Source organism: Nyctereutes procyonoides, unplaced genomic scaffold (assembly GCF_905146905.1).
Source record: "Nyctereutes procyonoides isolate TBG_1078 unplaced genomic scaffold, NYPRO_anot_genome, whole genome shotgun sequence".
Taxonomy (NCBI): domain Eukaryota; kingdom Metazoa; phylum Chordata; class Mammalia; order Carnivora; family Canidae; genus Nyctereutes; species Nyctereutes procyonoides.
In genome coordinates this window covers 10,565,713-10,637,801 of record NW_026575049.1, presented here as the reverse complement: position 1 = coordinate 10,637,801, position 72,089 = coordinate 10,565,713, and the positions used below count along the sequence as shown (strand labels likewise).

Below are 72,089 nucleotides of genomic sequence, written 5' to 3'. Positions count from 1 at the left end.
GCTTGTCTTTTTTTCTGGTCTCTGATTTCTTGGCTCTTCTCCATAATTCCTACCTTTTACCTGCTTTCCTTCCTCCCTCCATTTTTCAACATTTTTCTATTAAGCACCTACTAGGCATAGTACAAGTGCTGGGATGAATGGAAAATAAGGCAGCAAATCCTCCCTCTCACCTTCATGGAGTTTACATTCTAGTGGGTGTTCACATTCTAGATTAAAAACAAAAACAAACCCATATTAAAAAGTTACACATTGTGATGGGCATTATAAAGGGAACAAAGCCCAAGAGAGAGAATAAAGGATTTTAAAATAGAATCATACTTCCCCCCCCAACCCCATCTTCTCCCTTAACTCCTAACCATGCTTTGTTTTCTCCATAGCACTTACCACATCTGACAGTATGTATAATATTTCTTGGTTTGTTTGTTTATTGTCTGTGGCCACCAACTTGAATGTAAGCCCCAGGAGAGCAGGGGCTTTGCAGTTCACTGCTGCACCTGGCCCGCTGCCAGTTCTTAGTATCTGCTGGATGACTTCATTAGTGGAAGGCTTTCTTGGGAGGTGTGCGTGAAACTGGGGTTTGAGGATGAGAAAGAGCTGTTTGGGAAGAGAGGTGGTGTCAGAGTACAGGCACAGAAAACAGCTTGTGTCAAGGCTCTGGGGCAAGAAAAAGGATTGGAGAGCAGCCCAGAGTGGCTAAGTCAGCATGAGCAAGGCAGGCTGCAACACCAAATGATAAGGTTTGCCAGGGAGGTAGGACCCCTATCATGCCAGGCCTTATAGGCCCTGTTGTTTGGATTTCATTCTAAGGACAATGGGAAGCCACTGAAAGCCTTGTCTTGGCATGATACCAGAATATGCTGCCCTGCTTTGGCAAAATATAACTACAATATTTGTGTGTGGGGTGGGTGGGGTAGGATGGGGTAATTCACATGGTGAACTCTTGTGCATGAATTTGTCCTCTGTGACCCATATTCTTCCTATTGGGTGTGGAGTATCAAATTCCTTTCAAGCCTATTGTTTTAGGATCCTATAATTATAAGGCAACAAATGTAACTATACTCCCCTCTGTTCCCTTATGTTTCTGTGTTTCACCAGGATAAGAAACTACACTCTTGAAGCAGTGTCCAGACCTGCCATTTTTAGTATGATGGTAGATCTGACACAGATTTGGTGACCTGGGGGACCATCTTTTGTTTTTTATGATTTTATTTCATTTTATTTATTAGAGAGAGAGAGAGAGAGAGAGAGAACAAGTAGAGGAGGGGCAGAGGGAGAAGCCGTCTCCCCGCTGACCAGGGAGCCCGATGGGGCTCAATCCCAGGACCCTGGGATCATGACCTGAGCTGAAGGCCGATGCTTAAGCCACTGAGCCACCCAGGTGCCCCTGTTTGTTTGTTTGTTTTTAATGTGAGGAGTGGTCATAGCTTTTCCTTGAACTCTACCATTTTGTCCAGCCTGGTTCATTTTCTCAGACCTGTTTGGGATCTAGATAAGAGTCTTGTGAGGATTCAGGCCCTGTAAGAGCAAGAGAGGCCCCTTTAACAAGGGAGAGCCCCAGAAAGCTGGGCCAATGGAAAGGCCCACTGCTTCCCAGCCAGTCATATCTGGTGGCTGTCTTTTGGGGATACCTCCCTCCGGGCTTCTAACTCCTGCAGCTTTGGTGCTTATCCTGTAGCAACTCATCACAGCTTTTGGCTCATTCCAACTGGCACCTCTTCCTGTCACTCTCTTCCTGCAAACAACCTCCTTCTTGCCCACGTACTTGTCAGTTGGGTCTCCTTCGCCTCATCCTTTCCACTAAGAAATGCCAGCCATTCTGATCCAGCCTGCAGGCCTCCTTCAGAGAAGCCACTTTGTTAGCTGTCCCTGAGCGACCTATTTCTCTTTGCCCAATCCTAGGAGCCATGGGATAGATGGAGCCGGAGCTGGAAGGTGTGTAAGTAGCACAGAATAAAACAGTGTGACTGGACATTGGACAGCTGGCAGACTTAGGTCACTAACATGGGGCACGTTGGGGATGCCATTTCCACTTTTCCTGGAGGGGAGAGAGAGATGGAGGGGTCCTTTTTGTTTTGTTTTTGATTGTGAGCAAATGGCCCTGCATAAATCCAATTATTGTAATTGAGTTAAATTTACAACAGATCCAGTCTGGCACATAGTTAACAGAACACCTAACTGTTACTGGGAGTTGCATGGCACTTAGGCACACCCTGAAAGCAATTTACTGATTATTTTTTTTATTTAGTTAAACCACACTTTGTATTTCTCATCTCACTTGACTTCTCTAGTGTCTATAATTGGCATAGATGGTATTACCATGGTGGTACTATATTAATATCACATCAGCACATCATACTTTATGGCAATTATTATCCCATAGAGGAAATTAGACAGAGTCCACACATGTGATTAACAAGTGGAAGGGGTCAAATACTGTGTTTAATCCCAGTGTTCGTTCTGACTTTAGCCCACCGTCCTTTGAACAATATCATTTTGCATAATCACTTTTACCCAGCACACCTGAAAGTCAGGCTCTCATTTGCCAGCAGTAGGGGCAGTGGCCATTCTTGCAGCAAAGTGAAATAGAGCTTTGGATTCTGGAAGCCCATAGTCTTAGGGTGGAAGGGTGGATGTGTGTGGGATAATCTTTGAAGGAGGTGGGGCTGATAGCACAACCTAAGTGCTCTATAGTTCCCTACCTCCACTTGACCCTGGCACCTAAAAAAGGCAGAACCAGTCTATACCAGAAGCATTCTTATTGTGCTATCAGGAAGAGGAAATTCCTTGGCTAAAGGATGGCCCCTGCCATTTATATATTGCTCAGATATGCAGCAGTTCATTTTAAAACTAAAGAGGCACAAAGGTGCGTAAAGAATAGAGAGGGTCTAGCCTCTGGGTACCTGATTGTGGGGAATTGGGGAGAATGCTGAAGGAGGGTGGGGAAAGGTGGAGCAGTTAATGGGAGATATGTGTGGGAGAAGGGAGCAGAAGGGTAGATTGAAGAGAAGATGAATCCCATTTGCCAATGATACCACTGGCAGGACCATGTTACAAAAGATTAATCTTCTCGCTGATCTTTTCTATTTTAGAGTGCCATGCCTGTTCCTTTGAGAATAGGAGTTTTCTCCACTTATTTCCTACCGTGGAACTTCCATTAATTGGCTTGCCAAGGGCAGGGGTCACACTACCTCTGATGGCAATCAGAAGTGCTTAGTGGCTGATGGAGTAAGCTGCTTACTTCAGACAGATGGAACAGCAGTGGGAATTTGTACTCTTATTTCATGGCAGTCATGTGAATGCTTTATTTTTCTTGGTCATTGAACTCGCGTATGACTGTAGAGAAGGTGACAAGAAAGTGTGAAAAGATGCTAAAGCCATTTGAGCAATCTGTTCTTTGCAGGCTTTGGAGCCCTGAATAAAAAACTACTTCAGAATAGGTCAAATGGAAGACTGGCCAGTCACGGTTGCTATGGTAACCAACAAACATGTTTGTCTTTCAGAGGCCCTGCCCCTGAAGAGGATGATGGCTATTGTTATGAAATTTGTGAACTTCATCTGTTTCACCACTATTTATTTTCAAAGTTGCTAATAGTAATGAATTACTCATTACCTACAAACAGGCCATCTTTGCTCAGGTTTGGTGCTAACCCTAGCCCCTATGTTCCTTTCTCCTGTGGTCAGGGTCTGGTATGCAGTTCTGACCTCTCTCATAGCCTGCAGAGGCTCATGGGAACCATGGAAAAGCACACAGGAGTGTGGCAACGACGTGACCAGAGCCTGCTGTGGGACTCTCGCTACTGTGGCTCTCATTTCCATTAAAAGGGGGATAAAAATATCTTCCCTACCCACCAAATGGGGTTTTGCAAAGTTATATGACACTTTAGAAATAAAACTGATTTGAAAATGTTTAGTGCATTATACTCACTTAAGAAAGAGTAGAATTAAAAAAAAGAAAAGAAAGAGTAGAATTTAACTTCTCAATCTCCAGATAGGATGCTTATTACAGATGACTAATATGTTTCCCCTTAAGTATCAATCCTAAGTGAGTGATAGTCGCTGCCTCTGTGTTGAGAAGGATTCTGAGGTTATATCTAAACTCAGTTGGCAATGATAGCAATCATTTAGTGATGTCTGCCACACATTGGGGCAGGAGGAGAAGTGGCTTCACAAGTGCTGTGTATTTGCCACCTTAGTTCAGGATGTTCCTTCATTGCTCCTAGAGTTGCATTTGGAGGTGGAGTATTCACTACTGCTCTGTAGCTTGTTTGGTCCTGGTCTGCCAGAACTGATTCATGGGAGATGAATTCCTAACATTTCAGGCTGAAACCTATAATGATTTTTGTTTTTTCAAAAAAAAATTTGATTTCTTGCTAGGAAAGTGAAACATGTTTGTTGTTGGAAGTTTGACAAATAACAGAGAAACAGACAAAAAATAAGAACAGCTCATAATCTCATCGTTCCTGGATAACTTTAACATTTTGGAATGGATTTCTTGCCTTTTGATTTGATTTACTTATTTTTAAAAAATGATCACTGACTGCTGTGTGGAGAATGGATTATAGGCACATAATATGAGTGCAGAGAGACCCACTGAAAGGCTATTACAGAAGTCTAGGGAAAAGATGTTGGTGTCCTGGGCTGAGGGGTAAGTGGCAGAGATGGTGAAAGGTTGTTAAGATTCGGCATATATTTTGAACATAGAAACAATGGGACTTGCTGATGGGTTGGATGTAAGGAAGGCAGGCATGAAAAGGATGCTGTCCAATCTCATTTCCAGTGAAATGATGATCCATTTACAGGGGTGGAAAATAACAAGGGAGAAGCAGATGTGTTTGTGTGTGTGTGTAGGGGAGATGCAGTGGTGGAAATCAAGAGTTTAGTTTTGGATATGAGAAGTTTGAGTGAAAATTTTATATCCTAGTGAAGATTTCGATATCCAATTGGGCCCAGGTAGTTGGATATATGGTGGGAGCCCTGGGGAGAGGATGGGACTAGGGATTCTAATCTGAGGATCATCTGATTGAGAGGATGGAAAAGAGACCTGTCTAGGAAGTTAAATAAGATGGACAGGAAATCTGAGACTGAGACCTGAGGCCCTCCAATATGTGTCCATTGGAAAGAGGAGGAGGAGGAGGACACATGTAAGAGACTGAAGGAGTGGCAAGTGACTAGGAAGAAAATTAGAAGAGAGTACAGTGCTCAGTAGCCAAGGGCAGAGGGTAGCTCAAGAGAAAGGAGTGCTCCCTCTCTCAGGCATATTTTTACATGGAATATGTACATTTTTACATAGAATATGTACATTTTAACATAAATATAGTGGCTTTTTCATTTATCATGAACACTTCCTCATGCCCTTAAAAAAAAACCTTCTGGGATCCCTGGGTGGCACAGCACTTTAGCGCCTGTCTTTGGCCCAGGGCACGATCCTGGAGACCCAGGATCGAATCCCACATCGGGCTCCCGGTGCATGGAGGCTGCTTCTCCCTCTGCCTATGTCTCTGCCTCTCTGTCTCTCTCTCTGTGTGACTATCATAAATAAATAAATAAATAAATTAATTAATTAAAAAAACACCTTCTACCTTCTAAAATATTAAAAGTACCTTCTACCTTCTAAAATATTAAAGTAGTCCATGCCTATGGATGTAACCTGCCAAAGAACATTCTTGTATGTACATCTTGTGTTTCCTTAGATTACATTTCTGAAATGGAATTACTGGTAGATAGGAACATTTTTAAGGCTTTTGGTACATGTTGTCAAATTACCTTTTGGAAAGGTTATATCAAAGCTGTGCACTCTAGCAGCAGTCAAATGAAACCAAGTATTTGGCAACCACTGCTACCATGAAAAAATCTCTTGCTCTCTCTCCCTCACCTCCCCCCACCCGACATATATATAAAACACTATTTTGGCCCCCCCCCACCACCATTTGCATGACTTGATTAATGGAGGTCAAGTATGTTTCAGCATCAGGCTTTTTGAGTGCAATCTGAGTGGTGACAGTGTTGATCCCTGTACCCAAACCTCCATAATGTGAAACTATGAGTATAAACATCACCCAAGTCAGTCATTCAGGGCAAGAGGGCTGGGGGATGGGGGAGAGGAACAAAGCTGGTTCTGAGCCAGGTGAAGTAGATCTTGTCAGGAGGAGTGTGGAGTTCCTGTGGTTCCCCCAACTTGCAACGCCTCCTCCCCTCCTGGCCTGACTTCCGCTGGGCCCAGCCTGGGAAAGGGCGTGGCCACTGAGGGGCAGAAGTAACTCTCCTAAGAGCAGCAGTGAAAAGCCAGATGGGAGAGGTTGTGGAAATCTCTGTTGCCAGTGAACAGCCCCAGTTGCTCAACTCAACAACAAGCGCAAGCCAGAGGGACACAGGCAAACTGCTGCACAGAGGACGTCCCTTGCCGACTGTGTGGAGCTGAACACTGCTGTTGTGACAGGCCTTGGTCTCTGTGTGGAGACCTTAAGAATCCTCTGCCGAGCCTTTCTGGGCATCACTCCAGCTGAGGCGGGAAGACCCTGTGTGTTGTGAAACTGCGGCGAGGCCTGGCATCTTTTGTTGGTCTGCAGCATTGCAAAGGACTGTTGCACCACGCTGTTATACTACAGATGTGGAAATGGTAGATACCGAGCTGATAGAAATCTCAAGAACATGTGGGACATAAAGATAGGCAGAAAATGTGGATTGCAGCATTCTTGTATGTAATATTTCTCATTTCATAACCATGCCAATTAGAACAAGATATCTTAAAACAAAATGCAACCCAAAGGGGAAGAAAAGGCATCATCCTCATCCTTTGCTTTCTGGATGGCACCAAAACTTGTAGTATTTTCTATGGCAGTCAAGAAAGAATTCCTGGGAGAATTACAATCATGTAAATTACAACAGGCCCCAAATAGCCAAAGTAAATCGTTCTGTGAGAAGTTAAAAATGAAAATGGGAAATTTTCAACAGACATAAGACTGATATCCAGTCTTTTCAGATATTTTTCTTTTTAAATTATAAAATAATACATTTTTGTTATGAATCATCTGAATAATGGAGAAAAGTATAAAATAAAGCTAGTCTTCTCTTGCTCCCTCAAACCTTGTTCTCATTCTCCAATGGTTTGGTATGTATTTCTCCAGAGCTTTGTTCATGCAATTACAAACATTTGCATAAGAGCATATAACGTGGCCTATGGATTGTATGTTTATCAAACTGCTAGCATATAGTCAGTACTGACTAGTACTGAAAAATATGTACCCAAACATATCATTTCAACAACAAAAGATTATACTATACAAATTCTACAACTTGTTTTAAATTTTATTTAAATGCAGTTTCTCTTTGCCTTTTGGCAGGTAGTTTAGTTTGATCCGTGCTTTATTAAGAAAATTTTTTGAGCAAAAGACTACCAAATTCATCCAACTATTATTTGTTGCCTACCAACTAAGTATCAGGCACTATTCAAGGTGCTGGGAGTAAATGAAATGATAAAAATCCTTGCTCTCGTGGAATGAACATTTTAGTGGAGGGTGGTAGACAATGAACAGGTATAAGACATGGTATCAAAAAAAAAAAAAAAAAAGACGTGGTATCCCAGATGTTGCTAGCAGGGAAGTAAGAGCTTTGCAAAAATAGGAAAACCCTCAATGAAAAAGTGACATTTGCATGGAGATCTGGAGGGGGATGGGAGACTACCATGTGGATGTCTCAGGGAAGGGTATCCCAGGGAGAAGGAAGAGAAAGTACAAGAGCCCTGAGGAAGAAGATGCTTGGCTCGCTCAGAAACAGAACAAGTGTGGCTGGCGAGTGGTGAGAGGAGGGAAAAGAGAGAAAGTAGCTGGAAAGGACTGCGTGGGTCTTGAAGGACATGTGGAGGCCTTAGGCTTTGACTGAGGGGGGATGGGGATTTTGAGCAGAGGGCTTTCATGATGTGATGTAGTCTATAATATGATCCCTCCAGATGGTGTTGAGTGTAGAATCTGGGGGTGAGGGCCAAAACAGGGAGCCAGCTAGGAGGCTATTGTGACAATGCAGGACAGTGAGGATGAGCTTTAGGCCAGGGTGTTGGCAGTAGAGGTGGTGACACTGTGGACTCTAGATACATCTGTAACATAGAACAGGATTTGCTGATGGATCAGACGTGGGGTTAAGATAAACAGCGAAGTCAAGGATGACTTTATTATTAGGACAAAGCAATGCACAGAATGTACTAATGGGTCATTTTCTAATTATTTAGTACAAGAAATAAAAACAACATGAGAGTATAGATGACAAGGGAGACTGGAATATGGAGACTTGGAGTAGCATATGGACTTCCTTTCCTTTCCTTTTGTGCTATGCCCTAAGTTTGTCTTATCCACACTAGCACTTTTTAATGTCTACGCTGAGAAATCCCCAATGGCAGAGGATAGTAAACTATTATGACCAGCTGTCTGGGCCAGCGCCCAAAGCTCGTGGTGTCTCCCACTACAAGCTAGGCATTGCATTAATGTCTTGTATTAAAAAAAATAATTGGGATCCCTGGGTGGCTCAGCAGTTTGGCGCCTGCCTTTGGCCCAGGGCACGATCCTGGAGTCCCGGAATCGGGTCCCACGTCGGGCTCCCGGCATGGAGCCCGCTTCTCCCTCCTCCTGTGTGTCTCTGCCTCTCTCTCAATCTCTGTGTCTATCATGAATAAATAAATAAATAAATAAATAAATAAATAAATAAATCTTTAAAAAAATAATTATGTCAACATTGGAATCTACTCCAAAATATCTGTATGTTTGTTTTAATATAGTCATTATTTATAACAAAGTAAAATTGCTGGTCTTGTATGGTCCATCTCCCTGACATATACCAAGAATCTCTAAGAAAACACACAAGGTTGGTTTTTTTTTTAAATATTTATTTATTTATTTGTTCATTCATTCATTCATTCATTCATGATAGACATAGAGAGAGAGAGAGAGGCAGAGACACAGGCAGAGGGAGAAGCAGGCTCCATGCGGGGAGCCCGACATGGGACTCGATCCCCGGACTCCAGGATCACGCCCTGGGCCAAAGGCAGGCACTAAACCGCTGAGCCACCCAGGGATCCTCCCCCCACTTTTTAAAAAGAGATTTATTTGTTTTAGAGAGAGAGCAGGAGCAGGAGAGGCAGAGAGAAAGAGAGAAAGAGAGAGAGAATCCCAAACAGACACTGTGCTGAGTGCAGAGCCCAATGCAGGGCTTGATCTCATGATCCTGAGATTAAGACCTGAGCCGAAACCAAGAGTCGGTTGCTCAACCTACTACATCACCCAGGTACCCCAACATATAAGGTTTTAAGACACTCCAGGCCCATGCCACTCCCAGTGTATTCCCAGCCTCCCAAGAAGAGCCCACTTATTTATAAACTGGCTGATTCCTGAAGCAGCTACATGCTCTCACAACCATGCTGTTTACCTGTGTTGAAGAGCAGGTGACAGGGTTGAGCTCTTAATGCTCTTCTCACCAGCTTGGGCTTTTCCATCTCTACCCCACAGTACAGGCCTTTCTTACAAATGTAAATACCCTTCCTTCCTCTTGCCTTACGACATTCCACCTATCTTTGGCTTTTTAACCCATTGAAAACTTTCCTCAGATTTCAACCCCTATTCATGGTATCTAATGTTATCACTTCAAGTGATAGGTCATTCCAATTAATTCCTGGGGCATTTATATTCTATGGGGAAGTATAGTATACGTGGGGAAGAACAAAGCTTTAGAGTCAGCACAGCAGAGCCTTAGAATCATATTTACTGAAGTTTTAATGCAAGTGCTGCCACTTCTTATCTGTGTGATGTTAGGCAACTTTCTTCATCTCTAGGTCTATAAAATGGAGTTAAAAGCAGGGCTGGCAGGATGATTAAGTAAAAAGCATATATGAAGCACATAGCACAGTATATAGACATTTGATAAATGTTAGTTCTCTTTCCTCCTCTTCACCTCTTGATTTGTCACTTTTAATATTCTATCCTTTATGATTCTACTTTTGGAATTGTTAGATAGTCTATCTCTTGAACTAGACAAGAAAATCTTATAGGTTAGAAACCACATTTTGTATTTCTTGACATGCCCCAAAGCATCTATCATGGTGCCTGGAACATAGGAGATGATTAATAAATGTTTGTGGATAGACTGATTGATGGATTTCTTGACAAGGTTAAAGCTGAAGGACATACTGCTCTCTGGAATCAAGCACAGAGCAGTGAGCTTCCAAAAGGAAAATGAGCCTCAGCATTAATGGAGGAAGGTCATTGCTCAGTGCCTGTGGGAGTCATGCTGCTGATCGATGAGGAGGATGCTGGGCCACTCCGCTATGTGGGTTGCAGACCCTGCTGGCCAGCTGCAGAATGGTTACCCAGCCAGACAGTGAGATCCTGATAACCCTGCCACAACTAAATTCATTTAGCAAAGCATTTCAACAGGCTAGTCACTGGAGCACATAGATTGATAGATTGCACAGCTGTTATTGTGTGCTTACAAGGGAAATTAGGAGTAATTAATGGGCTGGGGATCAATAGCAATATTATATCACTATCCTATATCACAGTGGATGATTTAATTTTCTTTCTGAGTTAAGGGGGATGCACAAAGATAATTAAAATAGATGGATCAGAGTTATAAACTACTAAATTTCTTGGTTTATATAAAAGTTTCAAATTTTAGGGGCACCTGGGTGGCTCAGTTGGTTGGTTAAGCATCAGACTCTTGGTTTCAGCTCAGATCATGATCTGATGGGTCATGGGATTAATCCTTATGCCAGGCTCTACACTCAGTGAGGAGTTTGCTTAAAGATTTTCTCCTTCTGCCCTTACCCCTGTTCATGCTTGCTCTCCCTCTAAAATCAATCAGTCAATCAATCAATCAATCCTTTAAAAAAGGTTTAATTTTTAGTTTCTCTTTACGTTTTGAAAAGATAGTGCACGTGCATGGTAACTCAGTACAAAATGATATAAAATGGTTGCTTTCCATAATCACTATTGTCTTGGGTGTTGTTTTAGAAGTGATGTTGTGTGCGTGGGGTAGGGTGGGGATGTAGCTAGAAGTAGTTTTTTTTTTTTTTTAACTAAAAGTACTTTTAAGAATCCAAAAACTGGGGAAAGAATCCTAGAAGAGGGGTTCCCTGGGTGGCTCAGTGGTTTGGCACCTGCCTTGGGCCCGCTGCTTGATCCTAGAGTCCCGGGATCGAGTCCCACATTGGGCTCCCTGCATGGAGCCTGCTTCTCCCTCTGCCTGTGTCTCTGCCTCTGTCTCTCATGAACAAATAAATAAAATCTTTAAAAAAAAATCCAAAAACTTCTTGGTGGTCTAATTTCCTAAATCTCTGTTGGCTAGCACAGTGGCTGGTCCGTTCAGTCCAAAATTCCTGGTCAACAATTGTTTGTTGATTGATTAGGATCTATGTAAGTAGTTTTTAAAATGATCTGCATTAGCCTTGTATATCTTGTTGAATTAACAAAGGCATACAATATTTGACATGTCTAGAAAATAGAGCATCTTAATTAATTCAAATGTATTGGTATAGTAATTTAAAACCACTGATGCAGAAACTGCTGTTTAAACATTCTCCACTGATGGAGGAGTTCTTTGGAAATATGTACCACCTGAATTTAAATAAGGATTGGCTAATAAGTAAAAAAGATTTAAAAAATATTTCAGAAAACATATGCAAATCAGTGTGATTATTAAAAGCTGCTACTTCAGGAGGCAGTATACTTTTATTGTGGTTTCCACCACTTCTATTATGGCTATTGCCTCTACTGCCAATATGACCATTTATTTAGTAAACAGTATGTACCAGTACCATGGAAGTATTTTACACATATTATCTCATTTAATCACATATAAGCATTATCAGGTAAGCATTATTATCATTTGCATTTTATAGATGAGGAAACTGAGGTACAGAATGATTTCATAACTTGCTTATATTCACAAAGCTAATGAAATAGTGGAATGGGTATGGGGACCCACGCTGAAACCAGAACACATACTTTCAGTCAATACTTCAAAGTCATCTCATTTCAAAATAGAACATTCCTATTGATCATCTTTCCTTTTTGCCAGATTTAGCTCCACATGACTTTTGGTTCTATCATCAAGTGAAATCCATCTTCAAAAAGAATGATGTTTTGTTAGTACTGTGGCTTTTCAAAAGGTATGTGTCAGTTTCTAAAATCAATTCAAAAAGAGCAACTCCCCAAATGCTTTGTATCATCAAAATGAGTGATCAGCTTCCTAAGGTTCCCACATTAAAGGGGTAGTACCCATTTGTGTGAATATCCATGGGAGTTTGCTTTAAAAAATCTGTCCTTATATTTATTGTCATATCTCACATAGTTAATTTACTTAAATAACAGGGAATCGGGGCAGTTTCCTATTAGTTATATGATCAGAAAATACTAAACTGCCTATATTTCTTCATATTTCATCACTAGGGCTTTATGATCCAGATAGTCCTAGGCAGATCTGCAAATTATGCAAAGTGTGTCTTGCCACATCCCTTTCTTTCAGCACTTCCCTTTAATTATTTCTCCACTCTCCTCTCCTCACTCAAAAATGCCAAGAGTTCAGAGAGCCTCAGCAGCCAGATGTAGAGTCCTCAAGTTCAAGGTCCCACCCTGTTCCCTCCTCTCTGAGTGCTCTTTTCATGTGCTTCAAAACGGTCCCTCTCTTTAGCCTCCTGAACAAAATCTTCTTCTTACAGGATATTCAACAGCATGTAACTTTTAGGAAAAAAGACAGCAAGGTGTAAATGACTGATAGCTCTAGCTAAATATGGAGGTCCTGGCAGTAGCACTGCTATTTAGTAAAAGAAGCTTATTAGGTCAAAAGGAGTATATTCATTTTGGGCTGAATACCATTCTTGTCCTTCTTCAACTATAATAGATCCCACATTAGGACCTTTCTTGTCCTCCTTCATCTAATGCTAATCTGACATCTGCAGCTGGACATTTTTCAGTGATGATTCCAGAGATCTATTTTTACTTTTGGAGTATTGTGAGGGCACTTATTTATTTTGGTTGGCTAAAGATGGGGTTATTGGTTACAGACCCTGATGGGGACCAGAGCATGGGTGGGAGGGGAGTCTTCCAAGGAGACTTTCAGATGTCTCCATGAGAAATACATTGAATTTATTATTCTGGAGAGTAGTGTTATGGATGTGATGATTGTGATGATTTCTTTTTTTTTTTTTTTTTTTTTACCAGGAAGAAACTGAAAACCTTAAATGGTCTTCACCTTGTTGCTTCTAACAATGCTTTGGACTTAGAGGGTCTCTGGTTCAACTTTTCTGCCAGTTTCAAAGTGAAATAGTATTTGGGGCATGCCACCTAGTGGCAATAGCTTTTGGTTTATTGCTCATTTACCCTAGTAAACCTAAGGGTACCTAAGTACCCAACACTCCTAGGCTTGAAAGCCACATCAGAGGCCATCTGAGTCATCTTTTAGGTGTTATGAAGGCAGGCAAGGATATCACCCTTTCATGGACCTGAGAGAGAAAAGATAGGCAGTTTGAAACCACAGAGCTCAGAAGGCCACAGACTCCCAGTTCTCTGGTGGAACTGGTATGTGGTGGCTTCCCTGGCTGGGACACAACCCTGTATCCCTACAGGCTTTTTGGTGGTCGCAGAAACAAATGCTTGGAAGAGGACAAGGCTCTTTCTGAGTCTTAGCCCTGACTTGACCCATGTCCTCTCTCTGACCTCTTTTCCTCCCTCGCCCTTCCCCCCCAAGCTCTTGGCTGCTTCCTTCTCTCTCAACGTTCCCTGCTGCTTTTACTGCTTTTCTTCCATGGTCATGCTTTATGTACCTAAGAATATAATACTTTTTAAAAGTTGCCATAGTTTCCTTTTTAAATTTTAGTTTTACTTTCTCTTCCTAAAGGGAAAAGGGTTCATGCTTAATTCAGGACACTTGGAAAACAGGGAAACCACCTACATACCATCTCAGAGATAATCATTGTTAACATTTTGGTAAAAATTCTTACAGTCTCTTTGTGTGTGTTTCTAAAAACAAAACCCAAAAATGACAGAAATACTTCTTTTCACCTAGTAATATATAACAAACATTGTCTCATGTAAATAAATGTTCTTTTACTACATGATTTTAGCAACTATATTATAGGATATATCAAAATTGTTAAATTTGAGGAAAGTAAGAAGGTAGGGAATATTTTAAATTCATAGTAATATAGTTCATACTTTATTGAGCATCTATTGTGTGTTATGCTCTTGTCCAAGGCAATTTTCATATTCATAATCACATTTAACCTTCACAAGATCCCTATACCCCCCTATGAAGTATTGATGACATTTTGTAGAAGAGGAAAATGAAGGTCTGAGAAGTTAAGTAGCTTGCCCAAGATCACACAATTTGTAAGAGGGCACACAGCAAGAAAACTTTGGTCTCTGGATGCACAGTCCCTCAGCTACTTCCTGAGGTCCTAACAGATACTGAGTGTGAACATAGTTTTTCTGAGCATTTCTCTTTCCCCTCATGATATTAATAGAGGTAACTGTCAAATGACTTTAGAGCCAAGGTAGAAAATGTAAAATAGGATATGAGAAAGTGACAGGAGAGCCACCTAGGGAGAGACCCCTAGGTTTTCAAAGCTCCAGGAATAATAATTGTTAAGTACTCTATATACATTATTTAATTTTATTCTCATAACTCTGTGAAGTACATTCTATTATCTTATTTTAATGTTAGGGAAGTGATCCAAGGTCACCCTGCTGATAGGTCGCAGAGGCACAATTAGAATGCAGTTTGCAGTTTGTCCAACTCCAAAGCCTTCTCCGCTGCCATACGAACTACTTCTTCATGTTAATTAGTTCTACTAAGAATTTTGGAATTATATGGTCACAGGTCTCACCCCTGGTTTTAAAAGTGTGTTGAAGGGGATTATGTTTCAGATGAATGAAGGAGGAGAGAGAAGGGACAGAAGACAAAAGTGAAACAAAGCCCAGAAAAAAATATTAAAAGCCTGAAAGACTGCCAATTGCAATAAGGGGAAGATAGACTAGCAATCTTCGATGCAAAAAGTTTGGAAAGCAATGCTGAGCTGTTGAAATAGTTGAAATTTCTGCTTTTTCTTGTTTTGTAAGCAAAGAAGAAACATATGAATAGTTGTTAGAAATGGCTTTTCCTCCATACAACAGTAGTACATTTTCCAAAAATAATTAGATCAAAATTCATTACTTATAATGAAACCAGTGAAACAGTCTTTCACATAGATTATTTCTCAAGTGATGTATGGTGAAAGATTAACAGCAATACTACTTTTCAGGATTGTGTCCATTTGAACTGCTCCTGTTTTGGTTTCTTAATCTCCAAAATAACATGGATAATATTCTGTATGTCATAGGTGTAAAAATTAGTGAATAAATACAAGAGCTTGGGGAGTGATTTAAAAGGAATATGTTAGTATATGCTATCATTAGTTATTATATCCTCATTGCTATTCTCTCATTGCTAAGTCATGATGCTCTGATGGTGATACCGTTAGGCATTGCCATGGATACCAATGACATATGCCATCTTTTTCTCTGTGGCCTCTCTCCATCCTCCAGGCAGTTGTAGAGGCTGCTACAAAAATAAGATTAACTCCCTCTGCTTACCATCTTCAAATTCTGTCACTGGTTTGCAAATGTCTTCTCTACCAAACTTTCCCTTGAATGCATCCCCAACCCTCTACCTCCACTCTTCTTCTCTTGTATTACGCCTTACTCTTTCTCATGGGTGTGATTCTGGGCCGCATATCTACCTTGTTCTTCCTTTCCTCCTTGTAAGTGAGGACAATCTTTGTTGATTCAACAAGTTGTTCCTTATCACTATTAATGTCTGCTTGGAGAAGCCAAACCCAACTTAAAATTATCAGTTTTGTTACTACTGCCAATTACTGATGTTCCAATTTCTGTGTGGGTTTTGGTTCAACTTTTAAGAAGTCACCATAAATAGATAGCTCTAACTGTCTTAAAGAGTGAAATCAAGTAACACCAGTTACCCATCCATGGGGCATCAGACATATATTATACCAGGCTGTCTCTATTAGTTAACATTTTATAAATGAGTTCAGTCAGACTTTTAAAAATCATATATTCTTTGTTCTTTTGAGAGCGATTTGGTGCATGAAGACAAGCTATTATTACAACACTTAATCTGGAGCAATGAAGCATATGCATTCCCTAGTGGGTACTGTAGCTTTTAGTTATCAGACTAATAGGATGAGACCTGACCCTACAGTAGCAGAAAACAGTATCTTACTTTGAAGAGAACATTCAGAACCAATGCTCTTGCAACTTTCTGCCAGCAGTCATTTTTTTCAGTGATGAACTGTACACCCTTTTCCCTCCCCTCCTTTTGAGTCACTTAAGATGAAAAACAGGAAAAGAAAGTAAGCAGATTTAATAGTTTTCCCATCCTCCAAATAACCCCCTTTAAACCATTCTCTTTTACTTCAGTTTCTCTTTCCCAGCAGGAGGCTAAGCTTCTAAGCTCTGACATCTTGCTCAGAGTAGCTGTGAGTACACAGAAGCACTACAACACTGTAGGAGCAGCTGGCTGTGCTGCTCTGACAGGGAGGAAGAACTGGGAGCTTGGCTGTGAAGTGGGTGCTCTTGAGGACACGTATCCCAGTCTTCAAAATCTCCGTACCTAGTCTGGCTCTAACTCCCGTGAAAGTGGGTCTGTATATCTCACAAAGTTCTCACCAGCCCTGACTTTGAAGGGTCAGTAGGGGCCCTCCGGCAGTACCTGAGGCACCATCCTTCACTTGGGTTGCCATTCTGGCGCTCGAAGTGAGAGCCCTGAGTTGATGTTTGTCTCCAGCCTACTGCCCAATGCTCCTATGCACCTTTTCTCCCCTGTGCTAACAGATCTCACTTCTGGTTCTCATCCCAAATGCCAAGCTGAAGGCGGAACAAGTTGTTGCTTTGCTCTGTCATGCCCCAGCATTTGCAAGGGGCAGAGGACCAGATGCCAAGTAGGCTGAAGGCTCATTTAGTTCCTCTCTTTTTGCAGGAACTAAGGAACTAGAATGGATTGAATTTAAAGTTAAACTAAGCCAGAGGACAGTGAGCCATTTGGTTGGTGGCCTCTATGGGAATCTGCCCTTTTAGAGCAGAGGATAGGGGAGGGAGAGTGGCCCTTGTTCTTGCAGCATTTCTTACATTTCCTTTCCATCTTTCTCATTGGAATGAACCCTGCAACAATCTGTGCCAGGCACTGTAATTAGGGTGGTATAAAGTATTATATTACAAGGTTTCTTGACTCCTTTCTTCCATTGCATATAGACAATAACACTGTTATTATGTTACTATTACCCTTTTACAGTGATGAAAGGGAACTTGCATAATTATTTCATAGCTCTGCTCCTGAACTCAGGGCTTATTAGATATTGTGACCTCAATAATGTTTGTTATTAAACAAGAATTTGACCAGTTCTAAGGAGTTAGTCTCCTCATCAGGAGAACTTTGGACAGAGATCAAGGCAAGTATTTTCCTTAAAAGTATGGAGAGACTGACACATCACTAGTCTCTAGCAGTTCTTTGGGGGCTACTTTTCTGTCTTTGATACCAAACAGGATTGTAGAGGACGAAAAAGTTTTTCTCGGCTCTCTCAGAGTCCCTGGCTGAGTCTGGAAATTAAACTGACAAAGACAGATTCACAGGAAAGAAGCACACAAATGTAATGAATGTAAGTTTTATGTGATACGGAAGCCTTCATAAGGAAAGGAAGACCTGAAGAAACAGATCTATGTATCTTTCTCTTGGGTTTGATGAAAAGTGGGCAGTTGTAGAGATATATGATAAGTTAGAGTATGAGGTAAGTGTATTAAACTAGGGGAAACTAGCAAGGCCTGCTCATTAGGACTCTTCTGGGCACCCTACGTTTTTGGAGATAAGAATGCTCCTTTCCTCTGGGTAGAGGGAGGGCACTCTCACATTAAGGATTTTATGACCCATTTCAGGGGAAAAGAGTTGGGAGCAGGGGAGCTCAGAGTGATTGACCTTCCTGCTGTTGCCCTTTTCTCAAACTCCTCCAGGTTAAAATATTTAATATGCCAGGGTGCCATATTTTGGGGTAGCATGTTCTGAACTCCATTAGGGTCTGTCTTCCTTCTCTTTGTTGCTACTTGAATATAAAGGAGCTACACAAATCTCTTCCAATTACTCTGCAATATCAGGTTTAATTTAAGCACACCCTAACAGGTTGATAGGTATTAACTTGTAAAGAAGGCTGTGTGGTCTGATATGTTGGTTTCAATCAGGGAAGATGGTTTCTTTACTGCAGCGCTTCCTTCTACTTTTAATATGCTAATATGCGTATTGGAGATGCCCTAAAGGAGTTCATAAGTATTTCATCAATTCTAAGCAGTACTTTCCTCCCATATTTTATCACCTCTGAAGCTAGTATACTTCTTGGACTGTGGCATCTTACAGGGGCTGTTGGGAGGCAGCAGTTGAGACCTGCTCAGCTGAGGTCACTGCTGGGCACTTGTGAACTTGGTCACAGCAGTTCCTATTGTCATCACATTAATTGAGTTAGATATCTTCTTAGAATGTATATGATGTTTAACTGCTCTTCAAAATGTCTTCAGAAAGATCACACCGTAATCTGGCACTGAAATGAGAAGTTACTGTATATGCCAAGAGGTATGGAAACACAGCAATGGGGTGTATGTATGATGTTAGAGTGGCAAAACTTCAGTACTGCAGGGTTTACAATCCCATATTTTCTTGCAAAGCAATAACCAAGTGCCTGATAGAACTTAAGATAGGAAGATACGCTGTAGTTGGTGTATTTTGTTACGGACATAGATGCAAAAGGATTACCTGCCACATGCCAAGAAAGCAATAAAATTGAAATCCGAACTGCCAAGTCCCAGGAGAGCCTTGTTTCCTGCTTTTCCTTTCTTACTGGTACCTAATTGATATAATTGCATATAGACATATTACTGTGAAGTATTTCCAATCTTATTTGACCACAGATTCTTGTTTCCCCAGGAACATCTCTTGGAACTAGTGTTCGGTGGAATATAATCAAAATAATATGTAGCACTTAGGATCAGCTAGTTACTATTTAAATATTTCATCTCTATTAACCAAATGAATCCTCACTACCATCTCATGATGGAGGTACTATTATTGTCTCTAGGCCACCATTAGCTGTATAGTAGAGTCAAGATTCAAATCCAGGTGGCTACAGAGCATGCATTCTTGACCACAAGGGCACCAAGTGTGGGAAACTACATTCTAGCCCCAGACTAGGGGGTTGAAGGGGTGCTGCAAATCCGACCCATGGTTAAAAAATGAATAAATATCATAATTCCTATTGATTCTTAAAATATTTAGCAGTAATCCTTGCAAGGAAAAAAAATTTCCTGCTTTTTATTTATATTATGAATGCATCATTACCTTTTGTATATGTCTAAATGATTTGTACTCCCTCCAGGTTATGAAGATTAGGAGAAAAAGTCACTTTCAGTGGAAGACCGAATCGCTGCAGGTTTAACCTGAATAAAATACCAGACACAAGTGGAATAAGTATCAGCCCCAATGTAGGCCATATCTGAATGCTCTGAAAGGACCCATCACTTCACAGGTTGCTGCTCCAGTGAAAGAGAAGCCGGTGCTTTTCCCCACAGAGTTGTGTGTATGTGTAGTGGGGGAGAGGACTTACAAAAATTAGACCACTTTGTGCCACCTTCTCATCTTTTGACCAGCTACTATTTGTGAGATAAATTTCGGTGAACCAGATGGACTTGCTGATAGATATAACAGCCTCTTAGCTCAGCCCCTAGGGAAGAGGCAGGTGATAGAATGATTCCGGCAATAAAATGAACCTGAGTACAAAAGGTGGCGTTATTGCTTGGCATTGCAATGCTGTTCAGGTCCCATCAGCTCAAATTTCCCAGACAGGTGATTGTGAGGATGATACCGCCTACGCCAGCTCCTTAAGAGGATTTGAACTCTGTAATAGGCTTTTTCCACTTGTGGGTTGCTTCCTGAGATTAGTTAGGCCTTCCTGAGATATGTGTAGCCTTATAAAAGCTGCAAGTGGGGATCCCTGGGTGGCGCAGCGGTTTGGCGCCTGCCTTTGGCCCAGGGCGCGATCCTGGAGACCCGGGATCGAATCCCACGTCGGGCTCCCGGTGCATGGAGCCTGCTTCTGTCTCTGCCTGTGTCTCTGCCTCTCTCTCTCTCTCTGTGTGACTATCATAAATAAATAAAAATTTAAAAAAAAAAAAAAAAAAAAAAAAGCTGCAAGTGAATACAACGGCTAGTACCTTATGTTAATTTAAGGAAATTATACTCTTCAGGAGACAAAATACTGTTCAGTTGCTATTTATCTGTGCCAGTTGGATAAGAAAGGGAGATGATTCATAGCCCGGTCCGGTGGGACCAGTGAAAGGCTTGATTACACCTTGGTTCCAGGCTGTCTTGTGGAGCAAGTGCCTTGGCATTCGTGGGTTCCAGAAAGACTGTAATGATTACTTGTAGTTTGAGATTTAACTTGGGTTCTTATGAGCAAGAACACACAGGTGTTTGATCAGCTATGGACAGGATCTTTTCTGTTCATCACCCAGGGGGGATAAAAGATATGGATTCCACTTTAATATGTGAATTATAGCTCCAAAGAAATCAGATAGAGATGGCTATCTTATGGCAGCTGGCTAAATGGCAACTATCTAAATATAAAGGAGACATTACAATTCCCAGGGCTAAGAGAAAGTTAACAAAGGGAAAGTTCTAGTGCATTGAAAGAAGTCATCCTTGTATTCAATAGCTGCTCCACACATATATTATGGTACAAACCAATTGGTAATGAAATTTTGACAGGGTTCATTAAACTAAGTTTATAAATCAAGCTTCTGGGCTTAAGCAACAGAGACACTCTTTGTTCTGGGAGGCTGCAAACTAGAAGGTACTTGATAAGAAAGTGCTAGAAAGAGTCCAGCTGTTAGCTATTATCATGTTTCTTTTGAACATACTATTCAAGGCATGTATAGTTACAAAGAGAGTATATGAGGAGATTAAAAACCATGGTTACATTAACCGTACACCTATCTCTGGGGAACTGCCCTCACTTTTCTTTCAATGTATGCTTCCTGCAGCTTCTCTGCTTCATCTGGCAGGCTGCCTTTGGAATCTGTACTGCCTCAAGTCACTTTCAGCAGTGTCGGAGGATAGAAGTCATTAAGACAGAATAGATGCTAGGGGCACGACAGCTAATGATCCACTTGAATGCCAGTCAAGAATATGTGTGGCAGGTGAAACATCTCCTGGGTTGTGAGAGGGAAAGCATAAATATTTTGCTGGAGGTAGAATGATATATAGATAGCTACTGTTTCAAAGTGATATTAATTATCTTTAGTAAAATTAAATCTGAAGTCTTCCACCCATATGGAAATCATCTGAGCTTAGAAAAACATATTTGAATACCAATGAGGTGGTATAGAGTATTATATTACAAGGTTTCTTAATTTTCATTTTATTTTTCTAAACACCACTGTAAACAAAGATAACTACTTCAAGAACTTTTAAGCCAGGTTTGCAAAATCCTGTGCGGCAACCAGGGCAGAGCCTCTAAAGGGCCAGCCTCTCATTGGGCAGCGTTTTCTGAGGTAACAAGCCACACTTCTCCCTCCTTTTCTAACAAAAAGACAAGAGGTACAAATTCTTACTTATGCAACAGGAAAATGACTGATTTGTTTAAATCTTCAAATCACCACGTTAGTCTTCACTGTGGTCAAGCTACAGTCTTTCCTTCACCCATGGGAGATACTGAGTGTGGATGGGACAGCCCAGCTCTGGAGGATTTGCTTTCTGTGTTAGACTGCAGCCTCCTGGGCCAGCCATGGAGGGATGGCTCCAGGTTCTTCTAAAGAGTGAACAGCTGGAGTTCAGGTAGGTGATGACAAGCTGCTATTTGTGGGGGAATACTTGATCGATTTTCAGTCACAAGTTAATTCATACAGCACTTCTTTATTTGTGCATATCCAAAACTGTCCCATGTGCCAGGTATAGAAGAGAAGCACATGACTTTCAGAGAAGACCATATAACATGTGTCTCCTCCTAGGACACAGCAGTTGCCAATTTACATGGATGCTTATTTAATGTTAGGGGCTGATGGTTGTAGTTGGGTGGCCTGATTTATAATGGGAATGGGGGAAATGAGGGTGGGACTGGATGTTTTTTCCAGCCTCTTCTGTGATTCATTGAGAATCAGAGAAATAAATAGATGACAAATTGTATCTTAAAAAAAAATACTATCTCTATTTATTCTTTCCCTCTTACAATCCAGAAATACAGTTACTTTGTGTCAGTGAAGTAAGGGTGAGTCTTAGGATTTCTTTTTTTTTTTTGATTTTTCAATGGAGGTTCTACAATATTGTCTTCCTAGATTATATTTTGCATTCCTTCACTTATTTGCATGTGTGAAGATTACTCTGGGTCAGTAATCAATCATGGTCAAGGTACTTAACTTCTGTGCTTCAGTTTTCTTCAGCTGTAAAATAGACATAATAGTTCTAATTTATAGAATTATTGTGAAGATTAAATGATTAATATATGTAAAAAGCCATAGATGAGTACTTGGCATATAGCACAGTGTGTATTATTATTATTACTTTTATCATCATCATCATCATTTTTATATTCTCATCAAGGCTTCCGGGGTCTTTACCACCTACAGCTCTCCTAGGCTTGGGGTAGGGAAGGGATGAAGCAGGAACAATGAAGTTTAGGAAAGATTGTAACCTTTTAAAATATAATCTAATACATCCAAAAATGACATATATTTGGCGCTTTATGGAAGAATATGCTACAATATGTAAATAGTATCAAATGTTGATTTCAGGCATGGGAGTAATCAAATGAATTAGATTTCATGCATCTCAGGGAGAAGGCTGAGATAGAGTTGGGCTAAAGAACAGGTAGGACTAGAAAAGTGGAGAAAAGTGAGGGGGGGGGCATTCCAGATGAGAACAATGTGCATGAAAGGAGGGAGGCCAGAAAGTGCATGAGATGGGCTTCAGGCAGTGGGGAGACAGAGCTGGTAAGCAGGTGAGTTTAAGGAAATAAGATTGCATAGAATGGAGCTGTATTATGGAAGTTCTAAAAAGTACTATGTACTTAGAGGATTCTTCATCTGTTAGAAAAGGAACAGCAACTCAAAGTTTCTGATTGAAGGAGAGAATAGATGGGGACTCAGAGAATATTTCCATGGTTTTGGGTCAGAGGCTGAGTCCATGGAGACTAATGAGGAGGTTGCTGCTCTGCTTGTGATAGTATGAGGAGATGGGAAATAAGCTGGGGCATCGCAGAGCGATGAAAAAAAAAAAAAAAGAAAAAGATTGAAGTCACATTTCAAGAAAAAAATTAGTAGGAAAGTTAGCAGGACCTATTTGTCAACTGACTGGATTAACAAAATTGAAGTAGTGGGTAAATCAAAGATTATTACAAATGTTAAATATGCGGGTCTGAGAACTAGAGATATCACAGAAAAACTTGAGAACCAATTAGAGATGGAGAGAGGCAAAGGAAGAATTGGGGTTCTATAAATTGAGTTTGCAGTGATCGTGTGATCTCCAATAATGATGGCTTTTATTATTTACATTTTATTTTTACATTTATTATTTACAATGTGCCAGGGACTATATGTTTTATACATAAAGCTCACATAATCCTCATGGATACTGAGTTAGGTACTATTATTATTGCCATTTTATAAAGGATGGGAGGCTAAATATAACTCCAAGTTTATATAGTTAAACTTAACACCAAGCCATCGATTCCAGCACTTATGCCATACCACCGCTTTGCTTAGATACTCTTAGGAAGTCAAACTCTGATACAAAGCGAAGACTGACATGAACAGTTGGGAGTCATCCACGCAGGGATGTTCATTGTAGTTATGGGAATGATGAGCTTTCTGAGGGAAAATCATGCAAATAGGAGAGCAGATGGCCAAAAATGAATCCTGGGGGAGGCCTGCATGAGATGTCAACCACAGGGAATGGTACAGAGCCCCAGCGCGGGTGCACAGATCAGAGAACAGGCTGTAGGCTTGGCCTCAAAAGGACTGGTTTAGGGTCAGGACTGGAGAGGGAAATCAGGGTTAAGAAGAGAAAGCTTCATCAGAGACCTGAGGGGGAAGTGACCAAGTTTAGTCAGGGAAATGAGGGAAATGAAAGAACAGGATGGTCAAATGGAGGGTTTGTATTTCTTTTCTTCTTTTTCCAAAATAAGAGGGACCTATGCCTCAGGAAGCTAGAGGAAAGAGGGAGAATGCAATGTGGAAAATGCAAGGAATGCATGTGCGGAAGGAAAGATCCTGTAGGAGTCATAGAAGAGGAGAACCAATAGCTTTTACTTCAGCTGTGAGGGGAGGACTATTGGATTGTCAGGTCTCAGGGTTGGAAATGGGCTTTAAAATCTGGTCACTTGTCTTGCCCTTGAGATAGATGCATTATATTGAGGAGGACAAACTTGAATATGCATTTTCCCCCTAAATTTATTTATTTAGGAAAGAATATGACATGTGACATCTCCACTTGTATGCCTTGTAGGCATCTCAAAATTATTAAATCCAGCACAACCCCTCATTTCACCCTTGCACTGGTACAACTTGCATTTAACAGTTTCCCCCTTCCATCCTTCTAATTGTTGAGGCTAAAAACTTGGGCTTCATCCTTAACTTTTCTGTTTCTCTCACATATGACATCCTATTAATTCATCAGCAAGTCTTGTGTAATCTGTCTTTGAGATTTATCAATAATCTGATAATTTCTCTCTGTCTCCACTCATACTACCCAACTCTAAGCCACTCCTAACATTTGTCTGGACTAGTGTGTTGCCTCTGCTCCCAGCCTCACCTCCTTACGGTCTACCTTCCTCAAAGAAGCAAGGGTGGTTCTTTAACAATACAATTGTATCATGACACTCTGATGTCCAGAAACCTGCAATGGATTTTTGTCTATCTCAGAATAAAATCCAAAGTCCTTGCCATGGCCCTGTGGGTCATCACCTACCATTCCTCTCTAAGCTTCCATTGCTCCAGCTATGCTGGCATTCTTGAAGGAACCACGGATGTTTTTGTGCCACAGCCTTTGCATATGCTTTTCCTTATGCTTTGATTTATTCATTCAACAAGTGTTTCTTGAGTGCCTACTGTCAGCCAGGCACTATTCTAGACAGTTGGGATACATTAGTGAACATGGCGGACAAAGAACCTTGCTTTTGCTGTGCTTCTATTTCCAGCAGGTCTGTGTCTTTGCTCCCTCTGCTCAACTCTCATGTGATCAGAGAGGCCTTCCCTGACCATCTGGCCTAAAATAGCAATCCCTTCCCACCATCTAATTATCTCTTATTCCTTTATTCTGGTTTATTTTTCTTAATGACATCTATCACCATATGACATATGTAATTATTTCTTTGTCTATTACCTGTTTCTCTGAGTAGGATGCAAGCTACTTGGCAGGGACTTACATCCTTGGTTTTAGTCTTTGCTGTAGTTTTAGAATAGGGCCTAGCACATGAAAGGTGTTTTCAGATATTTGCTGAATGATTAATACATATGATTGGTGAGTACTTTTATTTTAGAAACTCATCTTTTCAATTCTGGGAAGATTTTTTGAAAAAAAATTTTAATTTCTTTCTCTACATTTTTTTTTCATGTTTTCCCTTTTACAAACTCCTATTACAATGTCAGATTTTGGACCTCCTCAGTGACTGTTGATTTTTATTGTATTTTATTTCTTTTTATGGATTTTTTCTCTTTTTGCTCTAACTTCCAGGAGGTGGCTTCAACTTTATTTTCTAACTCTTACACGGCATTTTAAGATGCTGCTATAATATTTTTAGTTGCTAAGAATTCTCTCACGTTATTTCATTGTTCCTATTATATTGGTATAATCATTTTACTTACAAGCTGGACTGAATAGGGTCATTAGACATCAACTTCATTCTTTCCTCTCTCCCTCTGTTAGATCCCATTCCTGGGTACAGTCTTGGTACCCAAACTTTTTCAGTTACTCATAGAGAGGGGGGAAAAATCCCATGGTTACTTTTAGTCATAAGAACAGCCTCCAGTTGGTAGTTTTAAAAGTCCTCATGTAATATAAAACTCGATCTGGTTCCTTTTTCCTTTCCGCCTGTCTCCACTCCTCCCCTCAAAACAAAAACAAAAACAAAAACCAAAAACCAAAACAAAACAAAAACTGTGCCCAGTTGGAGAGAGACACATACTTGACTTCTCTACTTCTTCATTTTTACCTTGTCCATCTACTTTTCCCTGTTTTGTAGGTACTGCTTCTGACCTCTCCAGGGCCAGCCTCAGAAGGAGAAGGGATTAATGAAAAGGACTTTTTGTGGCTTGTGCAGCCTGTAATCTGATGATTTCCTCTGAGGTGGCAGGTGCACAATTGCTGGCTTTTCCCCTTGAGGGATGTTTAAATGGAGGTGTGCCCACTGAGGACCTCTGACTGCAGCTTCCCTGGTATGGGTGGGGCTATACATCAATAGCCACCATAATCCCACCATTAGCACCTGGACTTGTGACAATCCACCTGTGGGTCACATTTCCCCTCCAGGCAATACTCTTGGGTAGGAGCGAACATGACCCCAGGTTGGCTCCCTCCCATCTGTTCAACTTGGCCCATAAGCAAATTCAGACATTTTTGCCCTACTGTGGGCAGAAGTGTAGTTTGTTTCTAATGTACTCACTTCTTGTTACTCTGCCATTAAATCAGCAATTCTAGTTGTCATCTTTCACCATTGTGAGTCCCCAGGCAGGAATTAGATAATAGCCTTTCTGTTTCGCAAAGTCCAAGGAACATTTGTCAAACTCTCCAAATATTCCCTGGAACTTCTTTCCACTCGGCTTGAGGTAATGGAAAGCATATTCTTTCCTCTCTCCCAGAAGGAGAGTTCAAGGTATCATTGTGTAGTCACAGCATGTAGAAAGGTTGGGAGAATTAAGGGGTATAGGCATTATTAATTTTTCTCCAGCCAGAGGATGAAATGAGACTTCCCGATGATGTAGCTCTGTAAGCTGCCAAACCCCTAATACCTCAGCAGAAATGTCCCAGCTCAGCCCCAATAAAGACTTGCATCCCTGACATATCACTTTAGGTCTGAAATCTGTATGTCTTAACCATAGTGTTCTAGAATAGTTGAAACATATGCCTCTGGTCTTCACAGAGACAGGAAATAGTATAATATTTTGACGGATACAGTCAGTATTTATAGATTTTGAAGAGCCATTAAGTAAGAGTTGTTAAAAGTATGACCATGGGTATCAGACAGGCCTGGGTTTGAGCTTTAGCTCTGCCACCTATTAGCATGTGACCTCAGGCAAGTCGTTAAACATCTCAGAATTTTAACTGACAAAAAATGCTAACAGTAACACTTGTTTCCTAGATACTAGAGTTGTCTGTGTGCTGCATTGCCTGATGGTAACTTATATCACTCCTATCTAAGGCTGGGAACTACCAGACATGGCTGGAACTTCCCAAAATCTCCTTTCCTTTGTGCTTCCAGGTTGAAGTTTGTGACCTGTACAAGACTTGGAAGGCAGAAGTGAAGGGACACCATTGTTTCTGGGATAATAGTTACTTAGGCTCATCAGGGCTTCACCGGACATAGAGGCTCACAGCCGTCTCCATGAACTCTCACGGAGCTCCACGCCCCATCAGCTGAGTCTCTCCATCCACACTCTGTGACTTCAGACTGAACACATCAGTGACTCTCCACTCCTCTGGCTGCCACCTTTCTTCCTCCAGCTCCTCTCATATCTATGTAAACTGTCATTTCTATATGAAGCCCCTTATTTCTATACCATTTACAGTGGCTCTGTTTTCCTAATGAGCTCATTCTGATACAGCATATACAGTCCTAAGACATGTAATGAGCACTCAATAAATACTAGACATAACAAGAATAATAATTAGAAAAGGTATCGTTCACAATAAGTTGGAGACTAATTAGTTATGTAAAACTGTGTGAGTTCCACTGTTTAGGAAGAGCAAAGATGAGGAGTCATACAAAATGGTTCAAAAGGAGACCATTTTAAACACCTAATGCCAGGAACTGCTCCCATTTCTACAATGTTTTCAAATTCATGAAGTGTTTGCACACATTTTCCTGCATTTGGCTGAGATGAAGCATGTATTGGAAATGGACCGTTGCTTTCCTAACAATAAAAGCCCATGATCAAGAGAATGTCACAATTCAAATAAGAATGCAGCTTATATTGTAAACAGAACACTTATTTGAAACATGATTTGTTCCACAGAGCATTCTCTCATCAGAAGGGAATGGAGTTGCCCTCTGGCTTATGTGCCCTCCAGTGTTATGGGGGGAGCCTTGGATCACAAGGCAGAAATAGCAAAGCCTAATGGCTGTCCATATACCGGAAAGTTTAGCTTTCCAATCAATTTACTGAACATACACTCTATGACATGTATACTTGTTATCTTGCTATATGACAATCAGGTATAAACGGCAGCAGCCAGTTTACAAATGACTGTAACTGGAATTAAATTTGGGGAGTCAATATTTTTTTCTTTTCCTGGTTCACTAGTATTGACAATTTTTTAAAATGTGAGCTTTATATACCTATAAGTAAATAGGCAAGTCCTAGGCCACCTCCTCAGGTCCAGTTTATTTTTCTTTTGCTCCTTAGATAGGGGTTCCTGTGTTCTCCAGCTCCCAATTCCCACCCTTTGCCTGTGAAATTCATAAGCAGAATGTCCTGCTGGCTCCTGCACCTGGCTTTCCTAACTGTTTGCATGGCACCAGCACCACCAGAGTCTCTGGACGTACAAGGCTATGGATGGGCTGACGTAGGAGCAAAGCCAACTGCAGCATGGTAGGGTGGAGGAGACAGCCCAGGGGAGGGAAAGGGCACTGCGGGAGTCAGGTCCAGCATCTCGCCTCTGGGAGTTCTGAACCAGAACTAAGGGTCCCAGTGCTAGCAGGTACCCTCCTTCACTCTTGAAGGTTTGGGGACTCACACTCTCATAGCTACGCTGAGACCAGCTCCTGATGGGAACAGAGATAATTCTGCCTTTGGCTTCAAATGCATGGGTTTTTGTTTACTTAGTAGGAACAAACCTACGGTGACGCACTTGTCCCTATCCCACTTGAGGGGAGGATAGTTGCTGCTGCTACTGCCTGTGACCTCTACTGTTACCTCCCCTGCAGGGAACCACCTTCCCCAAGGCCATGCTCTTCCTAAGGCCCAGCACAGGATAAGTCTGACAGGCCCTTGTAGTTCTGGACCCTCCATGGGGTTAACTGAAGCTGTTGTCAGGCCTGCCTCAATGGGGTTAACTGAAGCTGTTGTCAGGCCTGCCTCAATGGGGTTAACTGAAGCTGTTGTCAGGCCTGCCTCAAAGTCTGACTTTTTCTACCTAGTCCTGCTCCCTTCCCTCTCTTAGGGTGTTGATCCTAAGGACCCCTCACTAATAAACATTCAGCACACTCAACTTCATCTCGGGGTCTGCTTCCCACAGAGCCCAGCCTGCAACAAACTCTGTTTTCCACATCACCAATATTTGGCGACGTCTCCATTTTGAAGTTATCTCCTCTGCCATTCTCTCCGACCTCATCAATTTATACCTGTTTCATTTGTTTATTGTCATTTTATGGCTTTTTAAGAGGCAATAGAGATAAATGCATATGTATAACTCACCACTGTATTGGTCAGAGTTAAATAGCAGAGAACATATTTTATTCAGTTATTTAAAGCAGAGAGGGTATTTTCAGGGTGTTCAATGTGGGTTGTAATTAGCCCCACATTTTCCTTCCTCCTTTACAAAGACCAGGTCTTTGTAACTCCTCTCACCAAGGGATTGAGTCTGTTTCCCTACCTCTTGAATCTGGGCTGGCCTTTTGGCCTGATTTGGCCAATGGAATGTGGTAGAAGTCATAGTGTGCAATTTCTAAAATTAATCCTCAAGAGACCTTGCACACTTTGCTCTCCTTCTTGGTACTTTCATCTCCCATGAGAATAATCCAGGCTGGCCTATTGAAAGGTGAAGGAGCAGCGAGAGTTGTCCTAGCTGAGGTCATCTTGAGACCGGCCAGCTTCCAGCTTCCCCAACAGCTAAGCACAAATACCTGAACAAGCTCAGTGAGGTCAGCCAAGCTCAACCTAGACTACTAACACTGGCCAGCTGACCCACAGATTCATGAGCAATAATGTGGTTATTATTTTAAGCCTCTGCATTTGGAGGTGTTTGTTATACAGCATTATTGTGGTAATAGATGAGAGACACGAAGTGGCTTGGGAATCCTTGGGAAGGCAGAAGAAGTCAATTCTAGGACCACATCACAGAACAGACCCACTAACACCAGGAAGTTGTAGAACCAGGAGATTCCTTGCTAAGTTACTAAACCACTGCTGTAAGCTCTGGCTCCCAAACTCTGTTACTCTTGCAGTAATCAGGGAGCTGCTGATGGAGCTGCCCTCTCAGAACCATGCTACTGTTGCTCCTGCCATGATTTACACCATCACAACAGGTGCCTGGGCTTTGCCTTTCTCCCATCTAACTCCGTTTATGCTAGTGCTTCTCATCAGCAAAATGTAAGTTATGCCTGACTTTCATCTGTGAAGGGTCTAGTGGCAAAGGGCCTTGCAGCTTTCTGATTTCTGCAGTACATGAGGAGGAGGTTGGAATGGATTCGCAGTGTCAGCCTCAGTATCTGCCACCGCTTTGATTAACTTAAAAGAGCATGATTCCTAAAACTTATTCTGCAAGTTGTGCTCAGTGATATTGAAACCATTTCTTTAAACTCATATGTGTGATATTTTACAATTGGGTCTATCACTCTCTATAGGATCGAACAGTATTCAATCACCAGAAGTTGAGAAACTGAAGAATGAACAACATGGTACTGAAATTTGATGAACTCATTGTGCCAGCAAAACCCAAATGAATAAGTTTATTTATTTATTTATTTATTTATTTATTTATTTATTTATTTATTTATTTATTTATTTAAAGATTCTATTTATTCATGAGAGACACAAAGAGAGGCAGAGACACAGACAGAGGGAGAAGCAGACCCCTTGCAGGGAGCTCGATATGGGACTCGATCCCGGGACCGGGATCACACCCTGAGCCAAAGGCAGACACTCAACAGCTGAGCCACCCGGGTGTCCCCAAATGAATAAGTTTTAAAGAGAACCAACAAGTATAAGTCGCTAAGGAAAGGATAACTGATTTATGTTTTGAAAAATTCTTAGTCCCTTATTGATATTTGATATAGCATTAGTAATAGAATAGCAATTTCAGAAGGAATAATAACAGACTTTGGTCTTGACCTGAAGTTCTTAATTAAGTTGCTTACACACTATGTGATAAAAGAATATTTCAAAATTTATTTTGGTGTAGTGTAGAGATTTGGAAGGTTCTTAGGAAGACCGTGTCCTCTGATCTGACCTTAAGATACATCTGGTTTCAAGTGGCCAGAGAATTAATGCTTCCAAATCTACAGTTAGCAATTCTAGAAACACTGTGTTCCTGTGGATACTTCCACAAAGATGGTGATTTAAGACAATAATCACTGAAGAAAAGGGAAGGCAATTTTTTGATAACAGAATCATCAACAGTGAAGGCGTTAAAATGAAAAGAATTTTGTGCCTTCATATTTTGTTCCCTGTGTCTTGTTCAGCGGAGGCACAGCATGTTATTATGGTATGTGAGGCTTGCACTGGCTTATGCCTTTACTAAGAATTACTTTATTCAGTTATGGCCTTGTATGGCTAGGAGTCCCTCAAGCTCACAAAAAAAAAAAAAAAAAAAAAAAAGAAAGAAAGAAAGAAAGAAAAAAAAAAGTACATGTTGTCAAGAGAACCTGGAGTCCCTCCAAAAGGTGCCCCACTGATTCAAAAGTCAGACACTTCTTTGTCAACAAAGGCATCCCATGGTGAAAAGTCTGGAGGATAAATTGCACTTGGCTCATTGGTGAGTCTTAATCACACACCCTGTTTATTTGATTCTTACTGACACTAATGTGAAGTTTCAGCAATTTTGCTTCTGAGACAGAATCCATTGATTTAATTTTGTCATTTTTCTTTTCAGTTGTGCAATCAGAAATTCATTCATGTGAGGAAAAAGCAGTTAAAACCTATGGAAAGAGGCCAAAGAAAGCGGCTGTCAGACTGATCGCTTTTTGGCAGAGGCTGAGATCAAGATTTACCAAGGAAAGCCCACGTAAATATGACCCAAGAGGAAGCGACAGAGCTCAAGAGCACTGCTAAGCCTGGAAACTGGAATTTCAGTTATCTTGCAAGGTATTTGAGAAAAAATTACATGTATGCAAACACAAGGCGAATGTATCACTGTGTTGATGGAACAGTAGGTTCTAAAACAGCTTTACTCTGATTTCTGGAGTAACAAGAGGAAAAAAAAAAAGACAACAGAGAGCAAGTAACTTACCTTTTTGGGACCCAGTCTTGGGCAAATGTTAGTTCTGGCCTGGATTCAGCTACCTAGGGCCGAACAAAAGAGAAAGTGAAAGGTCCTGTAGATCAGGTGTTTCCCAGGATGGAACTTAAAAGCAGCTGTCTTATCCTGTCTGCTCTTTAGTCCCCAGTCTTGGATCAGACTTTCCGGCACTGGATTTAAAAGCATCTTCAGAATACCCAAGTGCTCACATTTAGCCCCTTCCTTGAATCCTTCTTTCCATCATTTCCTGAGCTCTTTGTATATGTGTCAGTACCCTGATTCGATTATAATCAGATTGGAAGGCAGGGGCTAGGTCCTACCCTTCTTGGTATCTTCTTTCTTCAACCCTTTTGTCTGCAGGTGTTCTGCTTATATGTAACACATTTTTGTTTGTAACATAAAGATATGGTTAGAAGCACATACAGATTCAACACACAAACACAAATTTGAATACAGATTCCCCAATGTTTCAATTGCTGCCGAGGAAATGTTGGGAGATTGTTGGATTTGTGAGGCGGGTGATTTCCTGTTTTTAATAGAATGAGTAGTGTATTTATATTTTGAGTGCAAAGGTTGTTTTTTTTTTTTTAAGACTTTATTTATTTATTCATGAGAGACACAGAGAGAGGCAGAGGGAGAAGCAGTCTCCTGGTGGGGAACCTGATTCAGGACTTGATCTCAGGACCCTGGGATCACAACCTGAGCCAAAGGCAGACGCTAAACCACTGAGCCCCCCAGGCGTCCCCAAAGGTTGTTTTTAAAGGATTTTGATATGTTTTTGTCTCTAAAAGAAGCAATAGGCTTATTGCAATATATGCAAATCAAAATGAATCTAGAAAGTGCCAGTGCAGTTATTTCATGAAGAGAAGAGCCATAACTACCAATTCCTTAAAGTTTTCATGTATTTCTAAGTTGAATGAAATGTTACCTTCATAGCTGCTGCTAATGGAGTTAGACTTGTGAGTGACGAAACAAATATCTGTGAATGATGCTATTATATACATCATTCTTTGTCTTTTATCCCAACCGATGGTATACCATACACACTCGTCTATAACTTTTTTTTTTAACTCTATAGCTCATAAAAACATGCTTCTTCCTTTTTAAGAGTGGGATGAGTGGAAGTTAATAAGTTATAGTCTCTTACTTCCAATCTTACTTTCTAGGCTCTGCAGATCCTTTGGATCCTGCTAACTCCGTTAGGTCTGCTAAGAGAGGACACTAGAGACCAGAATACTTGCTTTTGCTTGCTGTTTGCTCTCAGCAGCATCTTAATGACCTTTTGCTCCATGGTAGTAGTTGGTTGGTCTCCAACTTTTCCTTTTCTCTTTTTTCTTTCCTTTCCTTCCCTTCCCTTCCCTTTCCTTCCTTCCTTTCTTTCTTCTTTCTTTCTTTCTTTTTCTCTCTCCCTCCCTTCCTTTTTTTTTCTGTCATTCCCAGAGGCAGCCTCACTTTGTTCCCTAAGAAGCCCCAATACCAGCTAGGCTGTGACCCTTCTCAGAGGTCTCGCCAATTCCCTGAGGCTTCTAGGGAAAACCTCTGTGTTCCAGTAACATCAACATTTTGCTCTGCTCTTCTAACCTCAAAGGTATGAGCTGCTTTCTGGAATTACTATCTTGTTTTCTCCTTTTAGCTTGTTGAAGTTCTCCAATAACTCATTAACCAACAGTTTATATTAAGCTATCGTTTTTGAAATGCCTCTGGTAGTTTGTTTTCCCAGCCAGACCCTGATGGATATAATATTTGACACCTGAAGTGGGTCTGACCCAGCTGGATCTGCTGGGCTGGAAGTCCTAAGAAGCAGAGCAGCCTGCACTATCAATTGGACCTGCTGCATAGCCTGTCCTTGTTCTGGGCGCTGGAGGAACCATAATATCTTTAACTAGGATGTACATTTAAATTATTTCCAAGTTTTGTTGCTTTAAACAATACAGTAAACAATCTTAAATATTTTTCACACGTGGGCAAGTATATTTATAAGATAAAGTTGTAAACGAATTATAAAAATAATTGCTGGGTCGAAAGGATTACCAAATTGTCTTTCATAGAGATGGTACCAATTTAATCTCATGCATATTAAAGAGAAATCTATTTGCATGAGAAATAGAGAAATCAACAAAAGGAAGAGGGAGCCAGGTATGACACCCCTGTCCTAGTAAGAGGGCCTTGGCTAGTGGAAGAGAGAAGCATATCTAGAATAGAATGTCATAGAATAACACAGAATGAAACCTATCATTTGAAGGTGACTTTCTGGCCCAGGCTCCATGGAATTCCCTTTGGAGAGAAGAAAGGCTGAAAAACAAATGGAAAAGCCCTCTAAGACACTGTGATACTCAATACAGGGTAACACAAAAATGCGAGAGGTGCCTTGTCACAGATCATAAGCAGGGTTGGGCAGTCCAAGGAGGCTTCATGCTATGCCCAGTGGAGACTTCAGGACTCAGCAAATGCGGCTGTGGTGACCAGCAGCAAGAGTGACACACACACAGATGTGTGGCTATTGGAATGAGAGGCAGTGTTGCCCAGCATACCATACGTGGTGGCTGTAGGCACATGTGAGACACCTCCTAGGGATGCCCCAAAACACCCGGGTGGAACGCTGTAGGTTCTGGGGCTGTTCCTGCAGTAGCGGAGAGTGTAAAAGCTGATAAAACACAGGCTATAGACTCTCGTTTACTAAGGTTGTCCCTTTTTTTCATTTTTATGTCTTTCCTTCATTAACTTGAGTGGGCTTTCATTTAAAAATAGCAAAGTAGGGATGCCTGGGTGGCTGAGCGGTTGAGTATGTGCCTTGGGCTCAGGTGGTGATCCTGGAGTCCCAGGATCGAGTCCCACATTGGGTTCCTTGCAGGGAGCCTGCTTCTGCCTCTGTCTGTGTCTCTGCCTCTCTCTCTCTGTGTCTCATGAATAAATAAATAAAATCTTAAAAAAAAAGTAAAGTACTCCTCTTCCTTGAGTCCTTATAACACATCTCAGCAAACCCAGGTTATGACTCAGTTATTTTTACCATCTGCTGTTCTTGTCATTCATTCCGTGCTCAGCAGAGCTCCACTGCAGTCATCATGGCCCTTGTTTAGCAGACAGGCTACATTCTGCATGCTTGCTTTTACTGATTTCACCTCAGTATTGTGTCATAACAAAGTTGTGCATACAACCAGGGCTGTGTTTTTCCTACTCTGTGAGATCCGGGTTGTTTCCCTGCAGAGGACCTTTGTTTTATGTTCCACGGCGTCCTGTTTGTGCCATTCTTAATTTACACGACAGAGATGCTGTCATCACCAATTAACATTTATCAAGGGCCCCCTGGATGCATGGCTAATTTAATATTCTCTTTGTTTTCGGATATCAGGTGCCTCCTTCAAATGAATTTTTAAATATCTCCGTGACAGTGAAGAAGAACAGAGACATCAATTAGGATCCAGGGAGACGAGTCTTTGCAGAAAAGGCTTAGAGCATTACTGGATAGCTATGACTATTTGGAAGTTTAAAAGACGGTATACTTTTCTTTGGTCAACAAATGACAAAAGTAAAGGCACTTGTCCTCGTGGTTCTTGGAAGAAGCCTGGCAGCGTTCCATTCAGGCATCTGCCCTTTGATCATCCCATTTTCCTCTATGTCAGTCCTTCTCATCATCAAGGCGGAGTCTCAGTATTTCTTCTGGAGGCTTCTTCTGATCATCTCTGCCCTCAAGGACAACTCCATCCTCCAACTCCTGATGATCCTAATCTTTTTTTTTTTTAAGATTTTATTTATTTATTCATGAGACACACACACACACACACATAGAGAGAGAGAGAGAAAGAGAGAGAGGGAGAGAGAGAGGCAGGCGGAGACACAAGCAGAAGGAGAAGCAGGCTCCGCACAGGGAGCCCTACCTGGGTGGCGATCCCATGACCCCGGGGTCACGACCTGGGCCGCAGGCGGTGCTAAACCGCTGAGCCACCCGGGCTGCCCGGTGGTACCTTACAACTAAAACTTTAGTAGAATGACACATTATACTATCATTGAATACAGAGGATGCTTCTCTGCAAGCGTCTTGGGCACCTGCCTGGACAATTCTGTCCTTCCCATCCTCAGCATCCGAGCAAGTGCTCTGTCGATGGTAGAGAAGTACCTGCTGGCGACGGCAACAGTCCGTTCAAATCAGATGCATATTATTTTTTAAGATGAGTGAGAGGAGCGACAACGCGGACTCTTCGGGAACCGGGAACCGGGACCCGGGAGCCTCATTCATGGTCCCTGACGTGCGAGCTCGGCGCGCCTCTCTCCTCGGCAGGCGGCGGGCGGCGGGCGCGGGCCGGGGGAGGCAAGAACGTCACCGGAAGTGAGCATTTTCTCTTGCAAGAGTCACAATAAATTAAATAAATAAATAAATAAATAAATAAATAAATAAATAAATAAATAAATAAATAAATAAATTTTTTTTGGGGGGGGCCTGCCTAAGCAATATTTCTTTGTTTGCCCGACTCTTTTGATGTGACAATACGTGGTGTAACATGCCTGTCAGATATAGGAACGGGTTCTCAGGAGAAGAGACCTGAACATTCTTTCTTTTTTTTTTTTAATATTTTTTTAAATTTTTATTTATTTATGATAGACACACAGTGAGAGAGAGAGAGGCGCAAAGACACAGGCAGAGGGAGAAGCAGGCTCCATGCACCGAGAGCCCGACGCGGGATTCGATCCCGGGTCTCCAGGATCGCGCCCTGGGCCAAAGGCAGGCGCCAAACCACTGCGCCACCCAGGGATCCCCTGAACATTCTTTCATATCAGAAAAACAAACAAACAAAAAAAACCCCATCAAAACCTACATTCCGATTTCGTCACAGATGCGGAATTAAGAACACACCTTCACGTTTTACGACGTCACGAAGCCGGCCCAGCGAGGCGTGCGACACACGCAGCCTACCTGCAGGGGTGACCCTTGGTCACACAGGACGCGCCCAGCGCTCTCCTCAGGACGAAGCTCCCGCGGGGCCCCGCCCACCGCCCTTCCGGGAGCCTCATTGGCCAGCCTTCCGCCCGCCATTTCTGTTAGTCCCCCAATTTGCGGCGGGAGGCGGGCGTCTCCTTTCCGGGCACTGATTGGTCGGACCTAAATGACGTCCGGAAGGCCTCCGAGTCCCGATTGGCTCTTAGCTCTGGTGGTGGGCGGGGAAAGGCGGAGCGACGGGGCTCAAGGCGGCAGGCGCGGAGTGCGCCGGCGCGTAGTCGGGGACGCCGGGCCGAGGCTTTTGCTAGGGAACCTACTGTTGTCGCCCCGCCCCCTCGGGGCTTTCTGTCCCGTTAACTGTCGGAGTGGCGGGGGCTCCAGCACCGGGCGACATGCCGGTGCGCTTCAAGGTGAGGCCGTGGTCCCCGGGCCCGAAGGCTGCTGGGGGGGGAGGGGGAGGGGGAGGGGAAGGGAGAGGGGGGGCTCCCGGGCCCCGCGGAGCCCGCCGGCCGCCGTCCTGCACGACGCCTGGCTCCCAGTCCGCGCACACACACTCCCGAGTTGCAGCGCGGAAGCGTTAGGCCGTGTTGAGAGAGACCGATTTTGCAGGGATTTTGCAGGACGCGAGGCTGTGCAGGTGCAAGGCGAGCACTTTGCAATGAGATTTAAGGTGGCTTCACCTGGGGACACCTGTGGCCCGTCTCACGGCTTTCCCTTGCCCCCCGCCCCGCTCCTACCCTTTAAGACCTCAAACTGCCTGCGTCTTTAAAAGGGATAGAGACGTGGGACCTTGACAATGCGAAGATAGGGTGTAGGAAACTCACACTGTTCACCGTCGTGCCTGAGTTGCAGGTAGGTGGGCGCCGTGGGGGGGTCAGGCACCCGTCGCCCCAGCAGCTGGCCACAGCTCTCCCGCAGATCCCCGTCCTATTCTATCTTAGGGGCCTCTATCCAGAATGATGGGAGGGGACTCTTGTCTGTCTTTGGTTGACTTTTACGGAATTTCAAAAGGCACGAGGCCCTCGTTGGTGATGGTGTGTCCTCACTGAGAACTTAATCAGCTAGGACAATTACTGTCATGAGGATTTGGATGGTCACCTGTTATCAGACAAGAGCTCAGGCTTTGGAATCAGCCACCCAGCAAAGAAAAAAAAAAAAAGAAAGAAAGAAAGGTGGCCACTCAGAGCCTCAGGTGGTTGTGAGGATTAAAGGATCAGAATAGGTGCAACCTGCTTAGCATGGGGCTGGATAAACAGCAGCTGGTGACGGGAGCTCGAGACTTTGAACTCCTTGTCGTGGTTCCGAGGTCCTTTTTACCGATGCCTTCTTTAAAACAACAGCCATTAATTGCATCATGCTCAAAGTGTCTTTTGTATTACAGGGGCTGAGTGAATACCAGAGAAACTTTCTGTGGAAGAAGTCCTATTTGTCAGAGTCGTATAATCCCTCAGTGGGGAGGAGGTACCCATGGGCTGGACTTAGATCCGATCAATTAGGTAAGTCGAACACACTTAGCAGTCATCATGACTTATGTAAACCTTGGGGTTACATTTGCAGAATGATTAAAAATTGTGAAGCAAGGGGCGCCTGGGTGGCTCAGTGGTTGAGTGTCTGCCTTTGGCCCAGGGCGTGATCCCGGAGTTCTGAGATTGAGTCTGCATGGGGCTCCCTGCATGGAGCCTGCTTCTCGCTCTGCCTGTGTCTCTGCCTCTCTCTGTGTGTCTCATGAATAAATAAATAAAATATTAGAAAAAAAAAACTTGTGAAGCATCAGTTGGCCTGGTTGGCTTACTTCTTTGTTTAACAAATATTCATTGAGGGCTTACTATGGGTCAGGACTATTCCCAGCTTCTAGGGAGAGAGCCTAGAACCAGACAAAAACCCAAACTATAGGGAAAAAACAGTAACCAGGTAACAATAAATAAAGTGGGGGATTTCAGGTTGCTACAGGCTAGCCTAGAGATAACTTGGGGGAGGGCAGGATTGGAGGGAATACACTTAAGCTCTAATGGTCCAGAAGGGCCTTTCTGAGAAGGTGATATTTGAGCTGACAGGTGAAGGCTGAGAGCAGACAAAGCCGGGGACGTGTACTCTCAAGGTCTTGAGGAAGGGAGACTTAGATTAAGTAACTTGCCCAGAGTTCAGAGCTAGTAAGTGGCAAAACTGTAATTTGAAATCAAGTCTGTCTTGTGGAAAGCCCCTGAATTCAAAAGCTGTACTTTTGTCATCCCATATATTTCCTTCTGGTATCCCAGGGAAGTCAGAGCCCTGGGCCAACCAGGGTTTCCCAGAGGATGGTAGAGGAGAAAGACTGGTTTTATTCTCCCTCACTAGACTTCAAGATTTCTCAGAGCAAGGGCTCAGTCTTCCTGCCTAGTAGATGACACAGGGCCTTGACGCACTCTAATGCTTGCTGAGACTACTGTTTGAATGAATGAGTAAGCGTTTGACCCCACATTAACTATGTGACGTTGGCAATCAGGGACTGTTTTACTGAGTGGGGTTTACGAAGCCCATTGCACAGGATTGCTGAGAGATTAAATGAGATATTGCCTGTTAAGGGGCGGTGCATATATGCAGATGAGTGCTTGAGGCCCCACATATGAGAGTGTGTGAAGTATGACATATATGTCCCCCAAATGTTAGGTATTTGAAGCCAAGAAAAAGACTTAATGGGAAATAAGCATGATTTTCCCAAGCTTGGGAAATTAGTAAAATGAGGAGAGTGTTTCCAGGATTAGGTTGGAGAACAAAGGGAACAGTGGGCTAAGTGAGTGGCTCTGGGTTCCTCTGAAGCATCAGGATCCTTTGTCCAGAGCCCGACTTCAGACACAGGATGTCCCTGCTTTTTGGGCAAGGTGGTACTCAGAATCCGCCAAATGACCCAAAAGCCTACAAATTTGAGGCTCTATTAGATTAATCCAAAGTAAATCCTAAAGTATAGATATTCCACTGATGGCCTGTTAGAACACTGGGAATTGGTTAACCAGATCATTGTCCCCGTAACATTTAACTTAGATAAGCTACATTTGAGGGTGTGTTGAAACAAGAGTGGGAGCAAAGCCACTTTGGAGTATGGTATATTATGAAGGCAGGAACGGTCCAGGGGAGGTGTATTAATGGAGAATGTGAGGTTAAGGGGATGGGCAGAGTGAGAACTCCAGGGTGTTCAGAAAGGGAGGTGGGAGGCTAGTGAGGAATAACGCCGGTTTTACCAAGGATGAGCTGGACGTTCTGTTAACATAGTGTATTTTTTCCCCTTAGTGTATTTTTGCTGGTGCTGGGAGAGAAGGCCGGAACGCTTGAGAATCTTCCCCTTTCATTGTGCTCTTCCACCAGAAGCCTCTCTGTGTGTTAAAGTCTAGGGCAATGGCCCTCAAACTTTTTTGCTTTCATATCCCTTAAAAGGGTTTGGAAAGTCTTTGCATCTTTTGACATTTTCAAGTTAATATTTAATTTTTTAAATCATAAGTGTAACAAATAGTTTCAAAGGATATGCTTTCTGGCATATTGAATATTGTGCATCTGTTTCACATATGCTTTGTTAAAACTTTGGAGCTGCCAGTGTAGCTCATTGAATTTATGGTAAATGTTCATCATATAATTGGTAAAGTCAGTCCTCCTTGGCAAACTAATCAGGCAAATTAGAATTCCTTTCTGTGAGAAAAAAAGTCTGTGTTTTTCAATTGCTGTAAACGTGTTAACATGTGTTAACATCTAGTTGTTTCATGTGACAACCCTCTGACTCCCGAATTTTAATTCTAAGATAGGTAGGAAGGGGAAGGTGTGGACCTGGATAAAATAAAGCACTATTCCTTTGTTATTTGTAATCTCGGCCTTCTTTGCTTGGCTGTCAGATATTCTCTCTCAGTAGTTACACATGAATTGTCCCTTTGTTTGTCCTTCCCACCTAGGATAATTTTTTTATCCCGTGGGGCTGGCTGAGAGGTGTGTCTTCCTTTTGCGAAGTGGGAGAGGGAACGAAGACTACAGAAGGCAGGTGCAGCTCTCAGGCAGACCAGTGTTGGGAAATCATATAGAGTTAGGATCTGCAAAATGATTCCCTTAAGCGGCCCATTTCTGTTTATCACCCAGAATGTCTCCATATGCCTCCAGACACATATGCACCCAGTATGAAGACCACTAGTCTAGGGAAGCGTTGTAAGGGTGGAGACCCTGGTTCAATGGCCAAAACTCAGTGACAGAGGCTAAAGAACTGGGGGTTCTATGTCATTGCCAGATTTTCGGTTCACCTTGCTTCTCCTCCTTTCTAGTCTTACTCCTTGTTACCCACCCTACACAGGCTTCTATTTAAAGAATGGCCCCAAACTAGGACAGTATCTTGGTGTTTGTCATTCCACAGAGCTCCTGTTACTTGGGTAGAAGGTTCAGTTTTTTGGACATTTGCTTGCCAGACAGAAATATAGAGAAATAGTATCTTAGCTCCTGTTAAAAGGGTTCATTCTCTTTAATTCCCAGGAAATCAATGCAAACGTAGAACCAAGACCCAGCATAATGACATCTCATCCCTTCTCTTCTTGGTCTACTGTGCATAAGAGAAGCTTTGTGAAAAGTTCCAAATTTTGACAGTACCAGTGCCCATTGTTCTGTTAAGTAGCACAGGAAAGTAATTAGAAACGGAGGCAACATGTCCTGCTTGGCTTGCCAGGCCCGTCACGTTGTGATTCTAGTGACTTGTGTTAGGATAACTCGAACATTGTGACCCCGATTAAAAAAAAAAATTTATGTCAAACTTTTAGTATTTTTAAAAAGCAAAATTAAAGATTTTTATGTTGATAAACTATCTTTTTTTTTATCCTGCCACTCAAAGGACCTTGTATCTCAACTGAATTTTCAATTCCATTTTTTTCTCATAAGTATTATTATTATTTTTAAATGTTTTATTTATTTATTTATTCATGAGAGACACAGAGAGGCAGAGGCACAGGGAGGAGAAGCAAGCTCCATGCAAGGAGCCCGATGCGGGACTCGATTCCGGCACTCCGGGATCACGCCCTGAGTTGAAGGCAGCCGCTCAACCAACTGAGCCCCCAGGCATCCTTACAAGTGTTATTAAAAGTTGTCTTTGTAACTTTATACTTTGGTAGCTGCAATTTTTATATGCTGTATTTTGTAGGAATCACAAGAGAGCCAAGTTTTATTTCAAAAAGAAGAGTCCCTTATCATGACCCACAGATTTCAAAATCTCTTGAGTGGAATGGAGCGATCTCAGACAATGATATAGTTATATCCCCAAAACCTGAAGCCCCAGAAACAGAATTGCAAGAGACAGAACAAAAAGAAGATGTTACCCAAGAAAGGGTTCTTGCACTAGAAGCTTCCAGGGTTCCCAAAAGAACCAGATCTCACTCTACAGACTCCAGAGCTGAAGGGGCTTCAGATATTGTGGAAAATAATGCGGATATAATAGCAAACCATATACCAGTTAAAGAAAATGAGGACCTGGAGCCTTCCACTAAGCTACATTCAGAAAATGTAGATAACGGGGTAGGTATACTCACGGTATTTCTTTTTTTTCTTTTTTTCTTTTTTTTTTTAACTCACGGTATTTCTTTTCAAAAGCATTGAATCCTTTGTAAATTTCATTATCATTTCAGTAATACTACATTTCGTGCTTAAAAATTTTCCATTGTTTTCTTATCTAATGTCTTAGAGAATAGTTAAGAGGCTGTTGACTTTAGTTATTGGGAGTTCTGTTTTTAGTAGTTGCCATTTTGTACTGGTTATGCTAAGATATCTCTTCATTGGATGGACAGCTTGCCTCTGGATTTCATTCATCATATATCAGCACCACAGTCCTAAGGGAGAGATCAAATTGAGACAGGAGAAGGAGAGTAGTAGGCCATTACCTCTGGCGGGGGTGGTGAGCTGACTTCTACGTGGGCCCTTTTCAATTTCTTATTGTGTAAACAAACAGAATCGCAATTGATTAAACGCAAAAGGAAGGGCGGTTCTGGCTGAACCTCAAAGATCTTGGAGTTCTGCTCTCTTATGTCACACCTGGCCCGCGGAACGTCCCTGCGAGCACATAAGCATAGGCTGCAGGGACCTGTGCAGGTGGCTCACTGCCTCCCGCATCTTTCTCCAGTCCACTGCATCTTCCCCATTTCTTGTCCGCCAGAACCGCGGAGAGGCATTCAGAAGTGTTGGTGAGGAATCTGTGGCTTGTTGCGAAAACCAGGGGGCACAGTAGAATCAAGGAAGGTGACGTGTAAGTGGTGGGCAGGGGAATGGGTGTCTCAGAAGCAAGGTGTGGATAAGGCAAGGTGCTGCTGTTTCTTCGTAACAGATTTAGTTATGAATAACTGGTAGGAAGAGATTGAATGAAAGGTGCTATCTTTTCCTGGAACGCACAGAAATTAAGAAATAAAATTCCTTGTCAGTATTAAAGGAATTTTCAATAGTTTGACAATTTAAAAGGGAGATTACTTCTCAATTGAAAAAAGTTTGTGGTACAACGATGTGCACGTAGTTAACAATACTGTATACTTAAAAATTTGTTAAAAGGGTGGATTTCACGTTACATATTTTGTTTTGTTTTTTACTATAGTGAAAGAAAAAGTTTGAATAGAAACTTCTAATGACTCTGGGTGGGATTTTTCTTCCCTAACAGTTGGATAGAGTTCTTCGGAAGAAAGCAGGATTGACTGTTGTTCCTTCACGTGATATCTTGAGGAATTCTGAATATCAAAGGCAGTTTATTTGGAAGACCCCTAAAGAAACTGCTCCAGTTTTTGCCGCCAATCAGGTAGGTTAATGGATGTAATACATTTTTTGGTATTCTCTTCTGAACTAGTGATGCAGATTTACATGGAACTAAGAGCTAAGAGAAATTAGGTACTTAAGTAGGCCTGGAGGTAGGTTCTAGGAAAGTGAAAATGAGATTTTTTGCTAAAATCATTCTATTCTGATTTATAGTAGTGATAAGTGATATTGTCCTAGGCCACTCATGATCATTGTTGCCAAATCCATGACTTCCACTAAATATGAGACAGGGTAATGAAACTTGACTCCTGGTAAGTTTCTGCATGCTGTGAGATTTTTTTGCTTAATAAAAAAATTATTAGATTGGTCTTATTCTAAAATATCATGTTTGTTGACTAATATGTTGCATGTTTTCTGTCTTGCAAGAAAGGCATAACTGCTTTGTGTATTTTAATAAATACAAAATAAAAGCAATGCAAGATACATAATCTTGTTTTTGTATCAAATGAACAGTAATTGGAATTGTCAGTTTAACTACATTTGTAAAATTTGAAAGCTATGATGAGAACTAAATGTGAAAAAAAAAAAAACTAAATGTGATACTAGATTTCATTATACCCTTACGCAGTTTTTGGTACTGGACTACCATTAACTAATAAATGTTCTGTTGTTTTACTACTATTATCATCTAAACAGTTCTTAGGCTATTAACTCTTACTTCTTAATCATACTTCTAGGCCCAGGTAAGGAAATACTTAATTTAGAATAGCTGCAGAGGCCCATGGCAGCTTAGACTTTTCTTTCTCTTGATTTTGGCATTTTTCTTTATAAACCGCCCCCGCTCCCATACACCCTTATGTTCATTTGCTCTTCTATCTCAACATTCACTTTCAAACATTATATACCCCTGAGCACTGAGAGGGTGGATTCAACAAGACAATAATATCAGTCATCTTACACTAAGATGATAATACCTGTGATCCTGTAAACCGTGGCAGCATTGGGCTTGCTTACTTGTTATTCAATTTTCTAAAAAACTGAAATTTGTATAACATTTTAGAAACATAAAATAGCATGAGGTGATGTGTGTTTCCTTTGTGAATCTAATAAATAGGAGCAGTACTTCTTTTGCTGGCTCACAAGTGTTCTTGAATAGTAAGTGTACCTACAAAATTACTTACTATTTGAAAATTGTAATTGTTCAGTTTTTGTAGAGCATTTCCCCTTTATCAGCTAAAGCTGATTCAAATCAAAGCCCCACTGATGGCTTTTACATATTTCAGGAGAAACATTGTGCTTCAGAAATGCTCTTTTATGGGCCCACGAGGATATTATGAGATAAATCACTAGCAGTACCTTCACTTAGTAGCTTTACTGCTTTCATCAGTGAGGGTTTCTAATATTTTTTGGGGGAAGCAAATGCTCTTTGTTGATTCAAAGCGTATCCATTTTAGGGTCTGTAGTTTGAAGAACCATGTGACGGAAACTTTCAATGCTTGTTGATAGGGAACCTCTAAAAGAGCTATTTGGTCCTATTTTACCAAACACCTGTTTTCTGAAAGGATGTCTTATATTAATATGTACAGCGGTCTGAACAATTTTTGGCAGAAAAGTTTTGAGGCTATACTCAGGAAAAAGATACTCTGGATTTGGTCTGAATGAAGATGCATTATTCAGCATTGCTAAGCAATAATATATCTCATTTGCCCTCCATGTCTTTTCCTTTTGCTTTCTTTGTAATCAGTGGTGCAATAGAAACCATATTGTAAAATATTAAGGATAAATGAAAATGTTTAAAACTAAAAAGATAATAATTACCTATTTTTTCCCCTTGCATTAAGCTAAGGATAAGCAAGTAAAGGACTAAAACTGAACAAATGATCATATCAGACATTCAAAATATTAATCTTTCTCTTTTTGGAGGAAGAAAAAAAGTTGATATCAAGGAAGGAAAAAAACCTGTAGAACTAACAGAATTGCTCTATAAAGTGAATGTCTTGTTCATATCATTAAAATATGCCTATTTTACTTATCCCTTTGCCATACTGCTGAGAGGGAGGGATAGGAAATGGAGGAGAAAAGATATGGTTCATTTTTTTTTTTTGCTTTAAATGTTATTTTTTATTATAGTAACTATTATTCAAAACAATGAATGTAGAAAGTTGATTTTTGGATTTTTCCCCCTGCTTTATTGAGGTATAATTGACAAATAAAAATGATACAGTGTACATGTAATGTTCTGATATGTATGTCCTTTGTGAAATACCATAATCAAGTTAATCAACACATTTTTCGCAGTTGCCTTTGTGTGTATGTGTGTGGTAGGATTTACCCTCTTAGCACATTTCATATAATATGGTAGTATTAACTATGGTCACTATGTTGTACTTAGATTTTCAGAACTCATTGTGCAAACTGGAGCTTTGTACCCTTTGACAAGTGTGTCTCCATTTCTCCCACCCCCTAGTCCCTGGTAACCACTATTCTCTGTGTCTGTGAGTTGCACTTGTTTAGATTTCACATAAGTGAGATCTACTGTATTTGTCTTTCTGTGTCTAGCTTATTTTACTTAGCATATGTTCTTCATCTTCTTCTTTTTTTTTTTGCAAATGACAGGATTTCCTTCTTTTTTTAAGGCTGAATGATATTCCTTTAATTGTATGTATCATATTCTTTATCCATTCATCTGTTTGTGGGCACTTAGGTTGGTTCCATATCTTGACTGTTATGAATAATGCTGCAGTGAATGTGGGAATGCAGGTATCTCTGAAATACTTATTTCATTTCCTTTGGGAACGTGCCCAGAAGTGGAATTGTTGGATCATATGGTAGTTCTATTTTTGATTTTTTGAGGAACCTTCATATTGTTTTCCATAATGACTGTACTAATTTACATTCCTACCAACAATGTACAAGGGTTCTCTTTTCTTCATGTCCTTGCTAACGCTTGTCATCTTTTGTATTTTTGATAGCTATTTGAACAGGTGTGAGTTGATAACTCATTGTGGTTTTGTACATTTCCCTGATGATGAGTGATATTGAGCACCATTTCATATACTTGTTGGCTATCTGTATGTCTTTTTTGGAAAAATGTCTATTCAGTTCCTCTGCCTATTTTTTAACCGGATTGTTTGCTTTTCTACTGCGTTGTAGTTCTTTATTATTTTGGTTATTAGCCCCTTATCAGATATATGATTTGCAAATATTTTCTCCCATTCCATAGTTTGCCTTTTCATTTTGTTGGTGCTTTTTTATTTTTTTATTTTCTTATTTTTAATTTTTTTTTATTTATTTATGATAGTCACAGAGAGAGAGAGAGAGAGAGAGAGGCAGAGACACAGGCAGAGGGAGAAGCAGGCTCCATGCACCGGGAGCCCGACGTGGGACTCGATCCCGGGTCTCCATGATTGTGCCCTGGGCCAAAGGCAGGCGCCAAACCGCTGCGCCACCCAGGGATCCCCATTGTTGGTGCTTTCTTTTGCTATACAAAAGCTTTTTAGTTTGATATAGTCCTACTTGTTTATTTTTGCTTTTGTTGCCTTTGCTTTTGGTGTCAAATCCAAAAAATCATTGCCAACACCAATGTCAAGGAGCTTACTGCCTATGTTTTCTTCTAGTTATAGTTTTAGGTCTTATATTTGCATCTCTGACCCATTTTGGTCTGATTGATAAGGTCTAGTTTCATTTTTCTGCATGTGACTGTCAAATTTTTTCAACGCCATTTATTGAAGTGGTTATACTTTCCCAATTTTTGTCTCTTTTGTTATAAATTAATTGACTATATATGCACAAGGTTATTTTTGGGCTTTCTATTCTGTTCCATTGTTATTTGTGTCTGTGTTTATGTCCCTTTGCCTATTTTTTAAAATTTTAAAGTTTTTTTTTAAAAAGATTTTATTCATTTCAGAGAGTGAGAGAAAGCCTACACAGGAGGGAGGGCAGAGGGAGAGGGAGACAGAGAATCCTTGAGCAGACTGCCTGCTAAGTGCAGACTGTGATGTGGGGCTCAATCTTAGGACCCTAAGATCAGGGCCTGAGCTGAAATCAGGAGTCAGACACTTAACTGGGTGAGCCACCCAGGCTCCCCTCCTTTGCCCATTTTTGAAATCAGATTGTTTTCTGGTTACTGAATTGAGTTCCTTATATATTTTGAATAATTAACCTATCAGATATAGTATTTGTAGATATTTTCTCCCATTCCATAGGTTGCCTCTTCACTCTGTTGATTGTTTTCCTTCCTATATGGCAGCTTTTTAGTTTGATGCAGTCCATTTTGTCTGTTTTTGCTTTTGTTGTCCTTTTGATGTATATGAAATGACATTATAAACAGTCATATAATTTTACTTTTTTGGTATCCTGTAATTCAATTTTATATGTGAAATTCTTAAAGCAATTGAAAAACTAAGTTTTGTATATTTAACCAACAAAAGAACTAAACTACAGTAATTTTTGTTTTAAGGTTTTCCACAATAAAAGCAAATTTGTTCCACAATTCAAAGGTAACTCAGTCATCCATGAAACTGAATACAGAAGAAATTTCAAAGGTTTATCTCCAGTGAAAGAACCAAAATTAAGAAATGATTTGAAAGATAACGGAAATTTTGAAGCAGTATCTCCTGAAAAGAAGGTATTCATCAACTCTTAACTTTAAACAAAATAAAAAAAAATTATTTTAGACTCTACACATTTTCTTTTACCAAATGCTACCCGAAACTTTTGGTTTTAGCTAGTTTATTCATTTGTTTGTTCACTAAGTGTCTCATTTCATTAAGCACTTACTGGGAGCCAGGCACTGGGTAGGTACTGAGAATACAATGATAACCACACTAAGCCCCATGCAGCTCTTGTGCTGGTGGGGAGACAAAGATGTAATTAAATAAATATAATACTGTGGCAAGTGCTTGGCAATACAGCAGGTAAGTCTACCATGTGTAATAGCAAATAATTGGCCTTACAGTAATGTGAGCTATAGGGGTGACAGTAGAGATAGAAACACATACTTTAAATAATGGAAATCAAACACAAATATGCATATATACATGTATTTTTAAGTTTTTAATTAATTAAATTTTAAGTAGGTTTCCACGCCCAACATGAAGCCTACTTAATTACTACAACACAATTAAATGTAAATTTGAATATCAAAGGCAAATGTAAAAGAATTGTTCAATAGGTAGTAACATCGAGTTTATTTATTTAGATGTTTGTTAATTAAAAGTTTTTTTTTTTCCTAGCCAAGGATATAAAATTTCTTTGTTGTAAAATGAACCAAATCCTGAGCTATACTTCAAAAAACCAAAGTATACTAGTTTTAAAACTTGCTTGTCAATTCCTTGTGACTTCTAGGTTATCTTAGTAGTTAAAACTACTTCCATAAACAGAATTGTAATACGGTGTCCAGTTATACTTTATAACATTTATGTTTTCACTTTAATGTATAACATTTTAAGCATAAAATGTTTAAATTATTTCCATTGTAGTATGATAAAACAGATGATCCTTTAAGATTAGAAGCAGAGATGGAATCAAAAGAGTCAAGCCAGCCTAAAAAGAAGCTTACTCCTTGGAGACATCAAAGGCTTGGGTATGTATTTTAGAAGAAAAATATCATGGTATTTAGATGACTAACATGCTGAAATATTTACTCTTATTTCATTTTTGTTAGGAAGGTGAATTCTGAATATAGGGCAAAATTTTTGAGCCCAGCCCAGTATTTATATAAAGCTGGGGCTTGGACCCGTGTGAAGGAAAACATACCAGACCAGGTGAGTATACATAAGCTCAGTAAGCCCACATTTTCTTTGAGCCTGTATCCCACCCAGTTTGATTTCACATGAGTTTCATTTAGTAATAGACAATAGTTTAAAGATATGTGATACAGTAGTAACACTGAAAGTATCTGGAACTTAAAGTTATGTGTTAGGATATAGTTTATGAGCATGTTTATTTTTTTATATCAAATAGTTCCTTTTTCAACTAGAGATTTTTATTATTAAAGTCTTTTAAGTTAAAAAGGTTTTTACAACCAAGGTTTCATTGTGTTAATCCAATTCAGTTTATAGAATTATAGCATTGTAGTTTTCTTAATAATATCCAGACCTCCACTCTCTCAATTGAAGATTAATTTTCAAGATTAGTTTGTCTGACAGTGGAATCCACTGGCGGTGTGTAACTCTTATGGTCTGTAAGCGTAAGGGGGGAGTGGCCTGTGTTGATAGAGGTTTGAGTTCTAGTATTGGAATACCCTGACATGTGGGAGAAATTCTGAGGATCCGAAAGAAAGGTTTGAGGGAAAGGGTAATCTTTGGGAAGCTTCTTACAGTCAGCAACAGTGGAGGGTTTTTTTGGGTTGTTGTGTAACTATCATCTTTTAAACCACATCTTGATGGTTTCCCTGCCTTTTTCTGTGTGAATAAGCAAAAGTAAAACAGTTTAGACTTTAGTAAAACATCCCATCCCCCTTCATTGTGAAGAGAGAGGGAATTTGGATGGGGAATGAATCTTTTATTTAGCTCTGTACTTGAAGCCATAGCCAAAAGTTAAACATGTAATGAGCCTCTGGAGGAAGGCGTTCGTTCTTTGAGCTGCTGGCTCTTTGCCCTGGCAGCTCCCAGACCAATGTCCTGGTGAGATTCCTGTATTCCACATGTTGTTTCAGGAGGTTACCTGATTCTTTCCACTGTGGCTGCTCTTTACTTGAGCATATAGCTCAGCAGCAGTACAGCAGAGTAAAGGGCCAATCTTGAAGCCGTCCCAAATATTGGTGGAGTCAAAATTCACATAGTCACCCTGGTGAAATAAAGTTAAAAAGAAGAGCATCGGGAGCAGGCCTGATGAAGCAAAGGAGTAGTGTCAGTGAAACTCCTGACTGGTTTACAGCCATGCCAGACCTTGGTGAGGAGCTCTGAGCAGTCTTAAAGGGAATGAGGAAAAGCTGGGGGCAGAGGCAGCAGGGTACAGAGCATGGCCATAGAGAGCTAGTGTGGCCAATTATTAGGTGTTAGCCACTGAGCTGTTAGATTTAGGGGCTTCCCTGGGTTGGGCTCACAAGAGGCTTCTTGTTTTGGAAAGAGACTTCATTAAATTAAGACAAGTTGATATTTAGACCTCAGTTCTAAAAATTTAGTGTACTAGAGGATTATGCCTGGAGTCATGATAAAATGATAGTCCTTATCCTGCCCTGATGGAAGAAAACATTTGTGTTGATGTTAATTTAAGATCCATCTTGACTTTTTTAGACTTAAAAAAAAAATTCATTGCTAATGGTGGTTGTTAATGTTTAGTGCTATTGTTTGCCTTAACCTCTGCAGGCAAAATAATTCAAATAGTGAATTGGAGCTAGAAAAGAATAAGTTTTAGCTAAATTTTATACTGATGCTGATAGCTGTTTCAGTTAACCAGGTCATAAATATTTAGGGTGGGCCATATTTTACTTAAATCTTAGATTTTATTTTTAACTTGAAGACATTTACTTTTGTGGCTGCTTATGAAGTATCTACATATAGGGTACTCCCTTATTTCCCATTCCTAACATTTCATGAAAGAATATTATTCACGCTCTTCAAATGCACTTGGACATCAGTGATTTTATTATAATTAGAATGTTAACTTTTTGAGTCCTGTTATAGTTTTCTAGTCCCTATATCATATTCATTTCCTCCTATGTTGTTTGAAATATTAAACTTTTTGAATCTATTTATTTATACTCTAGTGCCTGGGTATCTTATCCCAAGACCCAAGTACCTATTCATATAATATTAGGGTGGTTGATTTTATTTGTCCAGTGACTTATATTTGTTGTCTCCATTATATAACCACTGGCACTATTGCTTTTTAAAACGCTCACTTATAAGGTGGTTTTTATTTTTATTTATTTATTTATTTATTTATTTATTTATTTATTTATTTATTTATTTATTTTAAGGTGGTTTTTAATAGTAACTAGCATGTTGTGATTGTTCGATCTCATCCTTAGAATAACTGCTGAACCTGTTAAATTTTCTTTTTTCTTGATTGTTAGATAATTTTCTAATCCAAACGTTAGTTGAGATACTTTTTTTTCTAATGTATCTTCCACAAATAGGACTTTAAGATAAAGTCCCACATTTGAGAGACATACTGTAATTTGACAGATATTGTAAGGATGGCTACGCATAAAGATGACTCATTTTGAGGGGGATAACTTTTGGGGAAAAATTTTATTTTTTAATCTGTTTTTTAATCTGAATTTTCTGTATATAAATGTTAAACAACTTAGTTGAATTCTTATTTTGGACAAAGAAATTGAGAAATGAAAACATTCTACTTAAAGCATTTATATCCTATAATCTGATGGCATTACTTGGAAAGGATGTATGTGTTGTTTTAATTGCGTTTAAGTTCATATCCTTTTTAGTGGCTCTGCTTATTGGTTCTTGAGACTGAATTCATACCATTAGGGTTTTTTTTTTCTTTTTCTAGTAGAATAGCTTGCTTAGGAAATACCAACTTTCTATTTTTTTCATCCTAGTTTAGGATCTAGAAGTCTAAAATCATATATTTGTAAACCACTATAACATTAACACTAGGATTATTAATAAAGATTGATGATAAGTTTAAAACATTGAGTTTTGAATGTCAGTAACAAATAGAATTGAACAAAGCTTTATAGAATTTCCATAGTATCTGGTTTTTTTTTTTTTAAATATTGTTAACAAAACTGGATTACTGTTCACATGGAGGGGATATTTATCCTTCCTCTCATTCATCAGACAATAGGTCTTCCCACCTGGATGAAATGCAGCCTTCTCTGCTGTTCCTTCCCAGCTCACCTTACACAGTCAGGCTGCATTTGAACCATTCCTTCAATTATTATGGCATAGACTATACAGTATTATGATAATTTATCAAGGAGGAGAAAGTTGGCCTCCTCTATCAGACTGTGAGCACACTGAGTGCTGCAGGGACTTTCTTGCTTATCTTTGGCTACCAGCCATCTAGCTCAGGCCTAGCACTGAATCCATACTCAGGACAGGTTGTGTGCTGCATTTTCCTTCACATTGTGTGGTTTATAGATTAATGGGGGAGAATGACAAGAGCAATTAATTCCAGTGGAATGAAATAAGTACTAATGAGGATATGCATGAAGGCCTTTGAGACTGGAGGAGGAAGCTGTGCTAAAGCTTGAAGATTTTATCATGTAGGTGATAATGCAGCTGTGAAACATTTGAAACGTGAGAGGACTTAATAGAAATAAGATCTGGATTATATCAAGGCACTTTTATAACAAGACCTCTGTGCATTCAAAACACCCTGGTGAGAGGGTACCTGGCTGGCTCTGCTGGTAGGGCATGCAACTCTTGATCTTGGAGTCCTGAGTTCAAGCCCCACATTGGGCGTGGAGCCTACTTAACAGCAGAACACCCTGGTTAATGGACTCAAACTGTATATCTCAGTTCCATCTGTTAAATACAAAAACCATTACTGGTAATTTAAAGTTTAGGAGTTAACAGAAATGATAAATGAACATGGCTCAGTTTTTCTTGGCAGTGAAGAAAATATTTTGCATTATCCTTAAGGAATGTTTCAGGTTTGGTTTGTTAGGCCAGTAGGACTCTGCTCGGATTATATGGTTTCTTAGCCACCATGACAGGTACTGTCCTTTGCTTTCGGGTTCCCTGCAGATGTAACACTTTCATCCCTTTGCATTCAGGAGTGTCTCCTTAAGGAACTGAGGATGTGTTTCCCCAGGTGCTTTTGCAATGCCAAGTTTATTTGCTTTTTGCCTATAAGTGAAAGAAAATTTTAGCAGACAGCATCTGCATATCCTTTTAACGTTATTAGTCCATCTTTATGATAGGAAAAGTTGAGTTTTTAAAGAATAAATAAAGATGATTTGTAATAATTTTAAGCTGCAACTTAATTTTTTTGCATTGTGGAATTGAATTTAGGGAAGCCAGCAGGTGGCAGTGTGACGTATAAAATTAAAGGGTTTCAGAGAGTATAAAAGGCTTCGTTCCAAATGAAAAAATGTTCTTTGCATATTAGGGAATTCAAATTACCTTATAGTTCATCAGAACAGTTTTTTGAATTGTCACTTTGCTGAATATATTACAATTGTTATTTTGTGGGATATTTTATTTAATACTTTTTTTTTTTTAAAGTTGAGATTTTGCTGATGCCTAGGGAATGTCGAACAATTGAGAGAGGGCAGTCTCATGATTCTCTCACTGGGAGCTCCATAGTAGTAGCAGCTAGGACAGAAAGGGTAGGGGTTTGTGGCATGTCACTACTCTTCCAGACATGGGGAAGTGGGAATAATAATTAGGTTACCTGTTGTTGATAGCATTTCAGCCATGTGGGAATGTGGCTGTGTTTCCAGGTAGTAATAGGACATCTTGCTTAGTGAATTAAATATTACTAAAAATTATTTTTAAAATATTGATTGACAAGTTTGTTATATATTTAGAAGGAAGAATAATAAGGTATTTCATTGATTCCCATTAATGTTCCATTATGACATTAACCTGTCATTAAGTTATGTTTCTATATTCCTCTCCTAGGCTTCTCTAAATGCCATGTGGTATGCGGAGGTTGGTTGCTTTTGAGTTTTTAAAAACTGTAATAATGCATAGAGTACTTGTGTAATTTCAGTCGAAATAAGAAGTAGGTGTCAATATTTTTCTTAACTGCTGCAAGTTCTTCCTGCCCGCTGGCCTAAAATAAAATAACTGCATTGCGCTTTAGCTTGACTGTTTTAATTTCTGCTCAAAATGTGCGTAGTCTGATGAATGTCTGTGGCTCCTTTTGTCTTCCCTTCTCTTTGGTCTCTGGCTGTATTTGTGCATTATTGTTGATAAGCAGCGTGGTGAAATTTGCAATCGAGCATTCAAAGTAACACACAGTGTCTCAACTCTCCTGTGTAGGTTAAAGAACTCCGAGAGAAGGCGGAGTTTTATAGGAAACGAGTTCAAGGAACACATTTTTCTCGGGACCATCTGAATCAGCTTCTGTCTGATAACAATCGCTGTTGGGACGTCTCCTCCACAACAAGCTCAGAAGGAACTATTAGTAGTAACATTAGAGCTCTAGATCTTGCTGGGTGAGCTATGTTCTTTGTGGACGGCAAAAAAGTCTTGTAGCTTAAGTAGGTCATGGAATCACAGGAAAATGACATGACCACTCAAAATTTGTCTTCTAGTCGGATGAGATTATTCATTATTTTAGTTTATTCTCTGTGAGACATAAAGCTTTGTGTAAATAATAATTAAATCTGGAAGACTAGACTTTATAATGTTACTTTTTTAAAATAATGTCTCTTAAGGGTAGAGAATAGGGATGATTATGCAGTAGATGGAAAGAACTTTAAAAAAGTAAGAAGAAAAGGCAGCAACAACAATGACAACTTAGAGAATATAAGCTAGTAGTACATCCTGTCACCATTTGTTAATGGATTTATGTGGCTAATATGACACTTAGGCCCTGATTCTATGGGAGAGTTCTCTGCTCTTTTGGGTTTTAAAGTGAACATTATTTAACTGTTTGTAAGAGAAATAGCACTTTGATTTGTAGCAAATTATATTTTGGTTGTTCTAGTATTTATTAATATCATCATATAAGCCTAATTGATCTATAAGTTCTAATTATGACATCTGATCTTAAAAGTTCACCACAAAATCCATTCCTTAGGAATGTCTGAAAAAGATTACCTAAAGTGTAAAATTTGAATCAGTTTGCTTGATCCTCAAGTACACTTGAGTTTGTGCATAAACCCTAATTGACAAGTGAAAAAATTAGACTATGTAGAGTCCTAATGTATGTGTGTAAATGCCAGTCCGGGGACACCCATGCATGTTGTCAGCGGTGGTATGGGCATGCCTTGTGAGGGTAGGAGTGAGAGAAGATGCATATATTTTATTTTGGAGTATTTTAATAGAAAATCCAAATTGTAGCATTACTTTATTATACTGTCCTGTGAACTCTTAATTTGATTTCTTTCTTCAGTACCTGGGCAAGGTAATACTTGTGGGAAACATAGTAGTGAACATTGGAAGGGAATGATAGACTCGTTAAAATTAGTATAAGCTCAAACTCAAGTTTGAAACTTTTTTGTTATGTAGAGATCCTACAAGCCATAAGACTTTGCAGAAGTGTCCTCCTACAACACTGGAAGAAAAAAGGCCTGTTTTGGAAGAGCAGCCCCAGAAAAATACCACAGAGAAATTGGGCATGTCAGATGCTCCCACCCTACCTGTTAGAAGGCGCCTGGCGTGGGATGCAGAGAACACCAATGAGGGGATGCAGAAACAGCTGCGAGAGGAGGAGGGGGAGGAGGAGGAGAAAATGGAAAAGGACAAGCAGGTTCATTCGGGAGAGCTGGACAAGTTGGAAGTACATGAAAAATCTAAGGCAGACAAGATAAAAGAAGGGTGAGAGTTTTAAGTTAATCGGTATATGGAAGCATTATGCACATGGTTCATATTTTTTGTTTTGTCACTAAGTTCAGTGGCTTACACTCCTGGTTTTATGACTCAGAGAGAACAGATGTTACTTTAATGTCACAATGCAGGCATTTGTATCTGATGTATAATTTGGTTCACGCAGGTATTTGAGTCACCAGTAATTGGTAGTTGAACACTTGAACACTAAGCTACTTGGGCGGCAGTAGTTATAGAATCATTTTAATATGTTCCATCAGTTCTGACCTGCCAGTTTTGTAAATGTGTCTGGGACCATGGCTTTCTTTATGATTTAAGGAAAATAGCTGATACTCTTCAATATCAAATGTTTTACCAAAAAGAAAGATAATGTTTGATGATATTAAAATAAGTGATTTCTGCAAATAGCTAATTCTTGTTGATATGTTGATATGTATGTTAACTGCTCTGGGAGGTGGTTCTCTATCACTGATAATGGTGCTTTTGGCTCATAATCTAAATCCCTTATCATTCAGTCATGGGTTTTGCACCTAATAGGAACCTTAGGCCCTGATTTAATGGAGGAATTCTATGTTCTGTGTTGCTGACTTGCAGTGATCTTCCCCTCTTTTCTAGTATTCAGTCACTTTCTTTTTTTTTTTTTAATTTTTTTTTTATTCAGTCACTTTCAATTGCATGTGGATTTGTTATTTTTTTCAGAAACAAAATGGCCTTATCTTATAAATTACGTATTTTATTATTGCACAATAATGACAAAGTATTTTAAATTTTATTTTCTGGAGAAAATGCTTCATAGTAGACTGTATTTATAGGTCAGATTCTTCTTCTGTATCTTCTGGAAGAGAAGGCAGGCTTCCTACTCCAAAGCTGAGAGAACTTGGTGGAATCCAAAGGACTCATCATGATCTCACCACTCCAGCTGTTGGTAAGGGGCAAACACTGTAGTTCTTATTTTACGTACTTTTTCTACATGAGAATTTGGTTTGAGACTTGTTGTCTTCTGTATTTTTCTTTCTTTCTTTCTTTTTTTTTTTTTTAAAGATTTTATTTATTGATTCATGAGAGACACACAGAGAGAGAGAGAGAGAGAGAGAGAAAGAGGCAGAGACACAGGCAGAGGGAGAAGCAGGCTCCCTGCAGGGAGCTTGACGTGGGACTTGATCCCGGGTCTCCAGGATCTGGCACTGGGCTGAAGGCAGCGCCAAACCGCTGGGCCATCAGAGCTGCCCAATCTTCTGTATTTTCCTAGGTGGTGCTGTTTTAGTGTCTCCCTCTAAAGTGAGGCCTTCCGTCCCCGAACCGAGGAAAAGAATGTCTTCTCAGGATGTCGTAGAATCTGCAAAGAATGATTTTAGGAAGGTAAGTACTTATATTTTGGGAGAAAAGCATCTTTTTAGGACATGATTGTTTTAGTTGCATGGAATGAAATGATAGATTCACATTTTAGAAAATTCTGTGTATCATGTGGAGATGATGTTATTAACCTGTTTTTAGTAAGGCAAAGGCATTAAATTGTTTATTTCTGGCAGTGGCATTCTATTTCTGCTGATACACTTTTTTTTTAAAGATTTTATTTATTTATTTAAAAGAGCACAAGCAAAGGGAGAGGGACAAGCAGACTCCCTGCTGAGCAGGGAGCCCAAGACATGAGGCTTGATCCCAGGTCTCTGAGATTATGAACTGAGCTGAAAGCAGACACTTAACTGAGTCACCCAGGTTCTTCTCTGCTGATACACTTTTAAGTCTTATCAATACTAACTCAACAGGAAGAGAGAGAAGAAAAGTAATAGTTTTTATTGAGCATCTACTGTGTGGCAGTTGTATTCCAGCTGTATTCCAGGCAGTTTTAGGACTGGAGATATAGCCGTGAAAGAATCAGGTAAAAATTCTGGCCCTTTTTGAGCTTCTGTTCTAGTGAAGAAGAGAGACAATAAACAGGATAAGTAGATACAATACATAGTGTTCTAGATAGTGATAAGTACTAAGAAAAATAAAGCAAGGGAAGTGAATAGGAAGTTCTTGCTGAGAGGGTTGCATTTGAGCAGAATCTGAAGTGGGCGAGAGATTAACCCACATGCATATATAGGAAGGCATTCTCGGCAAAAGGAAGAGAAAGTGCAAAGTCCCTGAGGCAATCAGGTATCTGATTCCTTGAGGACCAGGCAGAAAGTGAGTGTGGCTGGAGCAGAGAGCAAGAGAAGGGAGAGCAAGAAAAGGCAATGAGTTTGGAGGCATAGTGGGGAACTAAACTGTATAGGGCCTTATTGGGTGTAACAAAGACTTTGAATTTTATTTTGAATGAAATGGGAAGCCTTTGGAGGGGCGAGGAGTGATGTGATTTGACTCAGGTTTTCCCATGGTTACTCTGCCTGCTGTGTTGGGGAAAGACAGTAGGGTTGCAAGAGCAGGGGCATGAAACTAGATAGGAGTCCATTACAATATCCAGGCAAGAAGTGGTGGTGGTTTGGTTCATAGTGGTAGCAGTGGAGGTGATGCGATGAAGTCTGATTCCGGATATGCATCGAAGGCGTAGCTGCCGAGAGTTGCTAATGGTTAAGATACAGAATGGGAGAAAGACAAGAATCAAGGACAACTCAAGATTTTTGGCCTGTACAGTAAGGATGGAGTTGCCATTGAACTGAGATGGGGAGGAGAGTATAAGGAAAAGGTTTGTAAGGGGAAACAAAGAGTTCTATTTTGAACACATTACATTTGAGAAGCTTATTAGATGTACAAGTAGACATGTTGAGTAGGAGTTGCCTTTCTGAGTTTGGAGTATGGGAGGAGAGGTTGGGCTGCAGATACTGATTTGCATCTCTTTACCATATAGATGGCACAGGTATGTGAGGTCTTGAGACTAGGGGAGATCCTCAGGGGAGTGGGGAGAGAGAGAGAAGAGTATGGATAGGCAGGTGTCAACCCCCGTTTTTTGATACAGGGTAGTTGAAGTGTGACCAACAAAGAGGCTAAGGAGGAATAGCCAGCGAGGTGGTGGGAAATAGGAGACTGGTACCTTGGAGGTGTCATGGAGGGCGGAGTGTCAGTGCTACTGATGGATCAGGAAGGTATGAGAACTGATGATTGGATTTGGCAACAGGGATGTCATCAGTGACCTTGACAAAAGGCAGTTTTGGTGGTGGGGAGGGACAAAAGCCTAAGTGCAAGTGAGTTCCAGAGAAATGAGAGGAATCGGAGGCAGTCATCACAGACAATTTTTTTTTTTTTTTAGACCTGAGATTTGTTTTCTAGCTCTTTTTTTTTTTTTTAAGATTTTATTTATTTATTCATGAGAGACAGAGAGAGAGAGAGGCAGAGACACAGGCAGAGGGAGAAGCAGGCTCCATGCAGAGAGCCCGACGTGGGACTCGATCCCGGGTCTCTAGGATCAAGCCCTGGGCTAAAGGTGGTGCTAAACCGCTGAGCCTCCCGGGCTGCCCATAGACAATTCTTTTAAGAGTCTTTTCCATGAAGGGGAGTGGAGTAACAGATGGTAGTCGGGAGTAAGGTTAAGATGAAGGAAAGGAGATAACAGCACATTTATATGTTGACAAGAACAGCTTTTTAAAGATTTTTTTAAATATTATGATTTATTTGAGAGAGAGAGGGAGCAGAAGTAGTGGAGAGGGACAGAAAGTCAGAAGCAGACTTCCCTCTGAGCAGGGAGCCTGATGCGAGGCTCAATCCCAGGACCCTGAGATCATGAGCTGAAGGCAGACACTTAACCCACTGAGCCACCCAGGAGCCCCAACAAAAGCAGTTTTAAAGGCAGAGAAAGATGATGCAGCCCCTTTGCACCTGTGCACTGAGTGCCAAGCACTCTCGAGATGTTGCGTAGGATGCGGGAGAGGTACGAGTGGAATTGTTGATTTTAGGCACTCTGACAATTCCTTCCTTGTTACAGAGGATGCAGAATATGTGAGCACTGCAGATAAAATAGGGAGATGTGATGATGGGGGCTTTGGGAAAGTGTCTGGATTGTTTCTTAGTAACACATGAAGAAAGACCCTTGCTGAGAAGAAGGCTGGGGAAGAAAAGGTTGGAAGTTTGAGTAAAGAGAAGAAGGCAGAGAGTAGTCTTTTTCCGAGAGTGGGAGAGGGAGCGGGCCAGGGAAATGTGAGATAATGCAGGGCAGCCTGAAGGGCCCATTTAAGGCTAGTGGTCACAGATTTGATGTAAGACCAGTCAGGATGAATTGTGTGTTTTCCTCCAGACATGTTTGGCTGCAGAGGTGCAGGGTAAGTAGAGAGTTGGATTTAATTGGGGTCCGTGTTTTGTTAAGGGAGAAAGAGGAAATGAGAAAGGGGGTCAGGGAGTTAAGATATAAGCAGGAAGTGATTATGAGGATTGGCCATGGAAGTTGAGTTGGTTAGGGCAGAAAAATAGGACTTGGGAAGGGAAGGCACAGTGCAGAGGTGATAGGATCATCGGAAGGTCTTGGCAGACTTAAGGACTTGTTGAAATTAGGGTAGCCGTGGTGATTAGTTTTAAAGGCAGGAGGTGGTGGTCAGAAATTAGAATTATGGAGAGGTGGTAGTTAGCAGTAATGGTAATCCCTGCCCTCATGGAGCTTACCGTTTCATTTTGAGAAATAGATAATTTTTTAAAAAGATAATTTCAGGTAGTAGCAAGTGCTGTAAATTAAAAAAAAAAAATCACAAAGGACCTCAAAGGTGTGGGTGAGGTTGCTTTACGTTGGGCCATGAGGATGGGCACCTCTGAGGAGATGACAATTTAGCTAAGACCTCACTCATGAGGGATGTGCCCAGGCAGAGATTAGGGGAGACTGTTTTCCAGTTTGAAAGAACAATAAGTACAAATATGCAGCAGTGGGAGTTTTAAAGAGTGAGAAGACCAGTGTGACTGAGGCCTGGAGAGGGAAGAGGGGAGGGTAGGAAGTGAGCTTTGGAAGGGAGGTTGGGTAAGGAGTGAGGATGTTGTTCTGAGGCACTTGGAAGCCCTGGGAAGGTTTAAAGCCACACAGCAAACGTGATCTGGTCTTCATGATAAAACCACTGGCTGTTCAGTGGAGAATGGGCTGTGTGGGGTGGGGCTGGGGCAGTGAGGCCAGTGAGAAGGCCTTGGGCTCACACGCAGATCACCAAGGCCATTAAGTTAACCTGGGAATGCTACGTGTTACAAAATATTCTAGAGATTTCATTCAGGCCTTTTTTTTTTTTTTTTTTTTTTTTAGCAATAGTGACGCCAATATGGCAGATCTCAAATTCTCTCTCTGTGTGTGTGTGTATATAAAGAAAAAAAGAACAGTTCTCCTAAGTGATACCTATAATTAAAAAGGGAAGCAAGAGGAAGATGTGTGGTTTTATTTTAGATCTTGATTTAAAAAGAAATGTTTTTCTGGGTAAGATCCCAAGCCTTCTCCGCTTTGAATCAAGTAAGTTCTCCAATTGCAGAAAACGATACGATACCTAAGTTCAGAAAGCAGTGTTTTGAATATTGCCCTGATAAACCCAAAATCAATGAGAAGGGCCACATTGATAAGCAATAATTAGGAAAATTTGGAACTGTGTTTGATTTCAGTGGTTTGCATTCTCACTAATAAGTAAATTATACAAGGACTTTTAGGAAAGTGATACATTGTCACTGTGGAAAATAGAAAATACTGACCAACTTAACAAAATATATGATGTCCCCTCTACTCTTCGGGGGCAACCACTATTGAATGTTTGAGTTCTTTGGGTTTACAGTGTTTATGTGTTGTGCTGGAGATAAGGTTTCACAATCTATTTTTTTCTCACTTGGCAATGCATTGTGAACATATTCACATATCATTAAATATCACAACTAAATTTTAATAGTGACATGATATGCAACCTATAGTTACACCGGCTGTTTATTATTGAAACCAGTTTTTTAAAACTAGATGCCCACTGTTATTTCTTAATTTTTCTATTTTGAAAAAATACTGTAAAGAAATCCTCCTTCAGCTACTTTTTTATTCCTAATATTACCTTTTTGTGTGTAAATATTCTCCCAAGTATTACTGTATGATGAAAGAACACAAAGTTTTAAGGCTTTTGCTGTTTCACCAGTTCCCTGGGAAGATTGTGCTCCCAACAGCCCTCTAGCAGAGTGCCAGTTTTTTCCACATCCTCGTCAATGCTGGGTTTTATAGCATGGCTTTTAAAAAAAAATTAATCTTTTAATCTGGAAAGTGAAAAATTAGTTCCTTGGTGCTTTTATTTTGAAATTATTTGATTACTAATAGGGTAGGATATTTCTGCTCTTTGTCCTTTATGTCTATTTGAATTGCTTATATATATCCTTCATTTTAATTAGTTTATCTTTTACTACTTTTAAAGAAATATTTATGTAACAATAATTGTCAATATATAAATTGTGTATTTTCCTCAAATTTGTGATTTAAAAATTTGTTTAATGTTTGTATATTTTTATACAGCTAAATATGTCTACCAATAGTGGTTGTAGGATTATAAAATCTTCCTCACATGGAGGTTATATAGATTTTCCCCATACTTTCTCCTAATGCTTTTACAATTATTATTATTATTATTATTATTATTTACGATTATATTCTTTTCAGTGTTTAAAGGTTTGGTTTTATATATATATGGACATATATATGTATCTTTTTTTCCTGTCACTTAGAAAGAAAGTCGCGCCATATCCCTCCTGACTTCTCCAGCTGCTGGTATAAAAACAATTGATCCCCTGCCTTTGAGGGAAGATTCTGAAGCCAATCATATTCCCAAACTTGCTGAGGTAACTCTTCCAGTTTCAAAAATTCCAGAATATCCAACAAATACTCCTGGGCAGTCTCCTTCTCCACCCTGTGCTCCATCCTACTGGCATCCCTCTCGTCGAATTCAGGGCTCTCTGAGAGATCCAGAATTTCAGCATAATGGTAATTATTTTGTTTTTAATTTTTTGTCTTTTAAAATGAAAGTTCTACTGATGGATGCAAAGGCTTAAGTATGTGCTATATGTTAATAAGTTAGGTTACCTAGTTTTTCAGTTAATATAGCAGATGTCTTTAAATGGAAAAAGTCTCCTCTCCTCTCTGGAGCACTCAGCTGTGCCATAACCCCAGTTCACAACCCCTAGATGCCAGTCATGCCCCGTTCCCAGGTGCGATGTCTAAAAATGTCTTCAGATCTTGCTAAATGCTGCCTACATGGAGAATTCAAGGTCATAAGTTATTTTCCTGTCGTTTTGTTAAGCATTGGTCTACTCTTTTCTAGCTTCTACTTTTACTGTTGGAAGTCATATGCTCTTCTCATTTTTGATCATTGTGTGTGGCTTCTTCCCTTTGGGGAAGGGAAGAACTCTTCACACTCAGCACTCTGAGCTTTTACACTGGATCTCTCCATTTTGCTAGTACTCAGTGGACTCTTTCAGGTGGGGAGCTTGCTTCCTCAGCTTCCTCAAATTGTTGAGTCAGTAATTCCTTCCTCTCCATTTTTTGTTTCCTCCTCGTCTGGCATTCCTTGTTATTCTGATGTTGGACATGATCTTATTTTCTCATCTTACCTTTCCTATTTTCCATCTGTCTTTTAAGGGTTACTTATTTTTATTTCCTTCTTAGTTTTAAAAAAAAAATTGTGCTATATTTTTTAATTTAAGAATTTTTTTTAATACTGATTACTCCAAAAAAAAAAAAAAACACTGATTACTCCTTTTATACAGCATCATGTTCTTCTTTTATGGATGTCATGTTCTATCTCTTTGAAGAGAGAAATGATATATGTAATTTCCCCTGTTTGTAATATGGTGCCTTGCCCTCTGTTGAACTTGAGTCCTTTAGTCACAGTAGCACTAACTTTTTGGAGATGAAACCTCCATTCCACTTTTGGGAGGAAGGGTGGTTAGCCAGCTGTGCAGATTTAAAGGATTTGGCAGACTGTTGTATTAAAGCAGTTTCCTGGCTCAGCCTTACTTTCACTCCAATTTTCAGGGGTACTTGATACTCCTAAACCTGAGCCAGGAGACGAGAACAAATTGGTTGCTTCTTGGTTTCCTACCTCTGCTGGTTTAGGATTCAGCGTAGGTATGCGATATGCACTCAGTGCTTTTCTGTTTGCTTTCCAGTTACTAAAATTTTGTTGCTGTCTCATTGTCTCATTTTCTCTGTCCTGTGGGTTTATGTAATTTTTGTAAATGTGTGTAGTCCATCTACCATCTCTAAACAGAAGTCCACAGCATTTCTTGAGGTACCTGCGGGGCACAGTTAAGTGTCTGACCTGGCCTCAGCTCAGGTCGGAATCTCAAGGTCATGAGATTGAGCCCCACAGAGCCTACTTAAGACTCTCTCCCTCTTTCTCTGCTTCTCCACCCTTCTCCCCAACAAATAAATAAATCTTTAAAAACAGAAGCCTACTGCATTTCTTTAAAGTTAGAATAGATCAATATTGTCACTGTAAAGAATTCTAGAAATTGTGTTGTTTATTTACATACTTGCTTAGCATATTATAAATTAGTGAATGACCTGTTGATAATTTCTATTAAAAATATAAAGTCACTAAAATTTTTGATAGTCTACTTTCACTAAGGTTTTCCTATAAATAAGATATACTGTTAAGTGGCTTTGAAGGATAATTTTTCTACCTTTTTTTTTTAAGTGGGAAAAGCAAAGATGAACAATTTCCAGTTGCCTCAGCATGAAGTCTTTAATGATGAAGGTATTTCAGTAGTGAAGTAACATATGATCAAAGTATGAAGTTTTGTTATATGGTAGTTTATAGTAGTGTTATGATCTTAACATTGGGTTAGCACTTTATAGTTTACAAAGCACCTCCACAGATACTAGTTCATTAGATCTGTGAAACCCTGAGAGGAGTGTGAAATTATCTCCATTTACAAATGAATAAACTGGGACCTAAAATCTTCAATTTTTTTTTTTTAGGGCAAACATGATAAGAGATTATGCCTAGCATTATACTTGAGGTCAATACTCTGTCTTTCCAACCTGGCTAGCTGGGGGCTCAGGAGTTTGGTCTAGCATATCTATTATTTTTTTCAAGTGTTTATTATCAATTCTCAATTCTCAAAAAAATATGATTAGGGAAAATGGACTTTTTTTTCTTGTGTAGCAGTCATTCTGACAAATTCATTTGCTTCTAATAGTGGCAGGAGGAATTTTGAATTCCTGATGTGAACAATCAAAATTATTAATTTAACTCATCCTAAAATATATGAACTATCTGAATTTATAAATTTTGGATTTGAAAGTAAATTTGAATTAATACTTTATGTATTATAAGTTCATGTGTATTAAAGATTTTCTTTCCTCTTAGCAAACTTAGGACTTTTTTCAGAATTCAATGAGCTAGAAATCAAGTTACTGTTTTTGAAATGCAGACATTTGGACACTAAATCCAATTGTATTTTCTTCTTAATAGAAAAACATTGTTTACAAATAAACATAATAGATTTGCTTGCTCAGAATGAGGAATTTCTGTAATAATTAAGGGTAGCATGTTAAAGTCAAACATTATTTCTACCTTAAGTGAGATTATTTTGGAAATGTAAGTTTTATGTTAAGGTAGAGCATTTTGTTTTTAAAATGCTTAAGCTTTTTGCTTAGAACAGCTGTACTTTTTAAAGTAGGACGAGACAGTATGATGATGAATTGTTTCCAAGTAATGCTAAAATCACAGGCCATGTGTTTATCAGGTAACGACATTGTGGGATTTCAGGCAGGAAACAGAATGCTCATTTAACATTAAAATGTTTGATTTCTAATATGGTAATTATTATGAACTCACCTGAAAATGTCAATATCTTCTATTTTTATAATTTTAATATTTTTTTCTGACCAGTGAATATTGATATTACAAAACTTGATGCTTTTAATTTTCTGTTAATGTTATTATACAGTACTTTTATTAGCAATATTTTCTGCACTGATTATAATTTTTTCATTGCAGATGAGGACAGATTATCTGAGATTTCTGCTCGTTCTGCAGCTTCTAGTCTCCGGGCTTTTCAAACTCTGGCACGAGCTCAGAAAAGGAAGGAGAATTTCTGGGGCAAAACATAATTAAACATATATGTAGTTGGGTTGCATAACAATCTAGGGAACAATTGGCATAATTTTTCTTTATTGCTTTACTATGTTGAAACTTTTTTAAGTGTTTGGATTTTTTCCCCAACATTTCCTACTTAAAAAGAATTGGTCGACTTTTCAATAGCCAATTCAGTTTAGTTGGAAAATTTTAACACAGGCTCATAGAAATTCAACTTACAGAATTCTTTTGACACCCACCCCAAAGTACAAAGATGTAGATTTCTTCACATGTTGTAAGTTTGTATCAAGCATAGCTGGTAGAATTATGAATTTTACCTATCCCCAGAATATTCTGAAAAATGAACGAAAGTAAAGTAAAAATTAAGATCCAGGTGTGAAGTATATATTCCTTGAAGATTGGTTATGTGTATCCTTATAATTTGTATATGTCATAAGATGAATTTGTCATTCGTGTGACATTTGCTGTAGTCTTTATTTTAGGACCTTCTGTATGTGGTTGCAGTGTTAAGACAATTGTACTTTAAATTGAACATATGAGCTGTATATATTTTTCTTATTTATGTAACAAAGTCTCCTGAGAGAATATGTATATTTTTGACCTTTGTGTGTATTCTATTTGTATAAGGACTTTGGCTTACATTTGAATAATGTCTCAATTTTGAAAAAATATTTGTATAATGGAGAGTTAAAACTTTGTAGACATTTTGAATAAAAATTGATCAAGTATTTCAATTCTGTTTGTTTGAAGTGTTTGGCTTGTCCTCCAGAAAGTCACTACATGGAATAATTATCTTTTAGAAACATTTTGCTCATAGTGGGATAACTAAATGTTCTACTTCTTTTGCAATGAAATTTAAGTCCATAATAATTTTGTATGAATATAAGAAAAATACAGTATTTCCAAGGTAGACTCATTTTCAAAAATTTAACATACTTTTTGATCTTCACTTGTAGAACATGTTTTGTTTTCTTACTCTTCACTTTGTAAATCATAAACCTAATTTTCTAAAAAATATAAATTTCATAAATATTACATGTGATGTTTATGAGAATACACAGAGGGTACTGAAGATAAAATATACAAAATATTCATGACTGTTGGTTAGAAAATAAAAGTCTTTTAAAGTGCTCAATTTGATCAAAAGTGCTTTTGCAAAGTGCTTTTGTTGATTCACAGTAAGTTTAAGGTCTTATGAGGTCTTAAATAAGTGGGCATACAAATATTTGCTTATATCTCACTTTAAAATAGTTGATAAAGTTATTAAGGCTCTAAAGGTGGAAATAAAAGTTAGAAATTAGTGTGTAATTAGAATTTAGAACACAAAATCATTTGGCTTCCATACACCTATGTACTGAGGCATATTCTCTGTAAACTAAATTTGGAATTTAGAAACTTAGAGGTATCATTTTCTTCCTCCAAAGTTGGTTAGTTGGTTAGGATAGAGTTTGCAATGACTGGCCACTGATGTACAGTAAAGAAAGGAATTCTAGCTAGCTAGCTTCCGGGAATTGTGTGTAATAGTCTATGTTACCTAAGCTGCAGACTGTAAAATACGGGTACACCTGTTGGAATAAGTCACACCACACAAACTTGCTCTTGCTCTGTTGGGTGTTAGATGGATTCGGGTATGGGTTATGGTTCTTACAAGGCTGAAGTTATCCCCAGTCTCTGGGTGACAATTTAGCTTTGTAGTATCCTACTGACTGCCTCTTAAAAGCCCTACTCAGTGGCCCTGGCAAGAGAATAGTGTTGAGAGATTAGTACTTGTACTGAAAGCAGCTCAAAGGACATGCATTTGAGTAGAAGGTACACATCTGTGAAACCACTCTACAACCAAGATATGTTATTACAGTTCCATCATCCTAAGTTTCAGTTTTCTCTGCAGTTCAATATTCCCCTCCACCCCCGATCCCAAGGCCAGCACTAATCTGCAGTCAGTATAGTTTGCAAGAATTTTGTATAAACGGAACCATCTTTTATACTGCTTTCAGCGTGTTTTTGGAAGTCCTCTGTTTTGATGTATATGTTCCTTTTTAATCCATTCACCCACTGGTAGACTTGGATTGTTGGCAGTTTGGGGCTGTAATGAATAAAGTTGCTATTAATGTTTGCAAGTTTTTGTGTGGATATATGCTTTCATTTCTCTGGAAAATAGATAATTCAGTATTCATCTTTAATATAGCTTCTACTTTGAGTATACATGCAAATCAATGTTTTAAACTGGTGGTTTGATCTTTTTGTCAAAATCGATATCTCACAAGTTAGACCAGGGAGCAAAAAACAGAATCACAGTGGAGAGTTCTTCCAAACTGCACACATCTCTGCTTCTGTTCTTTCTCCCGTCTTCACCACAGATGCTAAGATTCTCATGTGTCCCTGATTGAGAACCCAGATAAAAATGCACACATACGCATATATGGTAGGCTTTGCATGTTCGTTTCTGCTATCAATCTCATTGGGAGTTTGAACTCCATGGTAAGAACTCTTGAATGCTGATTTTGAGGGTTAAGGATAAAGAACATGCTAAATATGCTTAGTACATGGTAGGAAATGTTACCATGAGATTTAAGTATAAATATCTTCATTTTACAGATAGGAAAATGCTCTTAAACTAAATGACTGGACCCAAATCTCATAGCTGGTGAATTAAATCTATATCTTTTTACTCAAAATCTACCTGTGCTGCCCACACTAGAAAGTTTATTATACTAAAATTTTGAGTCCGTACTGTGATCACTTGTCTCTCTCTGGTTGATTTGTTAGGGAGTTTCTTTTTTAACTTTTCTGTCTTAGAAGATAAGTGTCTGTAGTTGGGAAAAGGGTCTGTATGTGGGCATTGAATTGTACAAATGATTGTGAGTCAATGAAAAGTGAGTATTACAAACAAGCTTGCACTTAAATAGAGCATCTTTCAGGATGCTGAAAGCTGGGGATTATTTACCTTTGCTGTAGATGTCAACACCCCCAAGATAGTTATCCTGACTTCTAGAAGTTTGCCACACGAGCAAATAAAGTGCAAAGTGATCCTAGAATCATTGACATTTGGTTTTGGAATAGGTTTATGGTACTTTTACGTGAAGCAGTATTAGTCATGTTAGCGTGCGCAGGGCCAGTTTTGTCAAACTGCCGTCAACCCTCACTTTCCCAAGATGAGTCAGCTGTGCAAAGGCTACTCCAGACAGAAGAACCGTCTCTGTCGTTGGACTAGTTAGGGTTGTGCTCGGCAGCCTGGTCATGTGAGAAGCCAGTCTGCCCCTCCAGCATAACTGTGGATTAAAAAAAGGCTGGGGGTATCTTCAGCTGTTCCAGTAGACTTCATGGTAATGCTAATGCTGAACTTGCACTCTGATTTGACCGTGCAGGTCTTTCTCCTTGGGTGAGTAGAGACCTGGGAAGACTCAACCATTTTTCTTCTTCTCAGGTTGAGAGCCAAGCTTCCTATAAACCTATTTCATATTTCATTCTTACCTCCCCTCCCTGAGTCTGCAAGGCCCAGGGAGGATAACAGCCTCGCGCAAGCAGAGGACGCCCCTGCCCCATAGCACTACCCCTGCTATATGCTGCATAAGAGAGAGTAGTCATCCCAAAGATGGCCTCCACTTTTCTTCTCTTCATTGCTCCATCCACTCGTCCCATCCACTATTATGCTCCAGCCCCATATCAGAGTGTGTCCTTGGAAGAGAAAGAGATGAAATATGGGAGGGCACTGAGTTGCCTTCGGAAGAGCATGAAGCCAACAGGTAGTGATGTGTGTGGGGGGCCAGGTTATGACCAATTTGAATCACATACTCATAATGGACAATCTAGATAATGTTGGGAGATTGTTCAGTTTTACTCTATTATTCTACACCCACTAGTATGTTGGCACTGGCTTCTGGCCAATTGTTAAAAGTTCAGAAATGTTGTGAGCAGGTTGTCAAACCCTCAGTGGTTTGAAATTGGCCATGGTGGGAGTATTTGTACCATGGAAATCAGCCAGTGTTACAAATCAGGGCTTTCTCCCCACTTACCCACCAGAGACGGTCTCAAACCCAGCTCTGTGACCACTACACTGTGGTCATTGATTCTCTTCCTATATCATTTGCCTGATAGAAAACAATCCACTTCAGAAAGGAGAAGAGGCAACCCAAGGGAAGCTGCTTTAAACCATTCCCATCTAAGGAAGTTTATAAAGCCAAATACCACGATTTCACTCATATGTGAAGCAAAACAAATGAACAAACAGAAAAAAAAAAAAAAGAGATACACCAACACTCCCCCTCCCCCAATGACTCTTAAATACAGAGAACAAACCGGTGGTTGTAGTTGCCAGCGGGGAGGTGGCAGAGGGATGGGTGAAGGAGACAAAGGGGATTAAGAGTACGCTTATTGGGATGAGTACTGAGAAATGTATAGAATTGTTAAATCATTATATTGTATACCTGAAACTAATATGACACTGTATGTTAATTATACTTGAATTTAAAAAATAAAAATACTTTGACTTAGTTTCGTTTTTTGGCTGAAGTCCACCTAGAAAATACAAATAAGCTACAAATCGCAGATGATAGATCGTAGAGGGAGACTATCCATGATCCATCCTTGGTACTACCTAGAAAGAGGGCCTGGGAGTCTGTGTGTATAACCTTCCAAGTGATTCTGATATTCAGGTATTTTAAGAGCTGGTGGCTTAAGAGTTATGGTAACCTATGATCAAATTCCAACTCTCCCTTGAGCAAGCTGGTTAAACTTCTTCGACTCTGTGTTCCTCATCTGTAAGAATTAAGATTACATGGCTTAAGGTCTCTAAAGGTGTTTCATATCCTCTATTCAGAAGTTCAAGATGTTCTGTTGTCTTGATGGCAAATTTTCATTAAAATAATGAGGGTAGGGAGTGGTAAGCATGTTTTAGAGAGGCTAGGTTCAAATCTAGAATGCAGGAGGCAGTGTATCCTGAAATTGTGGCTTCTGGCATCAAAGCCCTATCTGTGATGACCTACATTCAGCTCACACAGAGCCAGTTTGGGGCAGGGGTGCTGAAATGATTTATCTATTTCCGTTATGTGGTAAAGCAAAAAAGACTGACTACAGTCTTGTGACTCAGCAACTCTAGAGGGTGGAATCAATTACCTGAGATGTGCAAACCTTATTAGTGTAACCATGAATTGGAGATGTTATCAGATATGAGTCAGGCAATGCAGAGGTAAAGGACCCACCATAATTACCGATGAAAGGAAAGATAGGCAAGCCTGGTCTCTAAATGAATACACCCGGCCAATATCAAAGATTTCCTATGTTTGCTACAAGTTATTTTTTATTTAGAGATTGATGATATGAAACTCAAGGTTTTGTAGTTTCAAGAAGAGAATATAAACTACCTAGATGCCACATATAATGGGAAAATGTAGGAGCTTTCCGCTTTTAAATTCAATTACCATCAGAGTTTGGGCATGTCACTCAGGAAGATTTTGCCCACAATGAGTACCTAAGCATTTGATGTTCCTGGTAAAAAATTAGCGAAGTCAAAACAATTAAGATTCTAGACAAATCAAAAAGAATGAAAAATAGATTTGTATA

The 72,089-nt window shown here is 40.0% G+C and overlaps 1 protein-coding gene across 4 annotated transcripts; it reads left to right on the top strand.

Moving 5' to 3' along the window:
* Positions 1–37,658: 37,658 nt before the first annotated feature.
* MDM1 (Mdm1 nuclear protein) lies at positions 37,659–67,227 on the top strand. Of its 4 annotated transcripts, none has more exons than XM_055329199.1 (15): positions 37,659–37,794; positions 38,766–38,880; positions 42,522–42,892; positions 44,019–44,153; positions 48,570–48,737; positions 49,591–49,694; positions 49,776–49,875; positions 54,652–54,681; positions 55,015–55,190; positions 56,209–56,517; positions 57,339–57,451; positions 57,776–57,885; positions 63,154–63,409; positions 65,124–65,183; positions 66,432–67,227. In XM_055329199.1, exons 1-15 carry the CDS (start codon positions 37,777–37,779, stop codon positions 66,542–66,544), a joined length of 2,178 nt encoding a protein of 725 aa, XP_055185174.1. In that variant the 5' UTR covers positions 37,659–37,776; the 3' UTR covers positions 66,545–67,227. The 4 variants fall into 4 exon arrangements, 3 of the variants coding, with proteins under 3 accessions (XP_055185174.1, XP_055185176.1, XP_055185175.1); XM_055329201.1 differs by having other exon boundaries at positions 63,154–63,267; positions 66,432–66,567; XR_008664954.1 differs by lacking the exons at positions 65,124–65,183; positions 66,432–67,227 and adding an exon at positions 61,718–61,918 and having other exon boundaries at positions 63,154–63,260.
* The last annotated feature ends 4,862 nt before the right edge of the window (positions 67,228–72,089 follow it).

Coding starts and splice junctions, on each gene's coding strand:
- MDM1 (XM_055329199.1), top strand. Junction 49,695..49,775: donor TGGAGACATCAAAGGCTTGG/GTATGTATTTTA, acceptor CATTTTTGTTAG/GAAGGTGAATTCTGAATATA. Junction 65,184..66,431: donor TGAAGTCTTTAATGATGAAG/GTATTTCAGTAG, acceptor TTTTCATTGCAG/ATGAGGACAGATTATCTGAG.